This window comes from Hemicordylus capensis, chromosome 1 (assembly GCF_027244095.1).
Source record: "Hemicordylus capensis ecotype Gifberg chromosome 1, rHemCap1.1.pri, whole genome shotgun sequence".
Lineage (NCBI taxonomy): Eukaryota > Metazoa > Chordata > Lepidosauria > Squamata > Cordylidae > Hemicordylus > Hemicordylus capensis.
The window spans coordinates 222,287,095-222,359,183 of NC_069657.1; the positions used below are offsets into that span (position 1 = coordinate 222,287,095).

The 72,089-nt window shown below is 43.7% G+C and overlaps 1 protein-coding gene across 1 annotated transcript; it reads left to right on the forward strand.

The window, feature by feature from the left end:
• Positions 1–9,054: 9,054 nt before the first annotated feature.
• LOC128339675 (T-cell-specific surface glycoprotein CD28-like) lies at positions 9,055–29,983 on the forward strand. Its single transcript, XM_053283969.1, has 6 exons — positions 9,055–9,340; positions 18,878–18,925; positions 19,611–19,946; positions 23,782–23,897; positions 25,102–25,198; positions 29,369–29,983. The coding sequence occupies exons 1-5, from the start codon at positions 9,235–9,237 to the stop codon at positions 25,177–25,179; spliced, it is 684 nt and encodes a 227-aa protein (XP_053139944.1). The 5' UTR covers positions 9,055–9,234; the 3' UTR covers positions 25,180–25,198; positions 29,369–29,983.
• The last annotated feature ends 42,106 nt before the right edge of the window (positions 29,984–72,089 follow it).

Below are 72,089 nucleotides of genomic sequence, written 5' to 3' on the forward strand. Positions count from 1 at the left end.
TGTTGCTTGCCATGGCCACGTAGTCCTGGAGTTTCTCAAGCATCTGTGATTTCTCCTTTAGTAGAAAGACAACTGTGTATCATGAGAAATCATCGATGAATGTTAGAAAGTATCTGAAATTACCTATGGTTGCTGGTAGTGGTCCAGATATATTGCTGTGGATCAGCTCCAGGGGTCTTCTGGTCTTCCTTTCACTCTGCTTAGTAAATGGCTTGTTAACTGCTTTGGACTCAAGACAACAAACACAGTTAGTTACAATGTCACATGGTACAAAATCAATGCCATCAGCTAATCCCCTTTCCTTCATGTTCTCGATTGAGTCATAGCTCCTGTGTACTAGGCATCTATGCCACAGTTACAAGCAGTTTTCATGCAGGCATGACTTGGCAAGGTTCACTTCATTGGGCTGGTATGCTTCAGGTTTGGATCAGGCTGGTCTTTCTCTGTCTATCTTTGATACAGGTTGCTCCTGCACATTGTACAGTCCTTTGCATTTAGAGCCTACAAGGCAAACTTCTCCATTCTGGGTAACAATATATTGTCAGTTTCTAATATACAGTTCACAGCCTCATTTCTCTAGCTTGGATATTGAAAGCAAGGAGCTTGAGAAGTCAGGGATATACAAAACATCCTTCACAAAAAATTGTTTAATTGATCCACCTGGTAACTCGCAATCCAAAATTCCTTTGCCTTTCTTCTTTGCTTTAATTGTAGTATTATTGCCCAAACGAACAATCTCTTCAGGAATATCAAACAGTTCAGTGTAGAAATTTAAACGATTTGAAATATGGACCATGGAACCAATGTCCAGAATAAATTTTTCATCGCCTTGCATCAGGCAAACACTGAAATTCTTGTTTGAATCTCTTTCTGTAAAGTCAGCTTTCTTTGTCTGATTCTTCGTTACACAGAAAACATCTAAAGGCATTAGTCCCAGTTGGCCTCATTCCAGGAGCAGTCGCCCTGCTGGCGGTCATGTGACCTCTCTCTGTGGACTGAGTTCCCTTGGCAACGAAGCCAGACCTCTTTGTATGCAAATGTGTGGGGCCCATGCGGTTTCCTCTTGCAGCATTCCCTCCCCACCTTAGGTTTCCTCTGGAATGGCCAATTGTCCTTAAGAGCAAAGTTATTTGCCAATTCACCTTCATGTCGAGAATTCAAAACTTGTCTTCTGCTTGCTTCAGCAGAGATAGTTTCCACAGCTCTCTCAAAGGCCGATTATATTGCTATAACTGGAGGGCATGCTTAGGAACAGAGTTTCCAGCTTCTGATTCTCTTTAAATTCCCCCTTTACAGCTTTAAATTAAATATATATATATATCTTGCAGCAATCCCACATGCTCGGCAAAACAGCCTCCGTCTTTATACTGGAGATTCTGCATTTTCTTTCTCAAGTTAAAGGTGTATGACCACCCCTTTTTCATATGCAAGGAATCTAGCTTGCTTAGCATTTCTTTTGAGGGCTCAACATCACATATGGTAGAAAGGTAATTTTTACTCACAGAAGCAGCGATCAAAGCTTGAGCTTTTGCATCTTTGAGTTGCCATGCCTCTTTAGCAGTTTTCTCAGCAGCTGAGGTTCCATCAGTGGGGGGATCTTCTTCAGTGACTTTCTGTAGTCCTTCAGCTTGTAATACAAGCCTCAATTGAGTTTTCAATTCCAAGTAATTGTCTGGGTTCAGGATAGCCAGCCTGAGCTTTCCCTCTAGATAAGTAGCCATAGTAAAGTGAAGATATAGGAACTTCTATCTATCTATTGTATCTAGCTGGATGCAGATGGATTCTGCATCTTTGCCCACATGGGGCAGGGGAGAAGAGCTTGCATGCTGCAAGGTAGAAGGAAGGGAAGAAGAAGGGAGAGAGGAAGTGACAAGGCAGGCAGGCAGGAAGTGTCCCTGAGAGTAGCAATCTATACCAAAGGGATAGTGTCAGAGCAGTAGAGAAGGGATGACCAGTGTCTTGACCCTCTAGCCCTCTGACTCACTAGTCTGTCCTCCTATGTCACTGAGACAAGAGACTGCGCAAAGTCCTTCACTTCCAACAAAGGCAGCAGCCAGAAGCTATCTCAGCTCAAGCCAAGGAGGACTGCAGCAAGAGTGATTTTGCAAGGCCCGAGGCTTGCCTTTAAATAAAATCTGAAACTCCCTCCTTTTGGAGCCACCACCTTTGCCCTCCCCACTGGCCAATAGGGTGCCAGTTCTCAGGGACTTGCACCACTGCAGAGCCTACCAAGAAGCCAGACTCATCTGGCCAATCAGGGAAGGATGAGCTCAGCAAATGAAATCAAGCAACACAAGTGACACAAAATGGAGGATAGCACCTAAAATAGAGGTTCGAGCCTTTGATCCAGTTCGAACCGAACCGGGCTCTAATGGTTTGAATTCGTGCCAGTATTGCAAAAGCAATGGTAGTTTTGGTTCAAATTCAAACATTCAAACCAAACCAGTTTGAGTTCGAACCTGTTTGCACATCCACTCTCCCACTGCTTGCAAGGCAACTCAATTTTTCCTGCTTGCTTCCCATTACTCCTCTCTCCCTGACTTTTTCTATTCATTTTCATTTCTACTTCTATCTTCCTTACTTCCTTCCTGTTAGAAAATTATGGAGTAAGGGGATGCTTGTGGATGTGGTTAAGCTGTACCCACCACTTGTGCAGGAAACACAACTTAGAATACACCTTGGGTTGAAGATGAGAAACAGGAAGACCAGCAGGAAGAGCATTATAACAGTTAAGATGTGAAAGAATTAATATGTGTTAACCATATAGTTTTTATAGCTATAGATGGAAGAAGAGAAGTATTGAATGTTTTTTTAAAATATACTTTTTATTCAATTTTCACAACACAAAAGGACAAACACAAATGATACAGACACTCACAAACATACAGAATAAAGACTTCCATCTCATCATAGAGCCCCTGGTGGCGTAGTGGTAAAACTGCCGCCCTGTAACCAGAAGGTTACAAGTTCGATCCTGACCAGGGTCTCAAGGTTGACTCAGCCTTCCATCCTTCCGAGGTTGGTAAAATGAGTACCCAGAATGTTGGGGGCAATATGCTAAAAAATCATTGTAAACCGCTTAGAGAGCTCCGGCTATAGAGCGGTATATAAATGTAAGTGCTATTGCTATTGCTATTGCTATATCATTGGAACAAGTGTTGTTAACAATAACCGGATCTTGCATATAGATTAAACATTCTCTCCCCATTAGTTCATATAGAAAACAACTTTGGGGTGTTTTAAAAACATTTGTTGTTAGCCCTCAAAAGCCTGGCAAAAATCCATTTTGTGATGTATTTTTAAATAGACAAGAAGAGGGTCCCATTCTTTTTTAAATTCTTCAAATTTATTTCTTAGTAGTGATGTTAATTTCGCCATTTCTGCCAATTCTAGTACTTTAAGAATCCAATCCTCTTTAGATGGGCATTGACTGTCTTTCCATTTGCATGCAAATGTCAGTCTTGCTGCCGCTGTTAAGTACATGAAGAGGGTCCAATATTTCCTCGGGAGAGCATTGTTATCAATACCTAATAGTATTGATTCTGGACTCTTGGGAAAAGTTGTTTTGAATATTTTTTAAGCTCGTTATATATTAAGTCCCAATAACCTCTCGATTTATTGCATGTCCACCATAAATGGAACCCTCTTCTTTCTTACATTTCCAACATTTATTTGACATATTCTTATAGATTACGGCCAGCTTTTTGGGTGTAAGATGCCATCTGTACATCATTTTCAAAATATTTTCGAGAAGTATTGAATGTTGAATGCATTTATGGGTGTCAAAGATGTCCGTTTGCCTGGGACACTCTGAGGGCCTTAGACAGCTCACTGTGTCTCACCTGGGGCTTCCATCAGGAGTTTATCTGGAAGGAACAGAGTATTCAGCCTTCCCATGTTTGTCCTGAAACATGGGGCAACCTCTATGAGGTATGGGGGCATGAGCACCCCAAAGACTATATCCCACCACTTTTTATTTTTATTTTTTTATTTTACACACTTCTATACCACCCAAAACTCACGTCTCTGGGCAGTTTACAAACAAACAAACAAACAAACAAACAAACAAACAAACAAACCAAACGCTAAAACCTTAGTTAAAATAAATGAGACCCCCGCCCCGCTTAAAACAGTGGTTAAAACAAAATAAATGACATAGTAAAAGTTAAAACATTACAACAATTAAAATTTTTAAAACATTTTAAAACGATGATAAAACTGTTAAAACAATATTTAATTAAAAGCCTGGGTGAATAGGTGCGTCTTTAAAGACTTTTTAAAATTTGTCAGAGATGAGGAGGCTCATATTTCAGTAAGGAGCGTGTTCCAAAGCTCTGGGGCAGCAGTGAAGGCCCATCCCTAAGTAGCCACCAAACGAGCCAGTGGCAACTGCAGACGGAACTCTCCTGATGATCTCAATGGGCAATGGGGTTCATAACGAAGAAGACGTTCTCTTAAATACCCAGGGCCCAAGGTGTTTAGGGCTTTATAGGTTATAAACAGCACCTTGTATTTCCCCCGGAAACTTATCGGCAGCCAGTGTAGATTTTTCAATACAGGAGTAATATGGTCTCTCCGAGATGACCCAGAGACCAGCCTAACTGCCACATTCTGAACCAGCTGTAGTTTCTGGACTACACACAAGGGCAGCCTCAAATAGAGTGTGATACAGTAATCCAGTCTGGAGGCTACCAGCATATGTACCACTGTTCTGAGGTTGTTCATCTCAAGAAACGGATGCTGCTGGAATATCAGCTGAAGCTGATAGAAGGCACTTCTGGGAGACCAGGGAGAGGCTCAGATCCAGAAGCACCTCCAGACTGTGTACCTGTTCCTTCCAGGGAAGTGTGACCCCATCCAGAACAGGCAGGTCAAAATCATCTCCCGAGTACTGACCCCATATAATACCTCCATCTTATCTGGATTCAGTCTGTTATCCCTCATCCAGCCCATCACTGACTCCAGACAGGCATTCAGGGAGGTTATGCCCCCTCCGGCTGATGTTGACATGGAGAAGTAGATTTGGGTGTCATCAGCCTACTGATAGTATCCTGCACCAAATCTCCTGGTGATCTCTCCCAGCAGTTTCATGTAGATGCTAAACAACATCGGAGACAATATGCAGCCCTGAGGGACACCATACAAAAGTTCAGTTTTTGAAGAACAAGGGACACCATCTGGAACCTGCCCGAGAGATAGGAGTGGAACCACTGCAAAGCAGTGCCTCCCACTCCCAACCTCCTCAGACGCCCCAGAAGGATACTATGGTCAACAGTATCGAAAGCCACTGAGAGGTCCAAAAGGACCAACAGAGTCACACTTCTGTCAATTCCCAATTGGAGATTATCCATCAGGCCGACCAAGGCAGTCTCCATCCCATAGCCTGCTCAAAAGCCAGTTTGAAATGGGTCTAGATAATCACTTTCATCCAAGACTGTCTGGAGCTGGGAGGCTGCCACCCTCTCAATTATCTTGCCCAGCCACGGAAGGTTGGAAACAGGCCTGTAGTTGCTCAGCTCTGAGGGATCCAAGGTAGGGTTCTTCAAAAGCGGTTTAATAATTGCCTCCTTAAGACAAGGAGGCATCCTACCTTCCCTCAGAGATGCATTTATAATCTCTACCAGCCTTCTACAACAACCCCCCTGCCAGATAGTATAAGCCATGCCGGGCAAAGGTCAAGAGAACAGGTGGTAGGCCACACCATTCCAATCAGCTTGTCCACATCCTCAGAAGTCACAAACTGGAACCGATCCAACCTAACCACACAAGAGGAGTCGGTGGACACCTCCACATCAGACACTGAAGTAATTGTGGAGACTGAATCTAAGTCGGCCCGAATACATGATTTCCCCCACAAAGAATTCATTGAATGCATCACAGCGGATAATTGATGGTTCTAGATTCTGATTCAAGGGAGGAGGGGCACACACCAGCCTTCCCACAACCCTAAACAGCTCCGTCGGACATGAACTTGCGGATGCAATACGGGTCGAAAAGAGTCGTAGGGATGTGCGAAACGTTTCGGATACAAAACATTTTGTACCCAAAATAGCCTGTTTCGGGTGTTTTGTAGACAAAACAAAACACCCATTTTCCAGATCCAAAAGTTTTGTATACAAAACAAAACATCCCTGTTTCGGCTACAAAACGTTTTGTTGTTTCAGACCTCCATTTTGTGGTGATCTCTGAGTCAGTCTCTATTTTGTGTTTGACATCTCTTTGAATTTCCCACCCTTCCAGCCTTCTGATCGGTGACCTAAATCATGGGCTGACCTGCTGGCAATTCCCTTCTTGTTCCTCATTGGCTCTTTTGCTTCTTGCCACTCTTTACTGATCCCACATTGGCCAGGGGAAATTTTGCTAACCCATGGGGTGCTGGGTTCTGTTGATTCTGTGGTGTTCTGAGTGTAGATTTTCTGGTAGCATATGAGAGTGGATTCCTGTTTTTCACTGATAATCTCATATGCTACCAGAGAATCTACAATGAACACCTCAGAAACAACAAAACCCAGTACCCCACGGGCTTGTGGGTATGGGGGTGGTTGGCACCCTATGTGCACTACACAACCCCTCTCTCTGGGCAACCCCAGTGCCCCCCAAGTGGAATTATGGGGCTGCTGAAACCTAAACCTCCATTATTCCCAATGGGAGAAATCTTAGACACGTAAACTTCATCAAATCACAAAAGATCAGCCCTTTGCCCAATTTCTTTGAAATAATTCTGAAAGTTTCCTTGCCCCCATTGGGCACTACCACCCACCACACTCCGCTCTGGGTCATCCCTTTTCCCTTGATTTGAAGTGATACATTTGCTGGAATCTCCATTATTCCCTATGGGAAAATTCTTAAAGATGTGTAAACTTAAAACATTCACAAAAAATCAGCCCTTTGCCTAATTCCTTTGAAATTTGGCTGCTAGCTTCCACCCATTGGACACTACTACTACCACCCACTCTTTTTGCCCTGGGACCCTTTTTAAAAATCCAAATCAATTCGGAAAATTTGGCTACAAAACAAAACAGGGCTGATTCGGATTCAGAAAATTTGGGCACAAAACAAAACGGTGGTGTTTTGATTTGGATACAAATCGAAACAAGAAAATTCTAAAATGCACACCCCTAAAGAATCGCTTCTTTGTCGCCCGTATTGCCTGAGCATAGATCTTCAAATGCACTCTATGTTGTAATCTGTCAGATTCGAGTCGAGTCTTTCTCCATTTGCGCTCCAGTCATCTACCTTGCTGCTTCAGCCCCTGTAGTTCTTCTGTATACCAAGGGGCCAATTTTGAAGTGGGTCAGACAGGATGTTAGGAGCAATTATGTCTACTGCCCCGGTGAGTTTGCTGTTCCAAATTTCCACCAGGGCATCAACAGGATCACCAGCAGAGCCAACACTAAATCCCTCCAAGGCTTCTTGAAATCCTATTGTATCCAATAAGCTTCTTGGGTGGACCATCCTAATAGGTCCCTCACCCCTGCGAAGGTGGGAAGTGACTATAAGTCCAACCTTAACCAGATGGTGCTCTGTCCATGACAATGGGGAAATCACAGGAGTCCCTACCCATGGAACACCATCCTGATCAGAGTGAAAGACCAAATCAAGCGTGTGACTTGCAATGTGTGTTGATCCTGAGACCGCTTGGGATAGGCCCATAGTTGTCATGGCCGTTATGAATTCCTGAGCTGCCCTGGACAATTTGTTCCCAAAACGAACATTAAAGTCCCCCAGCACTACAAGCTTGGGGGACTCCAACAACCAAGCCCAAGACCAAGTCCGTCAACTCAGGGACTCGATTGAGCAGCAGGGCAACAGAATACCAACAGAAGTCCCAGTTTATCCCTGGTCTCCAAACTTAAGTACACACATTCAATATGGTCTGACACCTCAACAGGGATCCTGGTAAGGGAGATATTGTTCTTATATACCACAGCCACCTCCTCGTCCACGGTCCCTCACCTGCTCCTCAACAGAGTACCCTGGAGGGAGAAGCTGGGGCCAGGCAAGGCCACCAGACCACCAGCCCCCCCCCCTCCGCAACCAGGTCTCTGTAATACATACCAGGTTGACACCTTCATCAAGAGTCAAATCATGGATGGTTTCTGATTTGTTCTGGACTAACCTGGCATTACAGAAGAGCAAGGTGAGGTTCCAAGGGTGGTTGCAACTGCTCCCCAAGGTCAAAGAGTTGGCAGGACAGCTGGAAGGGGAAACAGCTATTAGATTTCCAGGTCCCTTTCCCCTATAATGGCCTGCTGACCTGCCAATGTTACTTCTTCTCTTCCCCACCACCACCAGAATTGCTGACCCACAGTCAGTGGACACACACCCTGTCTCCTCATCTCCAGGTAAACCCAGACAGATTCTAAAACAATCACACCCAGGAGTAATTAAAACAGAAGCCCCATGATCAAATGCCACCCCCCCATACAAATACCTGGGCCAGGAGGCCTGGCCCTCACCCTCGCTGTCCCCCAAATTGGCTCCCCCAAAGGCACGACCCCGCCAGTAGCAGGCCTGCCACCACTGGCAGCACCCTAAATAGCTCTGAGCAGCAAGCTCTGGCAGATGGAAACCAGGAAACTGCCAAGTCATCCCCTGTGGGACCCAGTCCTGCAAAGCCTCATCACAGTCCAGCAGCCTGTCCTGGGGGGCAGATAGTAAGCGGGGGGGGGGGGGGGCAGAGGCGGAAGCAGGCAGGCAGGCACCCAGTCCCTCACCCTGGGGTCTGCCTGGGGGCAGATGTCTAATGTATCCACCTATCTGTAGACCTTTCTCAGCCTCAGTTTTTTTATCTACTAGGGTCATGATAGCTACAGGATTATTGCACAGATTAATGAGGTAAAAATTTATAGACTGTAGTAAGTGTTATCATCATAAAGATGTATGTTCATTTTGAGACTGTACTTGGTATAGGATTAGTTTCCACATTCTGGTTCACAGAAGTAGGCTGACGTTAGAAAAGTGCTGTCATCTAAATGTGAACAGCATGAAATGGGCTGGGGGGAAATCCACAGGTTTCAGGAAGCACAACACTTTTAATGCTGACAGATGTAGACTTCTCCTAAGTGCGGGGGTTATCAGAGGGAGGAGGGAAAGAGTTACTTTTCAATGAAAACAAAATGACATATAACCCAACAAAGGCACTTGCTTCCCTTAATATTGATAAGAGGAAGAAAAAGGAGAGAAGTACCAATTTTTCTTCAGGCTCAAACCCTCACTTCTTCACAAGAGAGAATGAAAGATGAGCATTATTTAAGAAGGATGAAGTTAGAGATGTTGACTGCTTCTGTTTTGAACCCCTCTATTTTGCTCCTCTGCTTCTACTTTCAACCCCTGTATGGTAAGTGATCTTCCCAACTCAGTGGGCAGCTATTTTGCGTCTAGCTTTATAGTTTAAGGACACAAGAAAGGTTAGCAGAGGTATAATAGTTATGAAAACTTGATGAAGGAAGGGCACTACCAAAGCATCCAGTGTGAGCACATTTATATGGAAATAGTTCATTATGAACTGAATCACTCTCTAGGTATGGACAAAAACTGAATTTCTGCCAACATTTCTTGGTGTGTACTGTGTTTTTGAGGGCTTTAACAGAAGGAAACTGTTAACTTAAAAGTGCTCATATCAGTGTATAGTAATAGCTGTTCTTGTGGTAACGCTATAAAAATGAACTATAATTAAAAACACAGATCTATAGTTGGAAATAAATAAATAAATATATAATAAAACCAACATTAACTCTAGCGGCACCAAAAATTGTGTTTTCAGATTTGTCTCTCTAAGAGTCAAGTAAAACCTGTTCTTTTAAAACCCAATATAACCCTTTTATTACTTTTATTTAAAATGCTTCAGCTTCCTTGTAACTGCTAGTCAAATCAAATATACTTTGTGTTGTTTCCTGTAGTATTGTTTATCAGTGCTTACTTCTCTTTTCAATACTTCTTAAATGCATTTTGTTAAACAACTGTAATGTGTTCTACACAGTTATTATTGTTCTACATTATCTCTGTAATAGTCTCTCTTTTGAAATGTTGTTTTTCAATCATGATTAAAGGTCTAAATGTCATTCAAAAAAAATATTGACTGACATCCAGATTACATTACTCATGGGTAGTGCCACTGAAATTATACAGACAAATCTTTAATTTCAATGGGAGTACTCATGAATAATTTAGTTGGCCATTTGAAATAAAAATAAGTTCAAAAATATAGCAACTCCTTTCTGCTTGATGGGTTAGTTACTCCTGAATAATTGTTAATGTCTGAACATATCCACTTGGGGCAAGCAACACTTAATACTTAGCTATTCTAATATGGAGGAGCTTGGTGTGAGAGGTGAAGTCTAAGCAAGTCACTATGAGGGCTTCAGTTTCCTGGACATGTCTATAGCGAGGAACCAATAAGGAGGTATTGCCCAATGCAGCAACTTCGTTTTTCTCTTTTAAGGCTACATTGGTCAGTTAGACTTCTGTTGAATTTTGTCTAGTAACTGTTTATGGTTTTTTGTTGTTGAGAAGTTTGTCTCAGTGGGGATCCTGTAGAGAGTGTGGGGAGCGGAGTCAGAAAGGGGAAGGGAGGGAAAGGAGGAGAAAATTGAGTTGTTTCTGAATAAGCCTTTAGTTAAATCTGTATAAGATTTCTTTGTGTCTCTGAGGGAAGCAGCTATGAAACAAATATGCAGTTTGCCCCTATAATCAGGCTCTATGCCAGAGGACTAGAAAATAGCCACTGTAACACTAATTTTCAAAAAGGGATCCAGGAAATTACAGGCCAGTTAGCTCAATGTCTGTTCTGGGTAAAGCATAATTAAAGATAATATTGTTAAACACAAGAAGAGCAAGCTTTGCTGAAGGAGAACAAGCATGGCTTCTGAAAAATAAGTCTTGCCTCATTAACCTTTTGGAGTGCTTTGAGAGTATCTACAAGCATGTGGATAAAAGTGATCCAGTTGACATAAATACTTGGACTTTCAAAACGTTTTTCACAAGGTCCCTTGTCAAAGGCTCTTGAGTAAACTTAGCAGTCAAGGGATTAGGGGACAGGTTCATCCATGGATTGGTAACTGGTTGATGGACAGGAAACAACAAGTAGAAATAAATGGACAATTTTCATAATGGAAAGATGTAAGAAGTGGGGTCCCACAGGGATCTGTATTGGGACCAGTGCATTTTTATTTCTTCATAAATGATCTAGAAATTGGGGTAAGCAGTGAGATGACCATATCTGCAGATGACACTAAACTATTTAGGGTAGTGAAATTCAAAACAGACTGTTAGGAGGTCCCACAGGATCTCTCCAAACTGGGTAAGTTGGCAACAAAATGGCAAATGCAATTCAGTGTAAGTACACGTGGACCTCGTTATCTATGAATTCCATATCTGCAGATTCACATATCCGTGGTTGGGAAAAAGACACCTGAACTCGGCATACACGGAAAAAATAAAAATACTCACCTCACATATCCGTGGGTCAGAGGTGGCCAGAAATAACCGCAGAGGTCATTTCCAGCTGCCATTTTCTTCAACAGAGCCACAAAATTGCTCTCGTCTTTATAAAAAAATAGGGGAAAGACCCAAACTGATTTTCAGGCACAGCACGACTCAGGGCAAGCAGCAGAACATGGTAAGAAGCACCTCCTGCTAAATTCTGAGATTTTTGGCCATTTTTGGCAAACCGGGAACCTACCCCCCACATTCCCATAGCCTCAATGACTCGATATTTGCAGTTTCCATATCTGCAGCTGCAGCCCAGAATGGAACCCCCGCGAATATCAAGGTTCTCCTGTAAGTGTAAAGTGATGCACATTGGGGCAACAAGTTCCAACTTCACATATACACTGATAAGGTCTAAGCTGTCAGTGACTGAAAAGGAGAGCAATCTTGGGGTTGTGGTGGACAGCTCACTGAAGATGTCAACTCAGTGCATGGCAACTGTGAAAAAGCCAGATTCCATGCTCAGGCTCAATATCTATCTATCTATCTATCTATCTATCTATCTATCTATCTATCTATCTATCTATCTAATTTATACACTGCCCCAAACCTTCATCTCTGGGCAGTTAACAATAACATAAAACAAGTTAAAAACATCCACAAAACTAAAAACAATTTAAAAGTAAAAAACAGATTTAAACCTAAAAATTTAAAAAGCTGAAAAAGCTTGGCTGAAGAGGGTTTTTTAAAATGCTTTTTAAAAATTGTCAGAGAGGTGGAGGATTTCCATCTTCATTAGGAAGGGGATTGAAAATAAAACTGCTACTTTTGAAAGGCTGCATACAGATCTGATCACCATATTGCAAAAAGGATATTGTAGAAGTGGAAAAGTATTTTTTTTTTAATGTAAACCGCTTTGAGAATTTTGTTGAAGAGCAGTCTATATTCATAATAAGTAAGTAAGAATTGGAAAAGGTGCAGAAGAGGGCAAACAAGATTATTATGGGGCTAGAGCACCTTCCTTATGAGGTAAGGCTAAAACATGTGGGGCTTTTTAGTTTAGAAAAAAGGTAACTATGGGAGAGGATACAGGATTATAAAATTATGCATGGTTTGGACAGAATGGATAGAGAGAAGTTCTTCTCTCACACACACAACACTAGAACCAGATGCTCTTCCACTGAGCTATGCTCCCATCCCCTATGAGGAGTATCTTACAGCATTCACAAGTAGACACCCATCCAAATTCAAACCAACACAGATCCTGCTTAGCTAATGTGACAATTCATGCTCGCTGCAACAAGACCAGTTCTTCTCCTCAGAGAGCTGGTCCCCAGGGAATTATGCCCCTCTTGTTACAATCTTGGGGCTCTATGAAATAACTGAAAATCTAGTCTTGTGGTTTCAGTCCGTTAAATAGGAAGATGAAGGGGGAAAAGAATATGATAAAAGTAAAACAACATGTGGGAAGGGGGGCCTGTGGTAAGTGTATATGTCAGCTGGGCAACAGATTTGCCAGGTCAGAGCAACTGCTATTTTTGGGCAATGCTATTTTGGGGCAATGCTGTTGTAGCCAAAGCAATCCAGAAAGTTATCCAATCTGCTATTTAATTTGTTCAAGATATTCATTTGTATATGTGCCAATTCTAGGAGTTTCATTACCCAGTCACCAGTGTTTCCTCTAACAGGGATTGCCAGATGTTGTTGACCACAACTCCCATAATCCCCAAGCAAAGGTTACTGTAGCTGAGGATGCTGGGAGTTGTAGTCAACAACATCTGGGAATCCCAGTTAGAGGGAACACTGCCAGTCACCAATATCAGAAAGTGAGATTTCCAAACATGAAAAGTGGTGTTTTTCCCCATTTTAAATGACCTCTCGCACTCATGGTAGGGATGTGCATGAACCAGTCTGGAGGCCATTGTAGAGGCCTCCAAACCGGTTTGACTGTGGTGCCATTCAAAGGTTCAATGCTGGGGTGTGTGTGTTTCTTTCAGGGCAGGGAGGGTGCACTGACCCCCCCCCCGCTGCTCTTTGCCCACTGGCACTCAGTTTTGTGGAAAGCATTTGGGGTGGCAGTGTATCTCCCTGCTGCCATTTTCCCCATTCTCAGCCAGAAGCAGCCAGAAGTAACATCTGTGCATGTGACCGGCCCGCACACATGTTTCATGATGTGCGCACATCAAGACATGCACGCACCAGGCGTGACGTGCGCATGTGTGCGGGGGCCAGGCACATGCACAGATGTTACTTCCGGCCGAGAACAGGAGAAGGGGCAGCAGGGAGATACACTGCCACCCCAAATGTTTTCCAAAAAACCGAGTGCTGGCTGGGAAAGAGCGGGGGGGGGAGTGCACCCTCCCCCACCCTTAAAGAGCCACCCCACAGCATCAAACTGCAGGTCCGCGGTTCTGTGCACACCACTAACTCGTGGCTCAACAGGGCCTGCATTCTAAGAATAGAATTTTAAAAAGAATACTGTTTTTAAGAATATTGACCAAAATCCAGCAGAGAATCAAATGCGAAGGCCAGCACATTAGCATTTCTAATGATAAACGGCATGGTGTGACCGGTCAATATCAATTTCATATTTAAACCATTTCATAAAGCAGCTTTTGATGACTGGAGACTTTAGGTAGCTTTGAAATAATATTTGCTTTATTTATGGATCTAGAAACAGAGCATGGCAGAAGCTACTGGAGATGCAGCTCTTGTATGGCATCAACTCTAGCAACCTTATTGACCAGCAACCCTACTGACCACTAGGGGCACTAGGGGTTCATTAGATAGTGAGCAAGGGAATCCCCTCTTTGAGGACACTTTCTCTACTCTACTTCCCCTTTGTTAGACTGATAGTCTCAGGTTTCATTCTCTCACCTAAAGAGAGAGAGAGAGAGAGAGAGAGAGAAACTTCCTGCTTCTCCCTTCTCCTCTTCCAGTATGTAGCTTGGCATGTAGGCTATCTATCTCCCTGATGGATTTCCTAAATAAACTACTTTATTTAGAACTTTAACTCCATGTCTCCAGACAATATTAATTAGCAGTGTTCTCTTCACCTGTGCACTTCTGCTGCAGCTGTGGTAAATAAAGAAATCTCTCCTCCAAGCTCTCTAACAGAAGCAAGCAGACGCTTATAAGTGGGTAGCAAATATGCTAAATGTGCATCATATTTCCAGAAAGCAGGGGCATACCAAGGCTGGAGTGGGCCCGGAGACGGGATTTTAAAGTGGGCCCCTCGCTGCCTTCCTCTCCTTCTCCTGGCACCATGTCTCTGCCAACTCTCCCAACTACAGTTACAAGATGTAACTAACAGCAGAACCAAGTAATACAACAGTATCAATGAGAACTTTAATAATGGCACATATCCCAACTATGACCTCTCACCACCACCTGTATACTACGATATCCCACACCACCATCCAGAACTTAATGCAGAGTATTTTGCAGTCCGATCCTCTGCAACAGTAAATTTCCCCAGGCTCAGAGGAGCTCCCCGCCGCCCCCGCCGTAAGCACGCAGAGGATTGCAGCCCAGAGGTTTGTTTGTTTATTTATTTAATTCGATTTTTATACCGCCCTTCCGAAATGGCTCAGGGCGGTTTACAATTAAAACAGAAACCATTAAAACCAATAACAATTAAAACAGAAATATAAATATAAACACCAATTAACAATTAAAACATCATAAAAAACACTTAAACAATCAAAACAATTTAAACTCTGAAAACTAGGTTACAGCATTAAAAACAATTAAAACTAATTAAAAGCTCTGGAAGGCCAGGCCAAACAGATAGGTCTTAAGGGCTCTCTTGAAGGTCAGTAAACAATTAAGATTGCGGATTTCTGCTGGGAGTGCATTCCACAGCCCAGGAGCAGCTAGAGAAGGCTTGCCTCTGAGTTGCCACCAAACAAACCGGTGGTAACTGGAGACAGGCCTCCTCAGATGACCTTAACGTGCGGAGGGGATCATGTAGAAGAAAGCACTCTATAAGATATCTCAGATCCAAGCTGTCCAGGGCTTTAAAGGTAATAACCAGCACTTTGTATTTTATCTGGAAACATATTGGCAGCCAGTGTAACTTTCAAAATAGGAAAAATATGGTGTCTCTGGGTTGCCCCAGAGACCAATCTGGCTGCTGCATTCTGAACTAACTGAAGTTTCCTGACTATGTACAGAGGCAGCCCCACGTAAAGCACATTGCAATAGTCAAGCCGGGAGGTTACCAGCTGATGCAACACTGTTTTGAGGTCATCCTTTCAAGGAATGGGCGCAGCTGTCGAATCAGCCGAAGCTGCTAGAAAGCACTCCTAGCATGGCCTCCACCTGAGATACCAGGGTGAGGCCTGGGTCCAGGAGTACTCCCAAGCTGTGCACCTGCTCCTTCAGGGGGAGTGTAACCTCACCCAGCACAGGAAGATCTAATACACCCCTCAGATTCTGAACCCCCACAATGAGCACCTCCGTCTTGCTTAGATTCAGCTTCAATTTGTTATCCCTCATTCAACCCATTACTGCCTGTAGGCAGGCATTTAGAGAATGCGTGCCATTTCCTGAAGATGAATAGCAGATTTGGGTGTCATCAGCATACTGATAACATCCAGCACCAAATCTCCTGATGACCTCACCCAGCGGTTTCATGTAGATATTAAAAAGCATCGATGACAGAACGGAGCCCTGAGGGACTCTATATAACAGCTCCCATTTTGAGGAGCAACTGTCACCAAGCTCCACCATCTGGAATCTACCCAAGAGATAGGAGCAGAGCCACTGCAAGGCAGTGCCCCCTATCCCCAACTCCTCCAGGCGATCCAGAAGGAAACCATGGTTGGTGGTATCAAACGCTGCCGAGAGATCCAGAAGAACCAGCCGAGTCACACTCCCTTTGTCGATTCCCCAGTAAAGGTCATCCATCAGGCCAACCAAGGCTGTCTCAATGCCATAGCCAGCTCTAAAGCCAGTTTGAAATGGGTCTAGATAATCAGTTTCCTCCAAGACTGCCTGGAGTTGGTCGGCCACCACCTTCTCAATCACCTTGCCCAACCAAGGGAGATTGGCCTGTAACTATCCATCACTAAGGGGTCCAGGGAAGGCTTTGTTGATTTAACTAATCATTGCCTCCTTCAGACAGGGAGGCACCCTACCCTCCCTCAGCGATGCATTTATGATATTAACTAGGCCACCTCCAACAATCTCCCTGCTAGATAGAAGCAGCCAAGTTGGGCAAGGATCCAGAGAACAGGTGGTTAGCCGCACCGCCACAAGCAGCTTGTCCACATCGTCAGGAGTCACAGATTGAAACTGATCCAATCCAATACTGCAAGAGGGATCGCTGGACACATATTTTCCCTGCATCCATTGACACCACTCAATTGCTTCCAATCTCCTACAATTCTTTAAAAGTAGCTTTGGAGGATGTTGCACTTATTCTTAATGGCGAGAATGGCAGCACTCTCGTGTATATCATGTGAACACCGCTGGGTCCTTCGGAGAATGAAATCATTGTTGACACCACATCCTAAGTGACATGACAGTTTTGCAGCACACAGAGGAGAGATTCATAGGCAGGTCTGTCAGACAATACCTAACCGAAATTAAAGAAGAAGATGCAAGCAATTGTTGGCAGAAAGCATCATCTCCTTTAGCACAAGAGAGTGCCAAACTGAAGCCAGGGATGAGGCAAACGTGGATGCCCAAGATGCTGAACAAACACCCAAAGCTTGCAGCTAGGACTTTAGTATTGCTTAATCGGTGTACTGAAAGACACAGAGACGAGAAGACTGTTTTAAAGGGCTGGAAACCGCTGATCAGCAAGTGGGGGGGGGGGCGCGGGGAGATAAAGAACCATTCATGTGACAAACTGCTGAAGTAGCCAACTTCAGTTCGAGCCAACTGCAGTTCGAGAGGGAGGGGTGTTCTAAATGGGGGGGGGAGTTTCTGTGTTTCTGCTTGGTCTCTCTGTCCCTTCTTTGCAACTGCTCCTTGAGTAGTTCCCTGCCCCTCCTTTGCAACTGCTCCTGATTTAGAATGAACGAACACACACACACACACACACACACGGAGGGGTGTTCTAAATTGGGATTTTTCCTGTGTTTCTGCTTGGGCTGTGTCCCCACTTTGCAACTTCTCCCTGAGGGAGCAGTTACAAAGGAGGGACAGAGAGCCCAAGCAGAAACACAGGGGAAAACATGATTTAGAACAGGGATTCTCAACTGTTGGGTCCCCAGATGTTATTGGACCTCAACTCCCATAATCCCCAGCCCCGGTGGCCTTTGGTTGGGGATTATGGGAGTTGAAGTCCAGTCACATCTGGGGACCCAACGTTGAGAATCCCTGATTAGAACACACACGCACACACGCACGCACGTGCACGCACGCACACACACACACACACGGAGGGGTGTTGTAAATCGGGGGTTTTCCTGCTTCCTGAGGGAGCAGTTGCAAAGGAGGCAGGGACAGAGAGCCCAAACAGAAATGCAAGAACCCCCGATTTACACGCACACATCGAAGAGGAAGGAGAGAGAAACAGGGAAAGAAGGGAAGGGAACAAATAGAGCAGCAACAATTGGAGGAGGGGAAGAGAGCAGCTCCAAAGTGGTGGACGTAATGGCTGACAGCAGTCCCTACCCCAGCGGTCGTCGGGGGCAGTCTATTGCTACTCTATGCTTCTCCCACTCCCACTACTCCTTGTCTCCTCTCCATTGTTCAAGTCAGCGCCGCTACCTAGTTCCCTGCCTGCCTGCAGCTGCTGTATTCATCTCCTGCTCACAGCACACGGCAGGAGGGAGACAGGCTGGCAGCTGCTGACCCATCCCACCCCCTCGCATGGATGGAAGAGAGAGAGGCATAGGCGCCGCTTTGCCTTTTGAAGGCAAGGGAAAGCCCCCTCATCACCGTCTGGGCTGCGGTGCCGAGGCAATACTGGCCATTGCGCGGCCTGCGACCGCTGCAATCATCATAGTGGGCAGGCATCGTGGGTTAGTGCGTGCACCGCTTGCGCCAGGCTTGGGGGGCCCTTTGAGGCAGCTGGGCCGGGAGACAATTCTCTCCACTTGCCTAATGTACGGTACGCCCCTGCCAGAAAGCAAACTATGCAGCCCCTCCCTTTAGCTGTACCCCAGGTTCAGCTAACTTCAGCTAGAAACTCCCAGCTCTCTCTGGGCTGCTTCAGATGATACTTTCCCCTCTTGAACCAGTCCTTTTGATTAAGAAGAGGGATGTTAGTTTCTGAAGACTGGATTCCAGGCCATCAAGAACAAAACACTCTCCTGCTACAAGTCATTAAGAAAAGATGGGTCAAATTCAGAACAATGGTTGTCATAACTGCACTGAAATGAGCTTATTTATGTGTTGCGAGTACATATTGCTTATTAATACACAATACTAGTACATATAGAGTTAGAAAAATATTCTATAAAAGACAAAATGGCATCTTATTTAATTTTAGGTGCTGGACACTGTTCATCGTCTCCATCCTGCAGAGATTCGTGTAAAGGTATGCTTGTTTTCTGGGTTTTTTATGGCCCTCTTTTACTATTGTACCTGTGGAGAAATCATACAACACTGGGAGAAAGCAAGTGATGTCTACAGTTCTACACACAATTAGACTGTTTAAATATCATTGAAATCAATGGTATTTAAAGAAACTGTGTTCAGGACTGCAGCTAATGAATAAAATCTAGTGCACAGTTATGCACATTTAAGTCCTGTTGACTGAAACCTCTATGTGGTTTAAGTGCACCTAATTCTATGCTGTATTATAGTTAATCTGTGGTTGACTGCAATTCCAAAAGAGCTTGGAAGAACTTAACATTGGAATTCTAAGGAAAATGAATAATGTTTGTTAAAATTAAACTGCATTAGCATTTCCTATAGCCCACAAGTGTTCAAATAACACCTTTTGCTCATGGAAAAAGTTAATCAATTGTGGGAGATTTTGGAGGAAATGTTTGGCTATTGGAGGACACAGAGCTGCATGAGAGTATACCTATCATGAGATAGAGAAAAAACCAGGGTCTGGATGCCTAACAATAACATTTAGCCTTCATTCTTTTTTCCTTATTGTTACTCATTTTCTCTCTAATGTTCTCATCTTTTTTGTTTCTGAAACCAAAACAGCTGCTTGCATTTTAAATGGCATTTCCCTAATACCTACTGCCAATTTCCTTCTCTCTCTCCAGATTACCTTCCTGCTTCTAATGATCAGGTGAATGATGAATTTCCAAAAGAAACCTTCCATTTTAACTACTCTTTGCCTAACAGTACCAAAAGTTTCCATATGAAACTCTTCAAGGGAAAGAGCAAACAAGAATTCTGTGCTCTCTACAAAGGCAAAGACAGTAGAGTTGTCATGAACCACACTGAGTTTTGTGATCCAGTGTTTTCTGATAGTGAAGTATCATTTGTACTCAGAAATTTAAAAAGCAGTCATAGTGATACTTATATCTGCTGTCTAGAAATCCTTCTCCCAGTCTATCATTGCTGCAAAGCAACTGAAAGTCATCTATACATTCAAGGTAAGTTGGTTTTCTGAGCATTTATCTATCTGTGATGATAAGCAAATAATGGTTTAAAGTACCACAGAACAAACCTAAGAATTCCATTTGAGTAAAATTGTTAGGGCTTGTTCAAATTACTTCCTGTAGGAAACCAATATATGCACATTCATTCTTGTTGCAGGGAATAGACATTAAGGCTATTCACACCACTGGGAGGCAGGGAGGGAAGGTGGGAGGTTGGAAGTCTGCACACAACTTACCTTTCCCCCAGACGATCCAGCATTGGTGGTGGGAAGTGTGGACCGCGCTCCCACAAGAGCCACGCTGCTGCACACACAGTGTGGATCTCTGGAGGCTGATGCATCCTGGCTTCCACGTATCCACCAATACACTGTGCATGAATTTGATGCATTGGGGGAAACCCTGTGTGATGGGTGCTCTAGGCCCCTATCTCTGTGTCCACTTGGGCTGTAAGCAGGTCACATGGCGCCGGGGTTAAGGGTATGCTTGCACCCTTAACCTCTGCTAAGAGCCGGGATAAAAAGCTGGTTTAGGTGAGCGGGCAGCACCAGGATCCACGCAGATCTCGGCACTTCACACACGCAGCCCAACCCAGGCTGGGCTGCCCTAACCAGGGTTAGGCTACACATGTGAATACCTTTAATATCTTTCTAGACTGTGCTTCCATTGCAAGGAAATTGCATTTCCCCAGAGTTCAAGCTAGTTGCTGGGGAAATATGATTCTCCTCCCAAGTAATTCAACATTGTTGTGTGATTGTCACTGGTACCTTTGGGATAGTGCCTGTGGCAACACTGCTGACAAAAAAGACAATCACCATACTTCCACGGTGCCCACAGCTAATTTTTTTAAAATTCTACAATAGTGATTGATTTGCTATCATACCATAAGAATAATTACTTAGAAAACAATTGTACCCCCGCCCTCTCCTTACCCAACTGCAATGTTGATTTAATTTCTCACCAGCCATTTTGCAAGCAGTAAGATAAAGGAGGAAGGAGGCAGAAGAAGCAGTTGGGAAGGGGATGGAAGAACTGCAGTCTCATTTTCCAGGCCCTTCAGGGCCTGCTTCACAAATGCAAGCTCAACACCTGACAAACTATATATGTGAATTTGCCACCACAAAGATATGCCATTATATATGGAGGCCGCCATCCAAGCTAACAAAGCACTGCATGAGGACTCTAGTCCGGAAGAGGGGTGATTTTTGTGATCTTCCCTCTGAAGCGGACTGTGACCCCCACAAAACATTTGGCCCTGAAACCCTGAGTGACATTTTTTCTGGAGGTCACAGTTGGCTTCAGAGGGAAACGGAGATTGACAAAATGTTTGCCAAACCTGGAATGCACACTACATGTAGCAATAGCAGCACTACCTAGGTCTAAATATTGGCTAGTGTTTTCATTTCATATTGCTTCATGCTTTACAGTGGAATCCATTCACTGTCATCAAGTTGACTGTAATCCAGTGTAGAGAAACAAAGTGATGCACATACATTTGCTATATGTACATTTGCTACAGTAGGGCTGTGCATGAACTGGCATTTGGGCTGGTTCGGCAGTGACGGGGGGTTACCTTTAAGGAGCATGGATGGTGCCCTTACCCCCTGCCATGATTTCCCCATCGGCACCATCACCAAAATAGCTGGCACATGGTGGCAGCGTACCTCCTTGCCGCCCCAGTTAGCATCATACCAGAAGTGACCGGTGCATGTGTGCATGTGTGCACCCTGCCTTGGGTGTCCACCACTTAGCCTGGGTGTCCATTCTAGCAAGCAACACATATTTTTAATAGAGATCACGTCCTTAATCCTTGCCCAGCAGAGGTTGCATTCCTCTCCTTCAAACAAACACAAAGGAGCCAGCAAAAGATCAGACTTACCAATAGCCAGCCAGCCTACCTGCTCTCTCACCAAAATGGTGACTGGTTTCTTCTGAGTAGCTAAAAGAAAAGGCCTCTGGGCACTCTGACTGGCTGCCGAAGAAGTCAATTGGCCTAGTCCCTCTCTGATTGGTTTATAGGGTGGCCCGAGGACCACCCACTTTTCAAAAACAAAAGTGAGCATGCTTATTGGCTCCTGCCTTATTAATATTTTAAAATATCTGCGGCTTTTCATTTGGTCTTTGTGATTGGTGCTACCATTGCCCACCTCACAGCCCTTAAATCAGCAGCAAGCTGCAGGCAAGAACTGCAGGGAACAACAGAGGGAGGCAGTAGGCACTCAAAATAGAGGCAGAGTCAACATGGCTGACTGAGAAAGTTAAAGTGAGTGCTGTCCACTTGACCCATAGATATGATCCACCCCTGCTTAGTCCCATCATGTTTATATTATTGCAACATGTTCGACATGGGGCTGCCCCTGAAAAGTTATTCAGAAACTACAGCTGGTGCAGAACGTGGCAGCTAGACTGGAGCCATATTCCATCCATTTTGCAGGCTCTTCACTGGTTGCCAGTCTATTTCTGGGTGCTGATTATTACCTTTAAAGCACTAACTGCAATGGGTCCAGGTACCTTAAGTATTGCCTGCTCCCTCCGGAACCCAGCCACCTGCTAGGTTGACTGAGAGGGCTCTGCTCTGTTGAAGCACACCTGTTGAAGCTCATTTGTCCTAGGATGAAGGCAGTGCATACAAATATAAATAATAAATACATAAAATAGAGTGGGAGCCAGTCTCGGGGTTTTGGATTGTACAAGAATTAACAGAGTTTCTGACCAGCCTGTTCTTCCTGTTGATTGGCTCTGCTTGTATGTGTTAACAGAGTTATCATTGAGGGCCATTTGAAATGCTCCCATACTGACTCTCTGGAATGTGCCACCACTTCTCTCAAATGAGAAGGAGAGGAGAGCTGGTCTTGTGGTAGCAAGCATGACTTGTCCCCATAGCTAAGCAGGGTCTGCCCTGGTTGCATCTGAATGGGAGACTTGATGTGTGAGCACTGCAAGATATTCCCCTCAGGGGATGAAGCCGCTCTGGGAAGAGCAGAAGGTTTCAAGTTCCCTCCTTGGCTTCTCCAAGATAGGGCTGAGAGAGATTCCTGCCTGCAACCTTGGAGAAGCCACTGCCAGTCTGTGAAGACAATACTGAGCTAGATAGACCAATGGTCTGACTCAGTATATGGCAGTTTCCTATGTTCCTATGATGAAAAATTGACACGTGTGATATGCTTATAGTATAGTTGACTGGGAGTTTCTTCTGCACCTTGTTTCTTTTAGCATAGAACCAGAAGCACAAGATGCAATATCCCAGATCAAAGGTACCATGAACAATAGTCAAATAACTCCTGTGGTCTGTTTCACCAGTGCTGTGCACAATTCCACCCAGACAACTGGACAGACTCTTAAGAGATTAGCGCGGACTGTATACCAATGTGTGGTGGATCAGAGCAGGTAACAAATGCACCATGGCAAAGCATCAGGGCCTCCAAAGAATTGTGTTTCTCAATCAAACTTAAACCCAAATTTTTCAACCTGCATTTGTGATTCTCTGTTTGCAAGTCCTTATGCTTGAGATGTTAATGCTGGGTGGCCCAGCTGATGTATAAGTAGGTGGTAGGTCTGTTCTCAAATCAGGTTACAATTTTGAAATAGCAGGTTTACATCGTAGGGTGCTCTTGCCTCCCTCCATCTGGGATCATAGCCCTATCCTCAGGAGGCATGGATGTCACTGGTGGTGCTGAGCAAGAATGGCAAGAGGAGAGATCACTGCTGCCGAGGGCGTCCGCTGAGGGCCTAGGCCTCACCCCTTCAGATTTCTAGGTACAGCCCACAAACGGGCCACAGAGGTGGTCTTAGACCTTAAATACTAATTATAAGTGTTGACTTCCCCCCACAGAGCCTTCAGAAACCTGCTTGGTTTCCAAATTTACATCATGGCTGCTCATAGGGTTATCTATTTTTTCCATCTTGGCCTGCATCTGCTGTTTATTAAGTTGCTGCCTCAGAAATACGGTAAGTGATTCCCATAGCCTTCTTCAAAAGCTTCTCTTCCCATGAGATGTGTGGGCCTTGATTTAGTGAGATGCAGAGTGAATGACACACTTGTAGACATACAGAGTCAGCATGTGGAAACTGCTTTGATGAATAAATTTGAGCCATTTATTTACTACCGGAATTCAGTCATCATTGACAGCAGTTTACTTTTAATTTTTCTAAAACAGAAGTGTTTATTGATTTAAAGACCAGAAGCCTTAGGAAAAAGAGAGAAACAGCAAAAATAACCCAGGAAGCAATTCCCCTGATTGCTTCTTTCCCAAGAAGAAGGAAATAATTGGTGGCACTCAGGCCAGCTCTGAAGTCAAGAAGACAGTATACACAGTTGATCCCTTTCTCCACTGAATTTGTTGAGGTGTCTAGCAGGGGCGTAACTATAACAGGGCAAGGGGAGACAGTTGTCTGGGGGCCCACTACCTTGGGGGACACCCCCAGAGACAAGTCACATGACTGACACCCCCAGCCCCCGTGCACCTGCCTGGGCTTCCTTCAGTTGTATTCATCTTCCAAAATTGATGTGAGTGTTAAGACCTGGAGCTACCAGAACAGCATGTCTTTTTCTAGTACCATTATGCTTTTTGTTACCACTATTCAGCCTCATTTAAGATTTCTTTACTTCATGAGCTGAGCTTCAATGAGGGGGGCATTTTAAAATCTTGTCTCTGGGCTCACCCCAACCTTGCTACGCCCCTGGTGTCTAGACCAAGTTTGGACTGTTCCTGTATGAAATATTAGGGACATTTCACTTCTTGTTTTTTCCACAATATGGAAACATTTGTATTTGGCACAAGTGTCTGGCAAGCTAGGATGCTTCCATGCATTACCAACTTCCTGATTTGTATGTACAAAACAAATCAATTAATGTTATCATTCACACCTTACGATATCCATGCTTTCCCCAATACTGCAATTAATTTATGCCTCATAAAGTCAATGTGTGAAGTGGCCTTTTTGTAAAGGTGTAATCGATCTTTAAGGGCCACTTTACACATTAATTTTCTGACATGTAACTATGAAAAATACAATTGTCCTGTCAAAGAAGAGAAAGTTCTCTCTCTCTCTCTCTCTCTCTCTCTCTCTCTCTCTCACACACACACACACACACACACACACACCAGAAATTACCAATCTAAAATCCATATCATTTCCTTTTTGTCTCCAGATATGCCGGCATGCCTCCCACAGCTCTCGTGACTACAGCAATGAATACATGTCTATGGCAGCAGTGAAACACAACTAAAGCCATGAGCTAGCCTGAGGTAATGCACAAAGCTGTTTAATTAGACCAAACTGAGATATAGAACCAACCCTTCTGACTAACTTTGCCTCCAAAGAAATGTAGATGGGCCTAGTTGTTCCAAAATAATAAATATTATCTTCATTATATAATAAAGAAACTTTATTTACTATTAATGATCAGATACACAAAACCCAAAACACGTCCTGGTAGCATTCTATAATACAATCAATACAATAAGTCGAATTAAATATGATGATACCTCTTGCATACAAGATCAATCAATCAATCATCTTTATTATGGTCCAAGACCAGCATAAGTTAGAACAGTAGAGCATGCATCAATAACAAATTAGGGCACAGTAGAATCATATTACTTTAGAATAATTATGAAGAATACTATAAAACTCGTACACCTTAGAGTAGAGAAGAAAAAAGAAAGAAAAAAACATAGGCAAAACTGTAACATCACTAAGATTATAGTCATAATTGTAAGCATCTATATTTAAAGAATAAGAACATAAAATATATAAAATATGTATAAAATGAAGTGGCTAAAACAAAATATGTAAAATAGGATAGCTAACTGGAAGGACTGAGTGGGCAAGTAGTTAAAAGCAATACAAGTCTGATCCATGGTTATGGACTGGGAGTCAGGGCCCGGTGGATCTTACACACTGCTGTGAGAACTTGGCAGTGTTACACATGAAAGCCCAATCTTTGTCCGATCGTAGCATCCAGGTGTAGGCTTGGCTTGGGCAACCAGGGTATTTGAGGAGTAGTGGAAGTATAAGTATGGCATGACTCTCTCTTTAAAAGGGGCAAGAGTGGAGGACGTGCTCTGTGGTTTCAACTTCCCCAGTGTCTCGGGGGCAAAGTCTCTCTGTGATTAGAATCTTTCTGGATTTGACTTCTAAGACAGCGGAGGGGACAGCATGACAACGGGCAAGGGTGAAGGCCCTTCTGTGGCCTGGGATTTCCAACTGTGTCAAGTACGCAGCAGGAGAGGCAGAGTGTCTAAGTCTTTCTGAGGACAGGAAGCTTGAAGCCCTGCCTAGGTCAGCCTGGCACTCAGTGTCCAATATCCTCTGTTTGATGACCATTTTTGCCTTGTCACAGCCCATAGTAACTGGGGGGGGGGGAAAGCCCAGTAGTGCCACTTTAGTCCAGACAGCCCATTTCCAGGAAGATTGAAAATTGTCCTGCCGGGTCAAAGGGGCCAGACCCTGAGGGCTGAGGGATATTTTAAGCCAGAGGTTAAGAACGGTCACTTACACCCTGGCTTCAACCTTTATCATACCAATTTCCAAGTGTAGGGTAGCATTAGAGACACAGCATGGCACTTGTAGGACCGCCCTTAGAAATTTGGACTGGACTCGTTCTATTGAAGCAAAATTGGAGTGGGGGGGAGGTCTCAGGTGGTGGTGGGTCACTGTAGGCATACAAGATCAAATTAAATCTCATCTGAGATCATTTGTTGATTAGTTTTAATGGCTGCCAAGCAAAAATTAGCTACCTTTCAGGTAGTGTCTACAAAATTATCAGAGAAGAGAATCAGTGTATAGAAAGATGCATCCCTACTTGGCCTATTCAATAACAGTGGTGTGATCAACCTGGCACATAAGTCTTTAAAAGGAGCAATATAAAAGAACGTGCTGTATGGTCTTGGACACTCCTTCACCACAGGGACAGGTCCTGTTTGCTTGTGGCATTTTAGTATACAGGCCATAAAGTACTGCTGAGGGAAGCACACTATACTGGCTGTAAAGAATGCTTTAAAAAAGTGTCAATAGATATTTTTCTGGGGAACTGGTGATACTTAAATAATACTCTCAGTTGAAATCAGAGATCATACTGAGGTCATTTTGGTGTCCCACATCCTCTATTACCTGTGCAAGTACCCTCTTAGCCTGGGCTAGGCCTACAGTTACTCTGTGGACATTCCTGAAGACAGAAGTTTCTCCCTGAGTACTCTCTCCCACCCCCATCTATAGTGATCAGCCAGGACCAGAGGAGCCAAACCCACAGGACACAGATTAAGCTTCAGCCAATAGTTGCCCATCAGCCTTCATGCCCTTGCTTCAACTCTTAGAGTCCCTGTCTCCAACCTCAGACTTGCATAGGACATGCATCTAGATGCACCCAAGATTGCCCTAAAAAATTTAGCTTGAATGGTCTTAATCTCCTTATGCTTGATATATATCCCCATTTGTGCACCATATACAATTTGGGCCAAGGGTTTGTCCTCGAACGTTATTATATGATATATATTAGCTAGGGAGACCACACAAAGTACAATCTCCTACAGAAAATACAAAGTGAAATGATGAACTCTTTTGCTCTTTAGAACCTATGTTGCAGTCATAAAATAAAACAGGAAATAAGTCAGAAACCTTACTTGGGGTAGCTTTACAGTTTACAAACTGCACCCTCTGCCACCTAATGGTGCAGCGGGGAAGTAACCTGCCAGAGAGCAGGAGGTTGTTGGTACAAATCCCCACTGGTGTGTTTCCTAGAATATGAGAAACTCCTATACTAGGGACAGCAGCAATATAGGAAGATGCTGAAAGGCATCATCTCATACCGCGCAGTAGATGGAAATAGTAACCCCCTCCTGTATTCTACCAACGAAAACCACATGACTCTATGGTGTCCAGAATTCGACACTGACTCGATGGCACAACCTTTCCTTTCCTACACAGCAAACACCTTGAATTGTTTACAATTTAAAAACTTTTGTAGTAAAGCTTGAAATTAGTGTCCAACTTCTGGACTAAGGAAGTGCAGGTGCTACATAAGAAGAGGCAGCATTCCCAATGAGTTTCCAGTGTATCCAGCACTGGTACTCACATGTGGGAAGGGGATTTCAATTGCCTCCCTCTTCCCCTGGAAGTGCTCTGTGCCACCCTCAAGGATATGTTTTCATGTGGGACAGAGCACTTAGTCAAAGCCATTGGGAGCAATGCCACTTCTCACATAGCATTGGTGCTTCCTTAGTTTGGATGTTGGCCAGGGAAGTTAAATCCTCCTTCCTTGATTAGTAATTGCATTATATGAAGGGGAAAACAAGGCTGATTGGAACCTGCCAATTTTATTTTATACTTTGAAGTCTGAAGATGGGATATAGAAAGTAAGTCTGCAAAGTACATAAATATGTCAGGGACATATATTCATTTTTAAAGTGTTCATTTCTACATGTGTTTGGGGGCAGAGGTGCCTGCCTATCCAGGTCTTGTTTAAAGAGCAGAAGAAGGCTGTTCAGATTTAGGGTGATTATGGAGATATAGGGGAGACCGAGAGAGGTTAGAGATGTTGGGTATCAGCTAAACTGCCAGGATTGATGCATGACCTTGGAAGATTCAAAGCTGAAGGGTATCACTTCTGATATAGTCCAGGTTATTGAGGAGCTGGACAGATCACTTGACTTTGGGAGAAGTTAAATTAAAACAGGACATTTATGCTGGAAGGGGTGCTGTTGAGTTGGATATAAAGAAGAGTGTCAGACCAGTTTGTTTCCTGTCCCTTAATTGAATGCCTGTGATGGCTGCAGATTTTCTAATGTGACATACTGTGGGCTTAAGGAACAGATCTTATGGGGAGAGAAGGCACCTCTGACAAGTCTCTCATTGTGGGCCAAAGGGGGGTAATAATATGCCATTTGTAATCATGATTGTGGGTGGCATACAGTATGAATTTCCTATTTAAATAAAGTTGTGGCAGAGCAAAGGCATGTAATGAATTTCCAGACTATGTTATCAAACCGTCTTTTAACACTGAGGGAAACAGAAGGAGCTGCAGGAGTTGTTCTTCTTGGAAATGGTCTATGATGTCCATCAATATTTGGAAATCGTTGGTACCTTCTCTCTTATGGATAAAGCCCATTAGGGCTAGATGCATAAGTGTGGGGAGGATAGGTTGTAGTCTACATGTGGTTAACATTCTGGCGTCAACAGTAGTCAAAGAGATGGGTTACTAGCTTGCACAGTGTGATCTTTGAGAGATTTGGGGAGGACTGATATATATTTCCCTTATATTGAGGTGGAGGGAGAGAACTTGATGTTCAGGCCTCTGTAAGGACCAAATAAGTTTGATTGCAAGGAAGTTCTTGCATCTATCTGCAGTGAGCCTGCCAGGACCAGGGATGTAACCATTTTGCATTGTTTTCACTCCTGTTTGTTTCTTTCATACACAGGGGGAGTAGCCAGCCAATCAACCTTGGCCTGTTCTAATTGGAGAAGTTCTGCCTGCTGTAGAAACTGCTATAGAAACTGAGCTATGTCATTATCTGTTGGATTTTTGTCTAAAACATTTTGCACTTGTACTTTGCTACTGTCAGTTTTTGGCAAAGAGTAAGTGATGGGTGAGCGGCATAGGCAGCTAACAAGTGTTTAACTTTCTCTTCAAGCGTTATACACTTGCTGTCTTGTTGTTTCTTTTTATGTGATCCACTTGTTCTCAATGGGGTTACACTCTGCCTGAAAGATCAGGTACGTAGTTTGGGAGTGCTCCTGGATCCAAATTTCTCTCTAGTTTCTCAGGTTGAGGCAGTGGCCAGGAGCGCTTTTTATCCATTTCAGCTGATATGTCAGCTATGCCCATTTCTGAAGGTAAATGTTCTTAAAATGCTTTTAAAAATATACACCTGTTTTCTCAGGCTTTTAATTAAAATTAAATTTAAAATTGCATTGTTTTTACCCTGTGAAATTATTTTAATTTAAATTTTCTATTGTACTTTAGATTATGCACACTGCCTAGTGATGTATATATCAGGTAGTATATAAATATAATAAATAAATAAATTTATGTAAATAAATAAATGTGTCTTAGCCTGCTTCCACACCACTAGCAGCAACTGTGAATAGAACTGTATTGTAAAATGGTTGTATGGGTCTACTCATTGTTCATCCTCCCTTCTTTGCCCTGTTGCTTCTTTAACTTGGGGTGTTAGCTGCTGCTTGCTGCAATTCATTAAACCATTATCTCAAAGGATGGTTGAGAAGAGAAATATGGTTTTGAGGATATGCATCTCTTGTCTGCCATTACCACACTGGAAGGGAGTTTCTTACATATGTGAATAGGGTTACTGATGAATCTTAGTTTTTAAACAACCAATACTTTTTGATTCTCACTTAATAGGGCTTTTTAAAATTTCTTGTCACCCATTCAGAGTCAGTTTGATGTGTGAACTCTCAGGTAGGCCCACTGTAGCCTAGGACTGTCTCTGAGAGCACCATATGCAAGAAACTTCCAGCCGCCTTGCAATCTTGAGCTAGGGCCTTGGTTCACAGGCTGATGTTTGGCATGACTCATCTGCTCAGGACAAACCAAATCACCCTGCAACATTGTTCTGTTATGCTTTGTTATACCAATTCTTTAGATACTAAGCAATGAGAACAACAACATTTATCAAGTAAACTAGTTCTGAGTTTGTCTTTCCTGGAGAACGTTTGCAGCACAATAAGAAGCAAGGCAAGCCTATATAGTAGGTTTCCTTTTTCTTCCTTTACCAGCAGCTGAGATAATGTACTTCTCCAATAACTCCAGGAGCATAAGCAACTATATACATCTTTATATTCCATGAACTATTATTGCAATCATCTACTGTAAATATTAATAGGATCTCCCTTTTGTGTCCTTCTTAGCCTCTCCACTACAAGCTGTATCTCAAGACACATTAACCCTTCACAGTGTGGTTGCATAAAAAGCAGTGTGATGAGGTGGCTGGAGCGAGGTATTTGCCTCTTCTAAATTAAGATTTTTGGTATATGGAATATCAAATAAAAGGCAGTGTGAAAGAATGACTCCTTCCTTTTATGTTTTGTGGATTGTTTTCTTTGGTTTGTTCTGTGTTCTCTCTAAGCTTAACAGGGATTAAAAGGTTGCAACCTCTGACTAACAGCTAACTCTGAGGTAGCAAGTTGTGTGCTGTAGAGTTTTGGAGGGAATGTAACATAACACTGAACCACAGGTCTAGTGGTCCCGAGGATCCATGCCCCCTCCTCCACCTGCTTCCCAGACACAAAGCTCCGGAGGCTCTATGCAGTCAGCGAGGCTGCAGAGAGGTGGGGGAACTGGCTGTGCAGGCTTCCTTCTTTCCTGAAGGACAGGCTGCACAGCCAATAGGGGCCGGAACACGGGAAGAGCTTCCTCCCTTAACTCCGGTTTTAGAGCACCCCTCACCCGCATGCCTCTTCAGATGTAAATTTAGATTCTCCCACCCTTGTTAAACATGAAATGGGGCAGGTGCAACATGAACAACCAATGTGGCTGGCTTTGTCACATCTACTTAAATCAAATCAAATCAATAAATACTTAAGCACTGAAGGGCTTTCGCAGGAAAGGTGGGATATAACTGCAATAAGGAAAATATGTTATGTACATTGTATACTTCTTGGAGACAAGCCACAAAATAACAGGGGATGGAACTACATGTTCCCAATTCTGTGTTCCCCTCACAAGGCAAATGAACAGTGGGGGGCATTTGCACAGGAGAACTGGCAGATGGAAGGATGCTCAACACCCCCCTGCTTGCCAATTCTCTCCTTCACATTTCTCCCTCAGCTGATTTTAACAACCTCTTACCCCAGCCCAGTTTTGAAACTTGAATGAATTCCAGCTGTGGGGGAAATGGTCTGGGGTGGGAAATTAACAGGGAAGAATCAGGAGCCGCTGCAGAGGTGAAACACCTATCAATCCTCCCCTATGAATGCCAACCCTGCCCTCACATTTACATTACATTATGTGTGTTTGCCAGGAAAACTCATAGTTCTGTCCTAAAAGGAGTGGGGGGGAGTATAAAATGAAAGAGAGTTCCGAGATTCTGTCTGTCTCTTAACTCCTGTTCTTTTTGATCCCAGCTTTACTTTCACATCTTTACAGTCCCAATCTTATTTTTAGAAAGTTGAAGATTCATAGCCCTAGAAAACATGCTTTACGTGTTTTTTTTTTGGCAGAGTCACAAGTCCATAAGAAAAACACATATACAAGAAACTGCCACTCTTTTGGCTGCATGCAAATATAATGCCTACATCAGGAAATTAGCCCAATTTATTCTGCATAAGCACAATATGGTACTTTAGGTCTACCCAGCATGTGCCAAAAAGGAAACTGAGTGGTGGAAAGATAATGAAGACTGAACTTCAAAAACAACAAGAAGAAAGGGCTAGTGAGACATCTGTGAAGTCTAGAGTTATCTTATCTCATACGATGTTACACCTGCACCTTCCTGACAAAGAACATGATATGTTTATCAAGATCCTCTTAGGAGATGATGATTCACTGAGATGCAGCTCAGTGATAATTTCCCAGGACAGACCAAATTCAGAGAGGAAGCTGCCCCACCACACGTAGTAATTCAGAATGAGAACACTGCACTGTCATTTAGACATGGACTACAATTTTTCCATAGGGTGCCTTCTTAACTCTTGTAAAATATATCAAACAATATATTTTGTGAATGGGATTTCTGTGACTAGAACTCTGCAAAAGTGTTTTTTTTTTCAAAAAACAGCCACACCATGGTGGGATCTGCTCCAGATCAGGGCCATGGCATGGTGTGTAGGGGTGTGCAAACTGGCTTGACATTTGATAGGTTTGAAGTCGAGCCTGTTTAGTTTGACAGTCCGTGGTCGAATCGAACAACCCCCTGTTCGATCTGACCCCGGACTGAACACCCCCCGACTGTTCAGGGGTTTGTGAGGTTTTTTTTTTTTTTTTTTTTTAAAGTCACTTACCCCTTTCGGGGGAGTTCCTTGAGACAGCGCGGGGGGGATGTCCTCAGAGGTTCCCCCTCTCCTCACCGGTCTACCTTATTGCCGCAAGTGGCCCATTCGGCTGCTTTTTCGGCCTGTCTGGGCCTTCCAACTGAGGTGCGGTAGCCATTTTGGATGCTGCCGCACCTGCGCAATTGGCCTCTGTGAGGCCTGGCATGGGAAAAAACAACAACAACCTCGCGAACCCCCACCGGACCGGAATGAGGGTTTGAGGGGGTGCGAACTGACCCAGTCAGGTTCAAGTCCGGTCTGGACTCAAACTGAACCGGGCCAGCTGGTTCCGTGCACATCCCTAATGGGTGCAGAGGTTTAAGCCTTTGCCCCAATGCCATTTCCCCAACTTGGAGCAATCCTCTAAAGCAACAAGAGAAATGCCCAGTTAAGGGTTGCTTGTGGGTGTCCAGAGCTTAAACCTCCCCTCACACCACAGCCCCAGTCCCCCCCCCCCTCCCGGCAACTGGTTGTTTTTTTGAAGAAAAAAAATGCAGATAGGAACATAGGAAGCTGCCTTATACCGAGTCAGACTATAGGTCCATCTCAGTATTGTCTACAGACTGACATCAGCTTCTCCAAAGTTGCAGGCAGGAGTCTCTCTCAGCCCTATCTTGGAGATACCAGGAACTGAACTTGGAACCTTCTGCATGCAAGCATGTAGATGCTCTTCCCAGAGCCAGGGGCATAGCCACCATTGGGTGGCAGCCTGGTTCAAAGAAACCGGGCTGCCGCCCCTCAGGGGCCATGCCTCGGGGCCCCGGGACCCTCCTGCGTCTGACATCAGACGTGTTGCAGGGGACTGTTTTAGTTCAAGAGCAGGGCCACAAGGCCCCGTTCGGGAGTTAAATGGCCAGTGCTGCATTAATGCAAGGAGAGCCGCTCCTGGCTGTGCTGCGAATGCAGCGCTGGCCTGGATCTAACTCCCGAATGGGGCTGCGAGGCCAGGAGCAACTAGCCTTGCTCTGCTACTGCCCAGAGTGGCCCCACCCCCTAAGGGGAATGCCTCACAATGCTCACACATGTAGTCTCCTATTCAAATGCAACCAAGGCAGACCCTGCTAAGCTAAAGGGACAATTCATGCTTGCTACCACATGACCAGATCTCCTCATCTCTAACCTTAGAAGTCCACATAGTGTTGGGATATGCAACAATTGCAGCCTAACTTACAGTGAATATTTGCATGTAATGTGCTATGAAGCCAGAGGGGGCACTTTAGTTTCCTCTGCACTGCTAGCTAGGAGTTTCTATTCTCCTTCCTGTTCCTGTGTGGGTCAGCAAGTTCTGTACTGACCTCTAAGCATTTGTCTCACAAGTAAAGTTGTCTTAAACCTTGCACTGGTGTTTATTCTGAAAACCATGTGGACAGCTCACATTCTGCAACACACAGTGAGGCTGTTCTTCTCACGCTCAACTTAACCCAGGCTGGGTCACGTTTTTAACATTAAAAGGCTCGCAACCCCACCCCCCACGCCCCGAATGACTGGGGGAGTTCAGTCCATGGTTGAGCCCGGTTTGCACATTGCTAGCCCACAGCAAAGGCTTTTAGGTGAACTCTGCTAACAAGGCAAAAGAGGCACCTTTCAAAGTCTTGCTTATCTGATATTTAGCATGGGGAAAGCAACTGCTCCTATTCAACTACAGCACAGCATCCTTCCAGTAACTGTTGCTGGTGTCTACCTTGGGTTTCTTTATAAACTGTGAGCCCTTTGGGAGACAGGGAACCTCCTCCTCCTATGTAAACCCCTGTGAGAACTTTTTCACTGAAAAGCAGACATAAATAAGAGTAGTAAGTAAATAAGTAAACTTAGGAGTCATGGAATAAGAAGATGGGCCCTCATAAATTGGTAATTTGGTGCATAACAAGAAGCAAAGAATAGGAACAGACAGGCAGCCCTCACAGTGGAAAACAAGTGAAATCCCTCAAGGAACTGTACTGTTTGACCAGTGGTCTTAATTTGATCATAAATTATTTGGAATTGGGTGAATAGTGAGGTGACCAAGTTTGCAAATGACATCAAATTATTCAGGATGGTTAAAATCCAAGTAGGCTGAAAAGCTGCTAAAGGATCTCTTCAGTCTGGGTGAATGAGGAACAAAATGACAAGTTTTGTTCCATGTAAGTAGGTATAAAGTGATGCACCTTGGAGCAAAACTATCCTAACCACATATACACTGATAGGGTATGAACTGGCAGTCCATGAGGAAAGCGGCCTTGGAGTCATGGTGGGTAGATCAATGAAAACATCGATCCAATGAAAAAGGTGAATTCCATGCTATGGAGTATTAGAAAGGGTTTCAAAACAGAATTGGCTACATGAAGGTGAGTCAGCTCTGTAACTGCTACCATGCTGTTTTCAAGAAATGAAAACATTTTCATTTTCAAGAAATGAAAAAACAAATGCATGGAAATGTTCGTGAAGCTTTCTACACTGAGTCACTATAACCTTCAATGGGAGTGAAAACAAGAAGCTGTTTGCTCACTTGTGGCCCACAGTCTTTCTGTTATTGGGAAAAATTGGCTATTGTCAGCTACAATGCAATGCTGTTTGTTAAAGTGAGGGAAAGGCTATGCGACAGCCCAGTGACCTGATGAATACCATATGCAAAAAGTTTCCATTCATCTTACAATCTTGAGCTCGGGCTCAAGAAAACTAGAATTTCTTGATTTAAAAAACTAACATTGACAAGTAGTTTTAACTAACAGCCAAGCAACATGTTGAGGTCATTCACACAACAGGGAGGGCATGGGGGGGGGCAGGTGGGGGAAAGCTTCATTTCACTCACCTTTCCCCCAGAATATTGGTGGGAGTGCTGTCTGCGCTCCCACACGATCCATGTTCGGAGAGCCGAGACAACACATCCCGGCCACTGGGAATCCTGCAATGCAATGCACACCAAGCACATTGCATTGGGAGATTACCGCAGGAGACAGGTGCTCTAGGCACCCATCAATCTGTGTGGCCAGGTTGGAAGCAGCATGAGCTTGCACATGAGCAGCAAGCCTGGGTTAGGGGAGTGCTCACTCCCTTAACCTTGGCTAACAGCCAGGCTAGGCAGCGCTGCCCCGTGACCCAGGCCATGCAGAGGCCCATTGTGCATGCATAGCGACATCCACAATGGCCACCGCGAGAGGGGAAGGCCCAGAATGGGACAAAGAATGCCCAAATGGTATGGGGTTTGTCAAAACAGAGAGTGGCAGGCGGAGGGGGAACCTCTGCAGGACACCCCCCCCCCGCGGCCTTGGAGAAGCCCCCCCCCCGAGGGGGTATGTAAAAGAATTTTTAAAGTAAAAATGTTCACAACCCCCCCCCCAACCGAACTGGGGGGGTTCAATGGGGGGCAGAACTGAACTGGCCTGGTCTGGTTCGGACTTGAACTGAACTTGGCCAGCCAGTTTTGTGCACATCCCTGCTGAGGGTTTTATTTTTTCATTCATTCGATTTTTATACCGCCCTTCCAAAATGGCTCAGGATGGTTTACAATTAAAAACAGAAAGCATTAAAACCAATAACAATTAAAACAGAAATATAAATATGAACACCAATTAAAAACATCTTAAAAAACAATTAAACTATCAGAACAAATCAAACCCTGAAAACCAGGTTAGCATTAAAACAATTAAAACTAATTAAAACCCTGAAAGGCCAGGCCAAACAGATGGGTTTTAAGGGCTCTCTTGAAGTTAAATAAGGAATTAAGATTGTGAATTTCTGCTGGGAGTGCATTCCACAGCCCGTGAGCAGCTACAGAGAAGGTCCACCTCTGAGTCGCCACCAAACGAACCGGTGATCACTGGAGACAGGCCTCCTCAGATGACCTTAATGTGCGGTGGGGATCATGTAGAAGGCGGCGCTCTCTAAGATAACTCGGACCCAAGCCGTTCAGGGCTTTAAAGGTAATAACCAGCACTTTGTATTTTATCTGGAAACATACTGGCAGCCAGTGTAACTTTCAAAACAGGCATAATATGGTCTTTCTGGGTTGCCCCAGAGACCAATCTGGCTGCTGCATTCTGAACTAACTGAAGTTTCTGGACTATGTACAAAGGCAGCCCCACGTAGAGCGCATTGCAATAGTCAAGCCGGGAGGTTACCAGCTGATGCACCACTGTTTTGAGGTCATCCTCTTCAAGGAATGGGCGCAGCTGTCGAATCAACCGAAGCTGATAGAAAGCTCTCCTGGCCATGGCCTCCACCTGAGATACCAGGGTGAGGCCTGGGTCCAGGAGTACTCCCAAGCTGCGCACCTGCTCCTTCTGGGGGAGTGTAACCTCATCCAGCACAGGAAGATCTAACTCACCCCTCAGATTCTGAGCCCCCACAATGAGCACCTCCGTCTTGCTTGGATTCAGCTTCAATTTCTTCTCCCTCATCTAGCCCATTACTGCCTGTAGGCAGGCATTTAGTGAATGAGTGCCATTTCCCCCTTCCAAAGAACACCCCCCCCCCACGATGCGAACAAAAGACTAAATCGAGTTCATGGCCGGCAACATGAATTGGTTCAGAAACTAACTGGGCTAGGCCCATAGTTGTCATGGCCGCTATGAACTCCTGAGCCGCACCAGACAAGCCAGCCCCAAAGTGGATATAGAAGTCCCCCAGCACCAAAAGTCTAGGAGACTCCAACACCAACTCCATGACCAGTTCTGTCAGCTCAGTTAGGGAGTCAGTTGGGCAGCGGAGTGGACGGTACACCACAGAATCCCCAATCTATCCCTAGTTCCCAGCCTCAAAAATATGCACTCAATACAAGTCAGCTGTCTCACAGGGGCCCTGGTAAGGGAAATCATAGTCTTTCCCAGCAAGGCAGATAGAATGGCCCTGCTCCCCCTGTTACCTTCCCACAAAAGATCAAAACTAAATCCCTTGGCAAACTTAACTTAGCAGACTTTTTTTTTTTTAAGTATACAGTATTTCCAAGATAACCCCAACATGATTTCTGACACTCTCAAATAACTCATAAAAAGTTTAGTGAGGCAGGACTTCCCTTTGCAGAAGCCATGCTGATTTTTCATCAGCAAGACTTGTTCTTCCATATGTTTGAATTTTATCTCTAATAATGTGTTCCACCACTTTACCTGGAGATGTTAAGCCAACTGGCCTCTAATTTCATGGACCTCCCAGGGATACCTTTTGAAAAATGGGGTTACATTGGCCACTTCAGAAATAAGAGCCAGTTTTGGGGACAAGTTGCTTATTGTTGTTAGAAAATCAACAATTTACATTTGAATTATTTAGGAACTTCTGGGTGGTTGCCACCTAGATCTGATGATTTGCCAAACTGTAATTTGGTGGTAAGTTCTAGAAATTGTTATTAAGTCTTGTCATCTCTATTTGACACAGGTCTTCAGACTTCCTCTGAAGAAACTCGGTTCATTCATAGGTGTTGGTCCTACATCTTCCATGAACCAATGTGCAGAATTAATCCAGTTTCTCTACAGCCTCCCTGTCTTCCTTCAGCACACCTTTCACCCCCTTGTCATGCAACAGTCAATATACCAGCCAGGTTGGTTCCCTGCTTCTCATTTTCATTCTCATTAAAGCCATTTTTATAGTTGGCCTTAATGTTTTCAGCAACATGCTCCTTAAATTCTCTTTTTTGCTTGCCTTATTTACATTTGTTTTGCCAAATGTTTTGCTCTTTTTTTTTGTTCTACATGCTCACCTTTTATAGCTTCCTTGACTCTGCTTCTTAACTATGCTGGCATCCTGTTAGACTTGATAGTACCTTTCTTAACTATAGTATATATGCTTGTTGAACTTCTGTTATGGTTTCAAAGAACCTCCAAGTGTTTGGGAAATATTTGTTCCTGAAGATGTTTCTTTTTAACTAATTCATTCACTTTTTAAAGAAGCTTTCTCTTCTGAAGTATAACATGCCCATGCTCAACTTTTTTGAAAACTGTCATGGCAATACACAATAGGGCTGTGCAATGAATTAAAATAACAATCGGATCCAATTTGATTACAGTCCCTATTGGCAGCAGTATAGTTTTTGATGCAAACTTGTTAATATTGGCAGTGCCCAGTAACAATATTTTCTATATCATGTTTGGCTATAACAAACTCTATCTGATGATCCGATGGCTGTTCTCATGCTTTTCTCTGATGATGTCATAGATTGTGCTTGTAATTGAATCTGGTGATGTGTCATATTGGCAAAAGACCTACATAGCTAGGAACTGGGTTATCTGTTGGACCGTATTCACCCATACATATCTGCCAGGGCCCATCACTCATCATCTTGAGCCCTGCTCATGGCCCCGCTGTTGACTGAGATTTGGTTGGTGGGGGCAAGAGACTAGGGGTGTTCACGGAACCAGCTGGTCCAGTTTGGTTTGAGTTCAAACTTGACCTGGACCAAATCGGACCAGTTCGGTCCAACACCCCCTTGGACCACCTCATTCGGTTTGGTCTGGTGAGGAGGGGTTTGTGAGCTTTTTCTTCTTCAAAAAAAAATTTTTTTTAACTCAACTCCTCTGGGAGAGTTTTCTGAGGTAGTGGCGGGATCCGTGAAGGTTCTCCCTTGGTCCAGAAATGGGCTGTTCAGGTTTTTGGCCTCCCCAGCCAGCATGGTGGCCATTGGGGAGGCTGCTGTGCCTACACAATGGGCCTCTTCATGGCCTGGGTCGATTCCTGGACTAAGGGAGGCTGGTGGGGGGAGGGGGAACCTCCGTGGACCCCCCTCCAAAAACTCCCCTGGAGGGGGTAAGTTTTAATTTTTAAACAAACAAACAGCCCTCATGAACCCCTGGGGGGTTCGATTCGACCCCAAACAGTTGAACCAAACTGGTTCAACATCAAACACGTTTGACATTGAACCTGTTTGCACATCCGTACAAGAGACAGGGCCTTCGTAGTTGTGGCCTCTCTACTCTGGAAGCCCAGAAGAGCTTCTTCCTTAGAGTTAAAAAATAAATAAATCTTAAAATCATCTTCTTTAGAGAGGCATTAGCTTTTAAAGTTCTTTTTTAAAAATTACATTTTGCTGGGTTTTTAATTGGGTCTGTTCAACTGATTTTGTTCTACCCTGTGTTTTGTTTTACTGTTTTATATTCTATATTACTTTTATTGTGAACTTTTATTGTGAACTCCTGTGAGTATTATTATCCAAGCAGTATTATACTGGAGGGGTGGGATATAAATATTTTAAATGAAATAACAACAACAACAACAACAACAATAACAATCTTAATAATAATAATTAATAATAATTCAATTATTAATAATTATATTATTATATAATAATAATATATAATAATAATATATTATTATTATAATAATTCAACACCAATGAAACAAAGCAGGCCTACAAGAAAGAACAAGTCAAGAACTGAGCAGAAAAATGGAAAAAATAAGCCACTTCATGGTCAATATTTGCACAATATAAGTGGAAAATCAGACATCACCAAGACCTGGCAATGGCTTAAGAATGGCAACTTGAAGAAAGAAACTGAGGGTTTAATACTGGCTGCACAAGAACAGGCACTAAGAACAAATGCAATAAGAGCAAATGTCGAAAAATCAACAACAAACAGCAAGTGCCACCTTTGTAAAGAAGCAGATGAAACAGTGGACCACCTAATCAGCTGTTGTAAAAAGATCGCACAGACTGACTACAAACAAAGGCATGACAAGGTAGCAGGGATGATACACTGGAACATCTGCAAAAAATACAAGCTACCTGTAGCCAAGAATTGGTGGGACCATAAAATTGAAAAAGTGGTAGAAAATGAAGATGTAAAAATATTATGGGACTTCCGACTCCAAACAGACAAACATCTGCCACACAATACACCAGATATAACTGTAGTCGAGGAGAAAGAAAAACAAGTTAAAATAATCGACATAGCTAGCAATACCAGGGGATAGCAGAATAGAAGAAAAAGAAATAGAAAAAATCACCAAATACAAAGATCTACAAATTGAAATTGAAAGGCTGTGGCAGAAAAAGACCAAAATAATCCCAGTGGTAATTGGTGCCCTGGGTGCAGTTCCAAAAGATCTTGAAGAGCACCTCAACACCATAGGGGCCACAGAAATCACCATCAGCCAATGACAAAAAGCAACTTTACTGGGAACAGCCTATATTCTGCGATGATATCTATAATAACAGCAACAACACTGATAATAAAATCCAGCCATCCCAGGTCCTTGGGAAGGACTTGATGTCTGTATAAAACAAACCAGTCAATAACACCTGTCTGACTGTGTAAACAATAATAATAATTCAATTTCTATAACCACCTTTCCAAAAATGGCTCAGGGCGGTTTACAGAGAAATAATAATACTAAAACGACTCTGAGGGGGGAGCAGAGCAGTGATGTGACTGACATCTCTGCTTCAGTCTCTCGGACTTGCAGCTGCTCCAGTCATGATGTAATTGGTTTTTCTCTCTTCACAGTCTCAGTGATTGGAGGGAGAGATGTAGAAATGTATATTACAAGGTTTCTGAGTCAGAATCCAGCCTTCTGTGAGTAGCTCTTTAAAGGAGCATTGGAAAGGTACTACTTGTCAAGGGAGGTTGCAATTGGATATTGTTGATCTCATCTGATTGTATTCAAGGCAAAAGTATGAAAGAGGAAAGGAAGTTTTGCCTACTCTGAAACCTTTGCACTTCTGCATGAAATAGGGGTGGTTACCAAGCCTTCAGAAAGGTCTACCATTAGCTTGAAGAGAAATCTACCATGCCTGGAATTTTTATCAGATTGTGACTTAGAATAATAGATTTTGGTGATTTCCCATTATTTCCCATGGACCATTACATCCTATGGGACAATGCATCGACCTGACCATAATGCTTTGAACAATTCGCAAGATTTGCATGATTTGATAATTGATTGTACTGGATCAGAACTTTATTGGATCTGATAATTTCATCTGTGCACAGTCCTACCACGCAGCACTCAGGGATATATTTCTGGCAGCAAAAAGGGCTGTTGGAGGGAGGGGAGAGAAGTGAAAATCACTTCCTCATCCCCTTCCCTGCATGCTTGGCTGCAGAACAAGCCTTCACTGCGGCTACTCTCCAGCACCTCTGCGAGGGCAGAGCACTTCTTCTACCTTCATATTGCTGTGCAACATGTGGGTTGCTGTTTCCAATCAGTTCAACAATACAAATGTTTCACAACAGGTCCTGGATGCCACTCAGGAGTAAGACAGGATTGCCTCCCCCTGTAGTCGGTGGCATGACCAAAGATCCTGTCTTTTAACATATCTAGAAATTTTCTCTCTTCGTTTTCACCCCAACATGCATTTATACATGTGAGGGTAACTGAAATGACCCATTATTACAGCACTTTATCCTTTGGATGCCTTCCTGATTTCTTTCTCCATCTCAAGATCAAATTCCACGTTCATGGTGATGGCTTAGATGGCTTTAAGAAATAAGTTGACTGTTACAAAGGAGTAGGCAAAGTAATGGAGAACAGATCTATCATCAAAAGCCATTAGCCATCACAGCTAAATGGAACTTCCAAAGAGCTGGTCTTGTGGTAGCAAGTATGAATTGTCTCCTTTCCTAAGCAGGGCCCACCCTGTTTTGAATGGGGAACTATATCTGTGAACTCTGTAAGATATTCCCCTTAGGGGATGGGGCCACTCTAGGAAGAGCGCCTGCATGCTTGCATGCAGAAGGTTCCAAGTTCCCTCCCTGGCATCTCCAAGATAGGGCTGAGAGAGACTCCTGCCTGCAGCCTTGGAGAAGCCGCTGCCAGTCTATGTAGATGATACTGAGCTAGATGGACCAGTGGTCTGACTTGGTATAAGGCATCTTCCTATGTTCCCATGAGGAGCTCGTCCCAAATGATACCCCTGGCTCCAACAAAAGCCCCCTGGATCCAATAAGCCCTGAAGAGCCTGAGCTCACCCCTCCCACAATCACTCCTTCAGATGAATTCCAGAACTAAAATCTAGTAAACCCCCACCCCTCAGTAAGATTCCAGTTCTTGCTCTGTCCATCGCCCCAGAGCAGAGGCAATGCTGAACCAAGATTAAGTGCCAGAGATGAAGTGCTCACTTAATTTCTCAAGGGCTCCCTTTCAATAGGCTTACTTGGGAGGAGGAGGCAGCCAGCTCAAGTGCCTGCCTCAGATCAGGCCAGTTTGAGCTCCAGAGTGTTGGAGTTCCAGTGCATTGGCTTTTTGCACCAACTATCCTAATGACCACTAGATAATGAGTAAAAGTCTCCCTAGCTGTTCTACCTGCCTTTACTCTATGACCCCTGATATGACTCTTCAGGTATTTCCTGTTGATAGTCAGAATCCCTTCCTTTCCTCTTAGAGCAGATGGATAAACACACACACACACACACACACACACACACACACACACACACACCCTATTCACTATGTAGTTCTTTAGATTAAGGATTAGGTCTTTCCTATCCAAAGTGTACTTCACCAATATATACTTAGTATTTAGTTCTACAAGAATCCCCATGTGTCTTCTCTAAATAGCTGCAACAACTAAACTCTGCATTCTACTCTCTAACTGGAATGGGTAGCTTCTTTAGTGCTCTGCTAATTAATCTGGGGATAAAAATTACAACCCCCAGCACAGAGGGTGTGTGGCTTCTGGCTCCCAAATCAGCCTTCCATACAGGGCCTGACCTTTGCTGGCACAAGAGCTCCATACTGTGCTCTTTTTAGAACCAGTTCCAGCTCAAGGCACAACCATTGACCCCCAATGTTGCCTGGCCTATTCGCCTCCCCACTCCTGGCTTGTGTCCCAGCCTGGCTCTGATCCTGGGTGGTGATCTGGCCTCGATGCCCAAACAATGGCCTCCTTCCTCAAGGAAGCCCATTTGTGTACTTCCTTGAGGCACCTGGCTGGTTGCTCTAGATACCAGAAACCTGAACCAAGAGAAGACCTTCATCTGATCCAGGAAGGCAGTTGTTATGTTCCCTCTCTTTTCTACTGAAAGTACATCCAGCTCCTCAATTCATTCCCAGTCCTCTAACCCTCCCTCTCAAAATAACACACACTGAGAATCATATTCAATTGCTATTTCCCTAGACAGTTGAAATTGAGGGATTTGCATTTCTGTTCTGTGGTTATGAATTCAATTCACAAGGGGAAGACAGAAAGATTAGCCAGTTTTCACAGTAAAATGAATTAGACAGATCAGCACTTTGGCAATATTTTTTATATATGCATAAAATCTAGGTATGGGGGAGTGATGAAACTGAATTAGTATCTCCATGCTATTTAGCTCCTGAGCAGGGTAGTAAGCTTGTATGAGGCTGGAGATCAACTTTTAATAAGAGATAAATCAGTTCTAATGATCAGGGAGAAAGATTTAACTGCCGCACACATCAAACATCATCATTTTTTTAAAAAGCTCACATTGACATCTTTGAAATGTTGAAGAAGATTCATCATGTAAATCCAGCTTCAGTTTTATAGATTTTTTTTTTTTAAAGAACCAAAGTACTCAGCATATCCAATCTCAGGTATTCAATCAGACTGCCTCTTTGGAAACTAATCCCCATGACTTCACCGCATGATTTTCAGCAGAAGTGGGATTCCCCCCTCAACACGCCCCCCACCCCCAATATTTACTGCTCTTGTCATTTACCTGCATATCTCAGCTTCATATATTCAGTTATATAATATACAGCCTCCACTACCTGTTTCCAATAATCCTGGCTGACATCACATAACCACCCAAGGTGATAGATTATTAGAAATTATTTCACTCAGAACCTTTCTGAGCTCATTCAACTAAATGAGCAGTTGTTCAAGAAGAGCAGTTATTCAAGTCATGCTTAAGACTCAGGGCAAACATAAGTGATTGGGGTGGGTTTTTTAATAATGAAAAATATATCCATTTACTTTTATTCATTAAAACATTTATATTCTGTCCTTAGGCCTTAGGAGGGGCCCTGAGGTGGCTATCATGAAGTGACATTTCGCTGCAATAACTTACTGTAAGTCTTCTTCAGGCCTAATGCACACATTAATGACTTTGATTCTGGTGATCACTTTTTATTTCATGCTGGTGATTGGGTTACCAGATTCATTTGCCATGAGCAAAATACACAGCTTGGCATACCACTGGTCAATCCACATTGGGGTGGTTTCTAATGAGATGCAAAACTGCAGTTTCTGCTTGTGGACAAATAGACTGGTGCTCAAAAAATGGAAATGTATTACAGTAGATGGTACACCTAGAGTGTTTCAACATATGAAGGTCATTCGCACAACCATTTTTGGTGGGGCTGGGGGGAGGGCAGGACACAACTGACCTTCCCCCACATGATCCTCGCTACTCCAAGATTGCTTGTGCTGCATGCACACACAACTGGAGCATGAGAGATCCCGGAGCAGCAAGGGGGTGAGGGGAAAGCAGGCTGCAGACTCCCGTATCTCACAAAGCACTTTGTGAGAAGCGTGGTGCATTGAGGGATTCTCCCACAACCCGAGCTTTCACACAACCAGATGATGAAGGAGGAGGTGCACATGTGCCCCCTCCCTCCCTCACTTTTGGCCCAGGTACAAAACCTGGCGCACCTGGCGGAGGAGTGCTGGGATTGGGACCGATCCTGGCAATTCTCACATCCATCCCTGCTCAGGTTAGCACTGCCCTACCTGGGTAGGGCTCGTTGTGAGAATGACCTCATTGTCTTCCTCAGAAGTATGCATAAATAAAATTTACAAAATAAAAAATCTTGGGCTATCTTCTTCCAAATGACAGGAATAAAGCACATGGGCATATCGTCATCAAACTCCATTTCTGAGCACCAGTTTGAAGCTTTGCCCTCTGGTTTTGGTTTTGTGACTTGGTGCTACCTCTTTCCTTCTTCCATGAAGCAATGAATCCACTGAGTCTTCTGCCACAAGCACGGAGTTGCTAGTATGAGAAAAACTGCCATTGCTATGCTTCATGTGAACACCTGAAATGACTTTTCCTCATAAAGCTGTTTCCTCTAAAACACACACACAAAACTGTGTCACAGTCTTCTAATCTCTTGCTAAACCAGTGTTTGCATATGTTCAAGTAAGCTTTGAAATGTATTTAGTTAGATTTGGAATTCTCCCAATCCCAAAGGCACAGGGCAAACAATAAAAACAAACAAAACCCATAAAACAGTAACATTTCATCTAATGACTTTTCCCTACCATGAGGTTATTCGCACTTGGCTTCAGGCTTCGGGGTAAATGTTGAGGAAAGCCACTTCGAAGTACACTTGTGGCATTGAGGGAAGCAGCCCCTCCCCTCTGCTCTAAGCTTTCGTTTTCGCAAGTACACATGGCAGGTGTCAGTATTTTCCTTCCTAGGGGGGGGGGGCAGAGTTCCCTGAAGAGAAAGATCTGCATTTCTGAAGAGACCATGCCTCTTATCACGCTAATGATTCTACGTCAGTACCTCTCCCTGTTTGCTCCGGCATTTTCAGAAAAAGTAGCTTAAAAGCAGCATTTTAAAAATCCAGATATACCTTGAGATAAGGGGGTCCAAGGAACTCGTCGGGAGTTCGGGGTAAGTTTGGCTGTTGTGTGAATGCACACATTCTCTCCCGAAGGAGAGAATTATGGAAGTTGTAGTCAAAAACACCTGGGAATCCCTGTTAGAGGGAACACTGGATGGGGGTATGATTGTTTAATTATTGAAAGGAGGGCTGTGGGCCTGGGTCTTGGATCTTTTATGTACCTAGCAATGCCCCTGCTCCCTATCCTACCCTTCCCAACCTAATCCTAAGACACCAGAATTAACCTAAACAGACAAGTATTTCAATGCTTCTCAAAAATACATCTAGGTGGTTTGGGCAATCATTCCATCATGATTGCAAGAACCATAGTTCTCTGCCTACACAGAATGGAGAAAAGGTCTTGTTTTAAATAGTCATTTTCCTTTAAGAACTCAATTTGTCCTCCTGGCATCATGTGTGTTACATCCTCTCCCCCCACATTTTCTGCCTTTATCAAGCATCCATGCAAGCAGCTAGGAAATCCCATGAATTTCTCTGACTTGCAGGAAGGATTTGGAGCATCCACCAGTTCTCAGCTGTACCTCACTTTCTTTTGATTCCTAAGGGGCTATCAAAATACTCACATCCAAATCTATGTGCAGTTCATATTTCAGCTCATTCGAACTGTTAAGATGCTGCTCAGAACAACCTTAAAGGTGTGGTGGTGAGACAATCCTCTTTCATTGGAGGGAAGTTGTGATCCTCTATCTTCCTCTAGGAGCTGATTGGGTGAGCTAGTTCACAGAATTCAATAGGGGGAATATTTCTCTATGGAAGCTATCAGCTTTCCTTCAGACTTTAAGCAGCTGTCCCTCGTTATTTGTCTGCATATGATTAGGGCCACCTAGATTTTCAAATGTGTAGATAAGCTAGAATTGTCATTTGATATTTTTTTAATGCTGTCTGATAAGTTATCTCCCTTGAACTCCTCTGTCCTAATCCTAAATAAAACCTTTCTTTAACTGGGTTTTGTTCTGGATTTGGGTGATGGGCAAAGCTTTGGAGCCTTCTTCCTGCATTCTGGGGCCTTTTCCTTAATTACTTGGGCTACAAGAGATTGGGAATGTGAACTCAAGAGCCCTATTCAGACACTGCATTGTACATACAAACAGTTGTATTTTTGTGTGTGAATGACTGTACCTGTGTTCATTTTAAAGGTGAACCTGAGTATAGGCCCCATCAAATGTAGTGTACAGATAGGAAATGTACTGCTGTATATGCACTGAACATAATGTCCAAATATCTCTCTGTGTGTGCACATATTGCATATGTGTGAATAACTGTAGGTCTGTATCTGTACATGTGTACACTGCACACAGATTGTACTTGTGTTGAACATGACATGTGAACAAGGCTAAGGAGGCACATCCATCTAGTGATAAAAGGGGAGGGCCTGACTGTATGCTTGTGACACTCTAGTCTCTGAGAGTGACCTTCCTGGAGGAGAGCTGGTCTTGTGGTAACAAGCATGACTTGTTCCCCTAGCTAAGCAGGGTCTGCCCTAGTTGCATATGAAAGGGAGACTAGAAGTATGAGCACAATAAGATATTCCCCTAAGGGGATGGAGCTGCTTTGGGAAGAGCAGAAGGTTCCAAGTTCCTTCCCTGGCGGCATCTCTAAGATAGGGCTGAGAGAGACTCCTGCCTGCAACCTTGGAGAAGCCGCTGCCAGTCTGTGTAGACAATACTGAGCTATGGTCTGACTTGGTATATGGCAGCTTCCTATGTTCCTATGTTCTTGAAAGGAAAGTGATGGTGGCACTACCCATTTTCTTGGCAGCAAGATGGAACTGAGATTGGTCCATGGTGGTCTTGATCACATGTCCAAACTGAAGAGAAGTATATTTTCTGGTATCTTCATAGCTGAGTATTTGACAATGTATCACATACATTAGAAATGTGCACGAAATGGATTTTGTATTTTGTTCCAAGCTCAAAACAAAATGCAAATTGGCTGAAGCATTTCATTAAAGCAGCGATTGAACAGGCTGTTTCAACGGAACCTCAAAATGTTTTGAGTGTTTCAGCCATAGGGAACAATGGGGAAACTTGAAATACTTCTAGACATTGGAGGTGTACTCTGTATGAGAGTACACTTATGCATATGGTTTGGTCCTGTCCAGTTGTTGAGCCATTTTGGCTTGAAAATTCATAAGGTTGTTAACATGACATTGCAGCTACCATTGTCTGCCAAGGACGCTCATTATATGCTGGGGTATATCCCCAGAATATGGAATCTAGCATTATATCAAGAATTATATCTTCTTGTTGGTGTGGGGGTGGGGGTCACCAAAAGGACTATAATACAACATAGGAAGGACAAATTTACTTCTGAACTGCAACCTTGGATAAATGACATGTGTTCCTTGTCAGCATTTGAACTGGTTTTTTCCCCCTGATGTCAAGATAAAGAAGAGGAATTTACAGCTTTTTGGTTGATTTTTAATGAATTGTTTATGCTTTGAAACACAAGATATATATCCTTAGAAGAAATCCCTCCCCCTTCCCCCTGCATTGGTTGTATCTTATTATGTTTAAGTTATGTTTAAGGGGTTTTTCTTTTTCTTTTCTTTTTCAGTTATACTCACATATATTATTACTATCCTCAACCATAGTGTATATACAACAGTGCATATACTCTGTTGTACTCTTCATTGCAAAAAAGAAAGGAAAACAAATTCTATTGGGGCTTGGGGGAAAGGTTAAAAAAAATTAATATCGCCCACTTGCCCATTTCTTTTGTGGGTTGGGTGGGAAGTAGCACCCATCATGCCCTACCACACAACCCACTCTGGTGTCCCTAGGAGCTACCCATGGAGAACAATGGGTTATTTTGAGTTTTCCCATTGTTCCCTATGGCCAGAACAAGTTACATTCCACTGGACACAAGTTTTGCATTGCAATTTGCAAAGTATTTTGCAAACCTGCCTTGAAAAACACTGCAGAAGCACATAGTAAATGGGAATCTGTCCCTCCCAACACAGAACACACATTTCACACCATCCAAAAATGGCCCCAAAAGCAGCACTGTCCCGGAATCCACTGCCAGCTACAGTGCCTGTGCTACAGCAACATCATTGGCACAAATTGTTCTCTCACACACAATTATGACTCCTTACTTCCTAGCATTGCAACAGCCACCACAGCAGTACCCTTACTTAGCAGCAAGCATAGCCATAAGTTCAACTAGAGCAACTTCAGCCACATTTTGACTGAGTACACCTTGCAAGGCAGACAAGTTAGTCTCAAGACCGGTCATGGAGCTCAATACAAAATATTACCAATCACCAAAATATCTCTCTCTCTCCACACACACACACACTCACACATACACACACACCTGCCACTGCCCATTTCTTACCACAACACTATCTCACAAACAAAACAAACTACAACTCAAGGAAGGCAGGCACCAACTTCTGCCTTTGTCAATCTGAGATCCAGCAAAATGAGATAGTTATAGAATATAGCGCAGCATATTATACTCAGTGCTGAGAAAAGAAAACCACAAAATCAAACCTACCAAACTCCTCTCCTGATGTAGAGAGAGGCACACAATAAGGTCTCTTTCTATGTCCCAGTCCCTTTGAATACATTTTGAAATTCCCTCTTATTGTGTTCTCCACACCATCCTCCCTCCATCCAGCCAATGGGGACACAGTTGCCCATGAAAAGATTTGATTTGTATGATAACAAGCCAACCAAGAACCAAGGAGATTGCAAGCCAATCAGAAGCCAGTGCCAGAAATAACAACCAGCAAGGGGAAAACAGGCCTCCAAAATGGTGCTCAAAACATTGAAACGTTTCAGTCGAAACTGGTTTGTTTTATTTCATGCTTGAAACAGGCCCTTAATTTGAAAGATATTTTGTTTTCAGGCTCAAAACACTCAAAATTGTCCATTTTGAGTTGAAATGTTTCAACATCAAAACGTTTTGCACATTCTGAGGATACATACCATTTGCAAATTTGGCTATGCATGCACTGTACTACCACTGCGGGAGTGTACTTATATAACTTTTTTGGTAGTCATCTGATCTATCTTGTCAGACCTCTTGAGCAGACACGGGAATCTAAGGGGAGTTGAGAGAACTATTGAGATTCAGATACTGAAACAGTAATCTACATTCTTCAATACTACTGAGACACCTTCATTCCAGTCCCTTCTGTGAACATATGCGGTCTTTTGTCTACAGTCATAGTAAGGTAATGATTACGATTTTATCAGTTCATCAAGTATACATATAACAACATTACCCAGGTTAACAGTTTGCCAAATGGAGGCAGAGAAAAACAAACATATTCTGCTATTGGCTGTGCCATTGTCCTGGCTATAAAGCAACAGGAGAGCTGTATTTGCCTGAAACGAATGCCTTGATTCCTTAATACTTGAAAGTAGCTGAGGAAGTAGATACCATTACCAGCATTGTCTCTCAACAGATACAGACAGCTTTTAAGATTAAAATCTGTAGCATCAGCAAATCTAATCTTCACAAATGTAATTAGGTCAGGTTGGAAGAGTTTTTATGAAGATTGAAAGACTGGTTATATATTGAGAGTATTAAATTCAATTTTAACAAGATAAAATTAATAGTTTTGAAATGAATGATTGGCCACATTGCTTCCTGGAACTGAAACCATAGAAACACAATCCATATTCTTCTTTTTAAAATAAAATGTTTCTCATTAATTGCAGAATTTTAGACTAGCAAGCTGAGCCTTTGGGCTCAAAAAATGAAATGTGTGCAATATAGAGATGTGACCTCTGGCTCATTTCAACCGTGTAAGGGCAGAATTATTGTTCATTGCCATGTTCTCAATCTCTCATGCATGAACACATACCAGGGGTGTAGCTATAACTGAGCAGATGAGTTCAAAGACACCGGGCCCTCCAGCTCCTGAGGGCCCCCCAGCTCCACCCTTCCCTATTTATTTCCTTCATTATCTCCCTCATTCCAAGGGGCCACTGGGGAGAGGGGTGAACATGGGACCCCTTTCCCCTATCTAACACACACACACACTCCTTGCAGAAATTCCATCTCCCATTGCATGAGACCTTTTGGATTCTAAGGAAAGGAAAGAAGAATAGAAGTTACAAATGCAGCTTTGGGATTTAGGGCACATCTGCACTACAAGCTATCAGATTTATACCAGTTTTACTGTCACAGCTTCTACAAAGGAACTTGGGAATTGTAGTTTGGTGAGGTACTGAAATTCTGTTACAGTTCCTGAACTCTGTCCTCCAGACAACAATGTCCAGGTGTTTCTCTGAAAGTGAAAATTACAGTTAATTAAGACTGCAGTACACATATACCCTTTACAGTTTTGTCCGATGTGTACAAAAAACCAATTGAAAGAGTTCCAAACTCCTCTGAGTCCTGAACATGATGGTATTTTGAAGGAATATAAACATTCCTCCAGGCTTTCCCATACATGTATTGTTTTCAGGTCACCAGTGGATTTCTCCCATCCTCTATATGCTTAGCTGCCATATTACTTCTCCCAAGTTATCTAGTTCCTAAAATATCAAGCCTGCCACACAACCAGCTTCTACACATACATTTCTAAAACAAGCACCACCTTTGCTTTTATTACAAATTGATAAATCCAGGATGTTCACTTGACAGGGTTGCTTCTTGGAAGTTGTCTTCTTTGCCAATTATTCTTTGAGTTTGTTCTCATGAGCAGTTCTACCTGGGTTAGAGTGTTGTTGTTTATTACCCAGGCTAAAAGTAAAGTTAGAGGCGCATGCACGCCCTCCTCCCTCACTGCCTGGTCGTGTGGACAGTCGAGCTGCTGGCAGCCATAGAAACGATATAGGCTGTGGGAAGGAGTGTCCCTGCCACTCATTTCCCCAGCCTCCAGAATGCCATGCCGCATGCTGCAAGGGCAATCATGTGCATGGGAGAGCAGTTGTATGGGGGAAGGTAGGAATGATCGTGCCTCCCTTGCCAGCCCTCCCTGGCCCCGGCTTTTCTGGTCATGTGATCGACCTTTTTGACTTCATTTTGATCTACTCCTTTTGTCATACTTCAGGATATGTGACAGGAATAGGGAAGGAGCTCACAAATGAACACGTGTATACAAACACACATATAGCCTGTTGAGAAGGAGAACCCACTTAAACAGGCTTGCACACAAAGCATTTTTGTGCTGAACTGCTGAGCTCAGCAGATAATGACTATCTTATTTTCCATCTGAGTTATCTAGGGCTGTGGCTTTCAAATGGTCCCTCAGAGAACCCTGGTAAAGTTTATCAGGTGTTCCTCAATCAAGCTTCTTTCAAGGAAACTCGTCTACCATCACTGAACTTCTTTGGTCAGTGATGTTGTCTTTCAAGCTTCCTTGAAAGACAACTTTTTCACCATCAGACTTTTCTGTGTTATGCTTGGCAGACATCTGGAGGTTATTGAGAACCTTTTTAGTTTATATGGAGTAACAAGGTTCAGTATGGCATAGCCAATAAGTTGAGTGTGTACTCTAGAACATGCTGCAAAATAGTTTGCAATGTGCAGGCATTTTTCAGCACATAAGCTGATGTGAGAGGATTCCTGATTCTAGAAAATTTGGAAACGGCTGCTCTATAACAGCAACTGTTAACCAGGGACATGTGTAAAATTAGAAATTTGTCTGTGTGGCGGGGGGGGGGGCTACAGCAAGCGGTGTCCCTCATCTTCCTCTTTTCACTCCCCCAATGGCAGGTGTTCACCACCACCACCACCACCACCATCCTGACAGGGGCCTGTCTTCTCTCTGTCCCACTTGGCTGCTCTTCTTCATCTTGGCTGTTCTCCTCCTCCTCTCCCAATATGACTTGTTTTGGAAAATCACTGGTTGCAATTGGGATTGAGAGGAAATATTTCAAGGAGGGAAGAGTGCTGGCCTATAATGTATAGACACACTAGGCAAGCAGTCTACTCTCCATCTTCCTCAAAACACGCCATGCCCTTCCCTTCCCTTCCCTTCCCTTCCCTTCCCTTCCCCAGTTGCTGGCTGTTCCAGAGAAAACCAGAACAAGAGTGGAGTAGGAAAAGAGTAGAGGTGAGTGTGAGAAGGAGAAAGGTGGCAGCTTGGATGTATTCAGGTGGGTCGCTATAATTGAGCAAAAGGGTTCAAAGAACCCAGGCCCCCAGCTCCTGAGGGCCCTCAGGAGAGGAGAGCTGATCTTGTGGTAGCAAGCATGACTTGTCCCCTTAGCTAAGCAGGGTCTGCCCTGGTTGCATATGAAAGGGAGACTAGAAGTGTGAGCACTGTAAGATATTCCCCTCAGGGGATGCAGCCGCTCTGGGAAGAGCAGAAGGTTCCAAGTTCCCTCCCTGGCTTCTCCAAGTTAGGGCTGACAGAGATTCCTGCCTGCAACCTTAGAGAGGCTGCTGCCAGTCTGTGAAAACAATACTGAGCTAGATAGACCAATGGTCTGACTCAGTATATAGCAGCTTCCTATATTCTTATATTTCTATGTTCCCTCCAGCTCCACCATTCCCTATTTTCTTCATTATCTCCCTCACTCCAGAGTGAACACAGGCCCCCTCTCCCCTAGCTACGCCCCTGGCTGTATTGTACCCTCCTGCCCATCCAGTTGCATGCTTTCAATACTGCCACCTCACGGTGTTCAGCTCCACTTTCCTCCCTGGGGCAGCCCTTCTCACCTCCTCTCTGTCCCACAGCAGCAGCAGCAGAAGGAAGAGGAAGAGAAGGTGGTGGGTGGTGGTGTTGAGGATGAGAAAGAGAAGGTCACCCAGAATGGTTACTCTTCCCTTTCTGGCCCAGAAGAAGAGCAGCGGTGGATAAAAGCAGTAAAGGAAGGCTTGCAGAATGGGGAAAATGTAATAGGGTACATTAGATGAAACTTTGAGTTAGAAGGGTTTCACCCGTTACAAATGGTATAATATAACTAGACCTGGACAGTGCTCACAGTAACAAGTGGGGCTTCTGTGTCTTCATTCTCATCTACCAAAGCCTACCTCCTTCTCAAACCTTCTGTGTCAGACAATATGTTTGTTCACATGACCAGCCTTACAGAGATAGGATAGGGCTACCCCAGGTAGGACTGGTTGTGTAAAGTGCCGGGATCACTCCCGATCCCACTGCTCCTCCCCCTGGGTAGCCGTGCTTTTAAACCCAGGCTAAAAGTGAGGTAGGAGGATGAGCATGTGCTTTGTGCTTCTTGAGTCATGTGGTCTGGTCATGTGGGTGCTCATGGTGCCGGCAGCCATCTTGGTCATAGAGACAGTGGGGAGGAGTGGGCCAGCAGCAGGGAGATTTCCTGTGCTGCTTGCATGGTGGACCAGCTTCTTTCAACCCATTTCCTGATCACCGCACCGCTCATCTGGTCACGTGGGTGTCGGAGCCCTCTTTGGGCTCTGGTCATGTGAAGGAAGACATGTAGGCTTCTGGCTCCCTCCCCCCCCCCCACCCTCCACACTTTGGTTGTGTGAATGACCTTACTATTTCCAGAACTATGACAATTAAAGGCAGTTTTCCTATTAATTCCATTTAGGATGTTACCAAAATGGTGTGCCAGCCACTTCTGCATGAATGGCAATGATGATAGGAAGAAGTTGCCACTCTGATAACATATGACTAGTCCCTCGTTGTCATATCTCTAGATGGTGAACATCCATGGCCATTTAGTCCTATGTCTCTTACTTCTTTGGGGAGAAGCATCATCACTCCTAAGCACTCACCAATTAAGAAAGAGTAGAGGGATACATCCTGGAGGCAGAGGATGAGAGGCATCTCTCTTCCTGGAGAGAATCTATCTATGTAGTTGCTAAGAGTCGACACCAACTTGATGGCACTTAATCAACCAAGAGGGATACAATGAAGCACCTGGTGTGAAACAGTGGCTAAGAATATGAACTCGGAAGTCCCTGGTGCAAACCTCACCTGAGCCATGAATTCACTGTGTAGCTTCAGGTAAGCCACCACTTCTTAGCTGCAGCCCTCCCTCCCTCCCTCCCCATCTGCCATTCAGGGGTGCTACTAACAAGGTAGTTGCAAGGACTACTGAGATAACAGAAAATGCTTCAAAAACTCATACACGCTATGTGTTGTTTTTGTCAATGCAGCAGTGGTTTTCTTATCATGTGGTACTATCGACCTCCTGACTGTAACAAGTGTGAATAAATTGCATAAGCCCATAAAAATAGCCACTGGAATAAACAACAGGCTACATCTCCTTGAGTTGCCAAAGCAAAAGCACTTACAAATAGAAAAGACATGTGTGGATGTTGTTCCACCACAGGAACATCTCCTTCTCCCGAAGCCTCTGATGCACTACAGCCCAGTCACAGCAAAGACACTTTCAATTGGGCCCCAGACCTGAGTGCTTTGCTGCTCTGATTCAGCCTTGAACACAACCAGACTGCATTTTATTTCCCTTCAGTTGGCCCATGCTTCTAAATCAAACCACCCTGAAAAAGGTGTTTTGCTCGACAGGAAAATGTGGTTATCAAGATTGTCAGAGGCAGGCTGGAAATCATCATGATATATTTTCAAGAGTGTTGATTACCAAAGATGACAAGGAACCACAAAGTGGCTGCTAGAAGAAAAACGGAACAAGGCCACAGAGTACACCCTGTTTCATTTGCTCTGTGCGGTTTACATAAATTTGAATAAGTATCCCTTCATCTCAAACCCATTTTCGAATGCTCCTAAGGATATTCATTTGTTTCAAAGGGCAGTGTCAGAAAATAAACATGGAACAAGAGGGTAATGGAAAAGGAAGCATTCTTCATAACAAGATGAGGTGTGAAATCTACCTACGGACTGCATGAGATTAAAGAAGAACTAGAAATGATACTTTTTTAAACATCCAAAACCCCCAACATAATAGAATTTCAAAGGTATGCTTATGAGATCATTGGCATCACCCACCCACAGGAAATTCTCTCATGCAAATCTACCTGGAATGAGTGGGAGTAAACCCAGGCTTGCAAGCAGATGCCTGCTGTGGTGCATGAACAATGGGATGTCGAAGACATGCACTTTGAGCCTCAACATTTGTGCTGCAATGACCACATGGAGTTCTGCAGCACAATCCTGGTATCGCTGTTAGAAGTATGTCACAAAGGCCATTGCCTAAGGGCCTGGGATGTTCCCTAGACCACCTCTTTTGCTTCATAGCTGATACCAGCATTTAAAGACAAGCCTTTATATCCAAAGACAACCCTCCATCTGCTGTATCAAGCTGTTTTTCTCCCTAGTGAGTTAGCGTCTTTTTAGACAGGGGGCTTCTTCGCAGGAACATCTATGGACTAGCACAAAGAATGACATGTGGAGTCATTGCGGGGCATCTGTACTCAACTGTTCTTGTGCTAGTCCATCCATGGCATTCTGTCCACACCAGATTAGGCCAGGCAACAAGGGGTCGGGCGTTTGGGCCTGGCTTGTGGCACCCCCTCCCTCCTAAGTGTGGCCACCGTTTTAGGTGGCTGTGTGGCTAGGCCCACAGTAGGGCTGACACTACCGGGCTGTGCCAGGGGCTGTAGGCCTCCGGGGAGGCCAGCCAGCCGGCAGGTAGGCTTTGGGGCTCAGCCCATGGCACCCCTTCCCTGGGTGTGGCTGCCATTTAGGTGAGCATTAATGAGCAGTGTTCCCTCTAACTGGGATTCCCAGATGTTGATGACTACAACTAGCGGAATCTCCAGTTGCACTGGCTTTTGCTTGAGGATTCTGGGAGTTGAAGCCAACAACATCTGGGAATCCCTATTAGAGGGAACACTAGTGACGAGTGTCTCCTAATTCTCTGCAACACCAAATCAAGAGCAACAGCAACCATCATTTAGAGAGGCAGAGAGAGTGATACAGAATCTGGGGACTCTTAGGAGCCACTTACATCACATCTGTGCTGATAACCACTCCTCTACAAGTAGTATTATGGTCCATCTACACCTTTTCCTCCTTGTGCAACATTTTTTGCTTCCATGTTCATGTTATTAAGAAATGTAGCTACGTAAAGACATTGGTGCTTCAGGGTCTGGCAGGCAGATCATACAACTAAGTTACAGGATGTGCAAAACATCATCTGAACTGCCCATAACATTCCCATAGGAATCAGCAGTCATGTTGGAATACACCATTAGTTGACATTCTGCACAGTGTTAGAACTGCATAACAGAAGATGTGTTGGTGGAAGACTTAGCATTGAATGTTGCCTATCAGGAAATGCACATGGAGGGGCGGAGCAATTTTGGCTGCTCTCTCCTTCCTCCCAAATGACTTTTTAACTTCAGAAATATGTTTTTGAGTGCTGCGCAGCCCTAACAGACATATAAACAACAAAAAATTTTTGGAGGGAGGAGAGAGCAGCTAGCAGCCCAAATCGCTTCCTCCCACCCCTGTGTTGCCCTGCTCTGCCAAACACTGCGCAGAGCTGCCTTGCTGACTTGCCCACGGAGGCAGCTTCTGTTACGCAGTTCTAACACTGTGCAGAATACTAGCCACTATCTGGAAAGGCCCTAAGGCCAGTGATTTCATCATAGACTCATTTAGCTGCTGAGTTTTTAGAACCCATCTCTTCCTCTCTCCTCACTTCTGAGAAACAAAAACTTGATGAGTCAGCAGGCGGCAATGGCGTCAGCAGACATTTTCCCACATTGCTTCAAAACAGCAATGGGTGTACTGGCAGGAGGGAGACTCACATCCCCACTGATGATATAAACCATTTAACCCCCCAAAGTGCCATTGCAGGAAATGGTACTTCTAAGGTTAAATAGCCACTTTGGGGGATTTTAATGAGCCGCAGTGGGGAAATGACATGCTTAGCAGGCATGAGGTTGCCAGTTCGAATTCCCACCGGTGTGTTTCCCAGACTATGGGAAAGACACAGGGAATCCCTGTTAGAGGGAACACTGGTGACGAGTGTCTCTTAATTCTCTGCAACACCAAATCAAGAGCAACAGCAACCATCATTTAGAGAGACAAAGAGAGTGATAGACGATCTGGGGAATCTTGGGAGCCACTTACATCACATCTGTGCCGATAACCACTCCTCTACAGCTAGCATTATGGTCCATCTACACCTTTTCCTCCTTGTGCAACATTTTTGCTTCCATGTTCATGTTATTAAGAAATGTAACTACGTAAAGACATTGGTGCTTCAGAGATTGGCAGGCAGATCATACAACTAGGTTACAGGATGTGCAAAACATCATCTGAACTGCCCATAACGTTCCCATAGGAATCAGCAGTCATGTTGGACTATGGGAAACACTTATATCAGGCAGCAGAGATATAGGAAGATGCTGAAAGGCATCATCTCATACTGTCCAGGAGGAGGCAATGGTAAACCCCTCCTGTATTCAACCAAAGAAAATCACAGGGCTCTGTGGTAGCCAAGACTCGAAACTGACTTCATGGCACACTTTTACCTTTCATTTGGCCCTTAGCAAAGGGGCAATATTCAAATTGGAAGGATGTTGGATGCAAGCTGTCCCAACAGTCCAAAAGCATAACCCCATTCTGAGTTGTGCCCAGAATCCTTTGAGCTTGGGTCTAGCTTGAAATAGGCTTCACCTTCTGCTTCTGTTGTTTGTTTGTTTGAAAGATATATATCCTGCTTCACCACTACAATACCAGTAGGGGTTGCTCACAAAGGCAATAAAACAAAATCCATAAAATTCAATTAAAAACTAGACTCTGTTAAAACCAGATTTACACATTTAATATGTTGTTAGCCAGTCCTCCACTGTCAGGCACCCCATGCAACCCCCTTTACTTTTGTGAAGGAGGGGGCAACCAATGGTGGTTAGAACTCAACCGACACAGAACAGGGTCTGATGGTCCCACTCCCTGCCATTCATTGGCAAAGAGCCCCCTACAGGATGCTCAACAAGGACATTTTCTGCCAAGGAACATAATGGGCTTTGGAATTCTCTTTCCCCTTTCTCGTTTGCAAAGCAGGCATTTTCTTTTTCTCTTGGGAAAGGGAAACTGGCAGGGGAGGGAGGGCCATGCTTTAGGACATATCCCCTCAAAGTTTTCCACACACTCAACAGACACATTCAGAAAACCCAAATAGTTTCCAGGACAAGCTGTGTGTGAGTGTCACATATCCCTACTTAGTTATTTTAAGTGCTATTAATTACTTATATGAACAACAAGACTAACATCATCATTATCTTCCTTGTGACAGAAGCATGTTCTTTAGGAAAACTTCTTCATTTTAAATGACAAATAAATAGAAACTTGTGGGCATATTCATAACCTGATATTTTTGTTTGAAAGGTGTGGCTAGAGCATTGGACTAGAATTGGGGAGGCCCGGATTCAAATGAGCCATGAAATTGACTGAATGACCTTGGATCAGTTACTATCTCTCAGGCTAATCTACCTTACAGGGTTATGAGAGGATAAAAGTGGGGGAAGACCATATATGTCACCTGAGCGCTAAGCTCCTTGGAGGAACAACATGCTACAAGTATAACCAGTAAAATGCATTCTTGGGTGCATCTTGGCTACTTCGTAGAGCTTCTTGCTTGCTCATCAGACTGTGTCTAATGCTTCCGGTAATTGTATTTAGGGTTTTTTGTTGTTGTTTTTTTTAAGCTTAAGCCATTATATTCTCTCAGGGCTTCCACAGTCGTGGAGAGCAAACCATTTCACTTGCTAAAGGCTGCCTGAACACAGGCCACTTTCAATTGCTTTCACTTTCAATTGCCTTCCCCTATGGAGTAACTTTAACTACACTGCAGACTGCAATCACTGTCTGAAACAAGGGAAAGGCACCAGCCCCAAAGCAGAGCACATGATCCCAGGTTTGGTTCCTAACATCTAATGTCACTGAGCTAGGAAAGAGCGTTGCCTGGAGAGCCTCTGCCAGCCCAAGACGTTGGTACTACACAAGGCTGACAAATGGTCTGATCTGGTAATATACGGCAGTTTCACAGGTTAATATTCAAACAAAAAAGTGACATCGTGGCTAGAGCAGGATGATCAAGTCGCCAAGATGACTCCCTCCTTTCCCAAAGTATTGTTATAAGGCTGGCTAGTGCATATCTGTGCCAAGACCATACAGTGCCACACAGCCTACAGATTGGCAGAGCTGGCCTGGCAAAGGAGAGCCATGGGTGTAGAAACACCAGCAGAGCCCTAACAATGGCCCCGAGGCTCTAGTCCCAGATCCTACATGTTGCCATTTCACCACAGAAGCATAAAGGATTAGGCTGAATCTCTGTACATTGCAGGCAATGTTGTTATACTTTTGGAGTTGAGTCCAGTGGTGGATTTGTATAATGCAACGTGTTGCCAGCCCTAACGCAAGACACATGTGCAAAAATCGCTCGCTTGAGCCTGTGATAAGGCTGCTTTGATATGCACTATCGCTTAAGTACCAAAGTCTTGCTGATAAGGAAACTACAAGAGCTTGATCTTCATACAGAATTGCTTTGAGGAAGGCGTTGTTTTAAACTGATAACAGAATTTGTAGGGCTTAAATACACTGAGTTACGAGAAGGTGGCCTGCATAAGAAAAGAGCTGACCATATCCTCCCTAAGCAAGTACATGCAGGGACAAAAAGAAACAAGGGCAGCCCTTCTCTCTCATTAGTTGTTGTGAGGAAAAACTTAAGAATGCAGTACACCGCTCTGGGCTCCTTGGAGGAAGAGCGGGATTAAAAAATGTAAAAATAAATAAATAAATAAAATTAGGACACATTCCTAGCAATAAAACAGAGAGCGAAAGTAACAGAGGAAATTGTGTTTGTGTGTGTGCGCGCGCACTCAGGCCTGACACAGTCCGTTCCTGTCACAGGACCTGCTCTGAGATGCCATTTCCCTCAAAACTCTGAGGCAAGTCCCCTGTCCCATCTTCGTAACTGAGCTCCTTTCATAGGATGGAACCTGAGGAGGCCCTGCAAGTTCCAGGCATGTTCTTAATTCTTAAGAGACGCCAGGCAGGCACGTGGAGGCTGAACCAATGGGGACTGCAACCCAGAACATACCCAACACTTCCCATAAAAGTCTGTGAGGCTATTCACACAATGGGAGAAAAACCGGGCTAGCGGAGGCTAACCCGATTTTCTCCCCTCCTGTGAACCACTGGACTTGGCTGCGAGCCCGGTGGTTCCTAAGTGCGTAACTCGCTAAACCACCCCTGCATTTAAACCGGGTTTGCGGAGCAAGCGCTCCACAAACCCATTTTTAAAAATCAGGTGTTGCTGTGCTGCAGCTCCGTGCCACGGCAACTCACGAGTAGACCCCCACCGGGAGGCTTCAAAGCAGCCTCCCAGCTCAGGGGTCTCTCCAGCATGCCCTACATGCTCGCGCAGGGCATGCTGGAGCTTCCGGGGGCCATATGGCCCCCAATCCCCCCCCCAGCCCCCACCGGCTCCGTAATGGCGGTCATGTGGGTGGCCAGTTCGGCTGCCCGGAGCAGACTGCTGGGTCGTCTGCAAGGAGAGCTGAGCCTGCTCTCCTCTCTAACCCTGCCAAGGCAGTTCCCACTGATCGTGGGAACTGCCTCCATATTTCAATGGGGGAGAGATCATGGCAGACAAACTGTCTTGAAGAGATGCTTGTCTGCCATTACCCATCTTCTCATCGAGGAACCTCTGATTTATAGTAGTAGTAGCAGCAGTAGTAGTAGTAGCAGCAGCAATTGTAGTGGTAGGAAGAGAACGTCACCATCCACTGCCGATGTGGTTGCTTCATCAATGTCCATTTTGCTGAAAGGTGTTAATTCTTATTCATTCTAGGTCTTAGGTAGATTCAGAACTCTGCTACCATCATTTATTTCTCCCATCTTTTGGATCACTCAAGGTTCCTTTTAAAATCCCTACACTGACTTCAGATCCCATGTATGTATTTAATTTATTCATTTGAGGTTTTCTATCTAACTTTTCCACTCAGAGAATTCCCAAGGCACACAGAATAAAAATACAGTTCAATTATAAAACCAACACATTCTGCATTCAGCGCAAATGCCTTGCCCTTGCCTTTAAACTAAGCTCTGTACAGCCTTGTTCCCACATGTCAGTACCTGTGGCCTTCATTCCTCTAACTCTCTAACCCTCAGCTGCCCCAAAGTCTCTTGTAAGCCTTCTCTCATTCTCTTTCCTTGCATCTGTTTCACAATGGCAATTAAAAGTCAGCCCAGAGGAGAAGAATGCACGGTGCATATGGAAACTACTGAGACTTGGACTTGTTAAGTCTTTTCTAGAGAGCTCCACAACTCAGGATCAGTCACTCTGAGCAATTCTATTTGTTCCTTTCCTGATTTTGATTCAGCACCTGGAAGCTTTTCACACAGGGCTTTTTAAGCCCTTTAACTTGCATCTCCTCCAGAATGGAGGGGGTGCGTTCACATATCGACTAGATTTACCCCAAAGTCCCTGCAAGTTATTGGGGAGCAGTTCACATACAATTCGGGTTTTTCACTGTGTGTTAGAGTGTAGCCCGATTTATATCCGGGGTAAAAAAATCCACTATTTGCGTTGGGTTTTTTGGACAATTTCGTGGTAAAGCCTCCCCATAAACTCATAATAAAACCTGCTGTGCATAAAAGTCCCTGGAGTGAAGAGAGCATGGAACGTAAGAAAGGAAAACAAAAGCTTCTAAGATACCTAAATCTTTAATGTTTTTATGGTGGTCCCACTTATTATTTTATTCATTTATTTTATTTATTTAACATATTTTTATGCCACCCAAAACGTACGTCTCTGGGCAGTTTACAACAAAATAGCTGTAAGTTCTTAGTAGGTAGAGCACAATACTATAGCCCTCTTCAGATATTATGAGTGCCCCGGGTGCTCACATTTACTGTGGGCAAAAGTGGGGAGGAAATTCCACCACCCTGCTGTCAATCATCCCTTTGTGCCAATGAGCACGGTTAGGACTCCATTCATCTGAAGGGGGCATGTGCTGTAAACGTGATCAACGGGAATCTGTGAGCAAATTCATGCATCCTCTTTGTATCCAGGTTGCAGCTCACAGATTCCTTGTGATCACGCTTATGGTGACACCCTCTTCAGATAAATGGCACCCTCACTGTGATTGTTGGCATGAGGAGTGATTGAGAGAGGGACACTGGGACTTGTTCCCCACTGTTGCCTGCGGTAACTGTAAGCTTACACACACAGACAGACACACACACACACGCGCACACACAGTATGGCAACTGTACTTTCATAAAGTTTAAAGTCTTTCCAGTTTTGAAAAACAACAAGTAATGGTGAATATTTAAACTGTTATCTGGGTCTGGTTCCTGACCCCTTTCTAGGACACAGTGGCTTGCTGAGAGGTAGCGTAGAGAGATACGATGAGCAATCACTCAGCTGTGGGGCAAAGGCTGCCCCAGGCTAGCTGGTTTTCCTGCAAAGTGGTGACTAAGAGGCCATCATGCATACACATGCATGTATACACACACACACACACACACACACACACACATGCTAAGTGCTCCTACAAAATACCTCCTGACATCCTCACACTCCTTTAAAAGAAAGGGTTTCATAAATACTTTAATAACTATTAGAAATTTCTTCTTACAAACTAATCTTAAACATGTGTATAGGAGGCAAGTCTTACTCTGTGTGTGTGTGTGGGGGGGATTTACTCCTTCCTAGATTGCAGCCATAATTTATCTCCTGAAGCCAAATTTCTGCTTTGGGCCACAAGAGGGCACTGAAGTAGCATCATTTTACACCAAAATTTAAGTGTTTTTTTTAAAAAAGCAACACTGGAAAGATTTTTTTTTTTTTTTAAGCAAGAGGAACCAAGGAATACATTTTAAATTTTGACATGTGTGATCCTCAGTCTAAAACTTGGAGACTTGGGATTTAGGTTCATATCCATTTATTATATTGGACCACTAAGCGCTCCAGTAAATTTTACTGACTTACTATGGCTTACAGGGAGTTCCATGATTCTTTCCTCTGCCTTTTTAGAAACCCAAAGCTGTTGCTGTCTTAGTAGAAGGGGATACAGAGAGAGGCTGCTCAGCTCTTTATTTTCTGATCCTTACCCACTCAAAATCATTCTTCCCAGGCTGCCTTTTTTTTTACACTGAAAGTGGGGGGAAAGATTCCATGTCCCTGTATTCCACATATTCTTCTCGTTGCAAATGAAAAAGCAGCTTGAAGAGGGCGAATTTTGAGCTGGACAATGATCAGAGGGTAAAGGGTAAAGAAGTTTCTATCTATGAACCTTTCATCTGCTCAGAGTGACACAGCTTTCCCCTGACTTTGAGTTTATAAAAACAACAACAAAAGCTTGCTTAGGAAAGCATCACAGAACTCTGTGTAAAAAGAAGTTTGAGTCTGAGAGCCACTTCACCCAACATACGTAATGCATACGTGCCACAAATGTGCCTATTTGCCACGATGTGTACTAAACAAGTATACCCCCCACTGAGGTGAAATTGTTTATTTAATTGACTTGGCCTTTCTTTCAGTGCAAGACTCCCAGAGCAGCATACTGAAGAGATAAAAACAATGCAAATATAAGAAAACTCCAGCAAAACAATCAAACCTCCAGAAGCTGCAGCCCTAAAAGCATTTTTTGTTGTTGTTTAAAATGCAGCCAAAACCATAACAGCCAATTCAGTTATAAAATGCCTGGGCAAATAAAAAAGTATTTTGCCTGGAGCTGAGAGAACATTTTCTCTAGGGAAGGCATTATATACATTCATGGAGGGCAAATGTATTAATAGCTATTATTCATACAGCTACATACATGCTTCCTCTAGGCTCATAAGCACTATGCCTCTGAATATCAGTTGCTGGGAAGCAGCAGTGAGAGAGGGCTACTTGCCTACATGTCTCTGCTTGTGGGCTTCACAGAGACATCTGGTTGGTCACTGTGGGAAACAGGATGCTGGACTAGATGGGCCTAGCAAGGCTCTTCAATATCTAAGGAACCACAGTGAGTCCTCTCTTTGGTCATCTCCTACCTACCTTCTGATGGTGGGGGGCAACCTTGGGGGGATTCCCAAGTGCAAAACAAAGGATCTAGGCAGAAAGAAGGAGAAATGGGGCGGGGGGGGGGAGGAAAGTCCTTCAAGTAGCCCACCCCAAGCCGTTCGGGTATCTGTTGCTTGGGTTTAATGGCTACATAAGGTGAATTACATGCAGGGGTAAACAAACACTGTATTAAGTTCTGAGGAAGTGGCTTTTTGCATCCAGTTCATAAGAATCAGACAAGGATTCAGCTGAAATATCTGTAGCTGGGCCAGAGGGGACAGAGAAACACCATTGCCACAAGGAAGCAACAAAAGCAGTTCTGAGCCAACGTCTGCTACCAAATTGGATGGAATGGAGAGACTTATAGATACAAAAAATATTTGCACACAATGGAAGCAAACCAAAAACATCTGAGGGGAAAATGAGCTTAACAGGCATGGGCTGTAAAACTGAGGATTATGGATGGCAGCAGCAATACAGGAAGATGCTGAAAGGCATAATCTCATACTGCGCGGGAGGAGGCAATGGTATACCCCTCCTGTATTCTACCCAAGAAAACCACAGGGCTCTGTGGGCGCCAGGAGTCGAAATCAACGTGACGGCACACTTTACCTTTAAAACAACACTAATTAAAAATTTACCAAAGTATTCAATCAATATGTAAATTGAATGGCTAGGATATAGATGAACACACAGTAGAATGGGAGACCTGCAAGCCTCATGGGTTTACTGTAACAGCCTCAAGAACAGCTGGCTCCTCAACCCTGATCTCCTCCTCAGACATCATCATCACTTCAGCCAACTGCCTGCCTACCTATGCTGTTGTGTCCTCACCTCACTGCTTTGTAGGTATCCAGAACAGAGATAATCTGTGTGAGTGGCATGGGGTGGGGGTGGGGGTAGGGGGACATGGACACCACAAATCTATATTGCTTCTGCAACATGGAATGGTCAGCTCATGAACACAGCGGTGGCCCACTCTTGCAAAAGAAACTCTTGCATTGCCCTTTGCACCTGAGGAGGCACACATTGTTAGACTGTCTAATTCACAACTGATTAAAACATCTACAAACTTTAAAATTAACAGTTAAAACAGATCTACAAATTAAAATTTTAAATCAAGCTTTAAAAACCCAACCCAAAGCCTGACTGAATGGGTGTGTCTTTAGTCAAGGCTCTTCTGAAGGCCATCAGAGACCGCGCAGTTCTTACTTTGACATCGGCCCTATCCAGACATTCAGAACTTGTGGATACTGAATGTATGTAGTTTGGGGAAGGAAGTTCCATCTCTGATCTACAGGTATTCATCTGAACATCTCAAAGGAACCCTGTTCATGCAGATGGATGGGTTGGGGCCGTGTATGCGTTGGGACCATGACTAGGAACACAGGCAGCTTCTTTCCCCAATCTACAGACATTCAGCATCCACTCAGTCTGAATGCCTGAACAGGGCTATACTTTCTGCTATACAGACATTATCTCTGTATGGGAAAGATGCCACAGATAAGTGAGTTACAGCTCAGGCCAAAGCTTCTATCAAATAGCATATAATGGATGTAGAGCCCCAAACCGATTTAAGCAGGGTTCCAAATTTTCTCATCAGTGAAAGTCTTATGTCTTTACCCTCCCCGGCATCATATCTAATATCTTACTCAATTGGAAGTCCCAGAACATAGGAAGGCATTCCCCTTCGCACATTGCCATGCCCTCCCTTCAGCTGTGCTGGGAGCCCATTTCAGAACGATCCCACTCGCAGAGCCACAATGCCCAATTTGCAGCTCCAAGCAAATTGGAACAACTGAGCATGTTCTATTTCACTGTTTGTATTACAGAGACCTTAACTCTTCCTTTACCCACCCATTGCTATGCAAGTAACCAGGATGTTCAAGCCATATCTATGTTTCTGTGCTGCTTTCTGACGCTAAGCCTGCTATTACCTACAGTGTTGCCAGATTCTGTGCAGCAGCATACAGAATCCACCAGACACTGGTAAGCCCTAGCTCTTGACATCTTGCTGGCTCTCTCTTGCGTGCTATAATGCGTTCATCCAATACAGCATGCTATCTGAAAGACTTATGCTCCTCCCACTTTTTCGCGCTATAGCCTTGCCCTTTTATATATATAGTTATATAGTCTCACTGTATCCATTACTTAGGCTTTTATGCAATTATGCTTTTTTGTGCCTTTTATCCCTTGTATCCTTTCTTATACCTTTTATACTTTTATGTCTTGTATGCCTCTTTATGTTATTTGATGCCTTTTTATGCATTTAAAAGCTTGTTGTTGTTCTAATGTTTCCTTAGGCCTTTTAACGTATCGTTATGCATTATACTTTGTACTGTGTAATCACCCTCTGCATTTTATGCTGGTCTATGACCGTAATAAAGATGATTGATTGATTGATTAAGTTACAGTGGCTCATCTGTGTAAGGCTTTGAGGGAGGAACTGACTGAGCAATCAGTTGAGCAATCAGTTTGTATCTGTAAAGTCCCATGATGTACTACAGATATGGTTCATCACTCTTCACTGCAGTAGGGTTTTGTTCTATTGTTCATCCCACATTTTGAGGGATAAAGACAATGTTATCTTGGATCAAGTAAAGCATTCAGTAAGGTTGTGCACATGTCCCCAAAGCTGGCTGGGCTCCTGTCTGCCTCCCCGCACATGATCCATTTGTTTTTACAAGCTCTGCCTCTCGCTCAAGCCGCACTGCAGTGAGCAGCAGAACAGGGAGTTGGTGGAGGAAGTCCTCTGGCACCCCTCAATGCATCATGCCAAGACCGTGGTGCACTGGGGGTGGGTGGGTCCTTAATCCCCCAGTTCTCTGTGTGAACACACACACACGATCCCAAACCTGGGGTTAGGCGCGCTTGTGCCCTTAAACCCAGGTTAAAGCCTGGGGGAAATTCCTGGGCTTTGGGCCAAGGCAGCGCCAGGCGTGGGCTTAATCCTGGCGCTTCACACGGGCAGCCAGGTTGGGCTGCCCAAGCCTGGGCTTGGCTGCTCATGTGAACAGCACTGGTGTCTGGATGTGTTGTATAAATACATTTTTTTACCAGCAAGAAGGGGAAACAAACAAACAACCTGTAGAACAAAAAGAACATATTTTAAAAGCTAGGACTCGTCCCTTAAAAGACTCCATAATTATTCCTTCTGTGTCCCTCTCTTATTTTTACATGAAAGCATAGCTGACTTTTAACCATGCCTGAGGCTATAGCATTCTGAACATGCATTAGCACTTGCTAGCGGAGTTTCGTGCTGAAGGAAAAACGCTCTCAGCCTGAATTGGACTTAGTTCAGTTAGCTCTGACAAAGGGAGTACCTCAAAGACATGATTGGCAGCTAATTCACTTCTCACTTCCCATTGTCCTCCCCTCCCCAGGAAAGTGAATTTTAAGGCATCTTACATGATCATACAGGAAGGCAGTGATGATCCTTGGCAGGATAGCAGAAGCATCTGGCTACATGTTGCCTCCTGAAGGCCAAGCGTCCAGAAAGGCATTCCACTCGTTCAATGAGTGAGTGAGTCAGTACTGCTCAAAAAACCCCAAAATTGCTGCTGAGCTTCAGGAAGCCCAAAGAAGCATGGCAGAAACAAAACCTTTGAACAAAGCTGTGGGCTACTTTGTGATTAAGTTCTCCCTTACAACAGCGACCAAGTTTTCCCACCTCACAGGAAAGTATAAGAAAAGGAAATTAGTATTTAATGATGCCACAATGATTACCATTCTTTTAAAAAGCACTAGAGGCACATTGCATTGTTACAATATCTTCTAATTGTCCATAGTTCAAAATTCCCACATAATGCATTGGATCATATTTTTACAGTTATTGCTGTGTGCACATAAAAGACCCTTGAATATTAACAACTCCTAAGGCCTTGGATCCAATATTTTTATGCTGCTGCGTCACAGTTAAAGAAATATTATTTCAGAGGTTTTATCACAAAGACCACCTTGAATGGTATTCACTGAGCCTTACCTTCCACTCTTAGTTACCATTCTAAATGCTTCAGTGACCTGACTTTCAAACTAAATTCATTCAAATTATCACTAACATCCAGGACTGTACAGTAATGCATATTAGAGGTGGACCATTGACACCACATACATCCCTCTCAAGTACTTAAAATGTCTGGCCATTTTTAAAACGGCATTAAAGAATTAGAATAAATTATACAGAGTGATTTTTTTCCAAGCTTTCTAGGTAATTACTTGGGATTCCAGCTGTATTTCTGTAATGACACGAAGTGTTTTGTAAAAAATGAAGATGAGTGAGACTAATATAGGAGAACAGTAGTACCTACAATGGCATCCACTGTAGTCCAGCAATTATAATGGCCTAGCTGACTGAACAAGGACTAGAAGCCAAACTGTTGTCAATTCTAACTCCATTTTATGACTCGAGTAGTTTTCTGGAAATAAGAGTAAGAAATCATCACACTTTATTACATGAAAGCACCGATAAAGTAAGTCATATTTCATAAGTTCCCTCTGGATGAGGCCAGAAATTTACCACTATTTCTTAATGGCTGAGCAAATTCATAATTCTTATAAGTCTTGTGCCTGTCCAAAAGTCGAAACCTCTTTGCTAAGTCATTATTAGAAGCATTAGACATATTTCCTGGAAGAACAGGTTGACAAAACAAAACTCCCCTGTCCCTCAGCGAGAGCTTCATTTCCCTGTGTTACAGCAGAGGCACTCTTTTAAAACAAATGGAGGTCCATAAACATTTCCAGGCATATTTCCATATTTCTATTTGCACTTATTGTCTGTACTCCTGCATGTGCCCAACTCATTCACTGACCATGTAGGCACATGCACACGCACACACACACACACTCTCACACTCAAATGTAAACACCGCCCATTTTACATTTCAGTGGGAAAAGGCAAAATTCATAGCAAATTTCAATGACTTATCCTCTGGATATATTACACTAGGGGGGAAAAAATAGTGGCTAGCACCCAGACTAGTATTGGTGATCTAATGCTTCATTATTCTGGATGGCAACTAGTGTATTTTAAGTCATAGCATCTATTGTGGCTCCCTTGCTGAGACAACTCTTTTGGGGAGGTTTAGAGCGGTGATTTTTGAATTTTATGATTTTTGAAGTTTATGCGTCTATAAGGTTTTTCTCCATAAAGAAGCATGGAGGTGTCAGCAAATGTATAGCTTCACGTCGGGGGCAAAGGAGTGGCCTAGAGCAGAGAGTGGTGGGTGGTAGTGCCCAAGTGGGACAAGGAAGCTATCAGAATTATTTGAAAGGAATTGAGCAAAGGGCTGATTTTAAAGTGATGTGTCTTTAAGGTTAGCAGATGAGAGTGGATTCATGGTTTGTCATTGAAAATCTAATATGCTACCAAAGAATCTACACTCTGAACACTTCAGAAACAACAAAACCCAGTGCCCCATGGGCTAGCAACCCATGGGGGTGGTTGGCACCCTCTTTGCACTAGACCACCACTAACTCTGGGCCACCCCAGCACCCCACAAGTGGCTTTAAGGTTTTTCTCCATAGGGAAGAATGGAGGTTTTGGCAGCCCCATAACTGCACTTGGGGGGTGGGTGCTGGGATGGCCCAGAGCAAGGGTGCCAACAATCCCCTGGGTGCCAGCTACCACCCTACCCATTTTTGGATGTCCGAACTAGTCCGAACCAGTTCAAATTCAAACCGAACCAGGGGGAGGTTTGAGCAAAACCAAAACCAAATCACCCCCTCCTGGTTCGAACCTGGTTCGAATTTGAACTGAACCAGGCAAACCGGTTTTGTGCACATCCCTATAAGACATTATCTGTGGAATTTGGTTATGATAGTTCATATTTACCTGAACACAGTATAAAGATCCATTGGGATGACTTCTTGGTGAATGAATTAGTGCAAGTAGAAAGCATAACAAATTTATTTTGTTAACCTTGTAGAACTTGGTTACAATAACCGAATCAGAGGACCTGTCTAAACTGGAAGGTGTGAGAGGAAGCCATAACTGCTCATCTTCATCCTCCTGATAGCTCTCTCCTCCCACCACACACACACTATATTTACCATTTTTAAAAACATGTCACTAGATGTTCTAGTGCTTCCCTTCCTATATTTCAAATATACATGGGCTTCTTCACGGGAATCAAATCTATTATTTGAGGTAATATTTATTTATTAATGAAAATAATCTTAAGCCAGAGCAATAATGCTATGTGTGCTACTGAGAGTGGGCAGAGAAGGAAGCATGAGGCAGTTAATCTGTGGAACAGTGAAACATCTGAGATTGCAGTTGAAGGACATAAATATCACAACTATCATTGCCCCCACAAAACACAAACAAGAATGTGCTTGCCATATTTTCCATGCATATATCCCACACACGAATATGATCCTTTCAATAGCTAACAAAGCACTGAATGTTCTAAATTGCCCATGTCTGAAAGATGCCCAGAAATCCCACCCCTTAAAAAAGCTGTATTCAATATTAAAGCCATTCATGATACAACGATGGCCAATGATGGGATTTTGAATTGAGACAAAACATAGAAGTAGAAGAAAAAGACAATAACAGTAGATAAACAATAGCAAATTATACTATTAAAAAAAGAACAATGTGAGATGATATAAGAGGAGAAGGACAGAGAATGAGGATGCTAATAAAGACTGATGCACAGTGGTGCCAGATGATATGCAATGAGACTTGATAATGAACTTTTTAACAAAAATGCTGGTTTGTCAAAGCCAAGATCAGACTTTAAGCAATATAAAATGGACATTTTTCAATAGTGTAAGT

Coding starts and splice junctions, on each gene's coding strand:
- LOC128339675 (XM_053283969.1), top strand. CDS start 9,235: ATGAAAGATGAGCATTATTTAAGAAGGATGAAGTTAGAGATGTTGACT. Junction 9,341..18,877: donor CTACTTTCAACCCCTGTATG/GTAAGTGATCTT, acceptor ATTTAATTTTAG/GTGCTGGACACTGTTCATCG. Junction 18,926..19,610: donor CTGCAGAGATTCGTGTAAAG/GTATGCTTGTTT, acceptor CTCTCTCTCCAG/ATTACCTTCCTGCTTCTAAT.